The sequence below is a fragment of the Salmo salar genome, chromosome ssa14 (assembly GCF_905237065.1).
Source record: "Salmo salar chromosome ssa14, Ssal_v3.1, whole genome shotgun sequence".
Taxonomy (NCBI): Eukaryota; Metazoa; Chordata; class Actinopteri; order Salmoniformes; family Salmonidae; genus Salmo; species Salmo salar.
In genome coordinates this window covers 54,109,321-54,181,409 of record NC_059455.1, presented here as the reverse complement: position 1 = coordinate 54,181,409, position 72,089 = coordinate 54,109,321, and the positions used below count along the sequence as shown (strand labels likewise).

Here is a 72,089-nt window from a genome sequence, read left to right as displayed (position 1 = left end):
ATACCAGAGACATACAGGCTGAGTCCCATACAGTTTCTATACCAGAGACATACAGGCTGAGTCCCATACAGTTTCTATACCAGAGACATACAGGCTGAGTCCCATACAGTTTCTATACCAGAGACATACAGGCTGAGTCCCATACAGTTTCAATACCAGAGACATACAGGCTGAGTCCCATACAGTTTCAATACCAGAGACATACAGGCTGAGTCCCATACAGTTTCTATACCAGAGACATACAGGCTGAGTCCCATACAGTTTCTATACCAGAGACATCCAGGCTGAGTCCCATACAGTTTCAATACCAGAGACATACAGGCTGAGTCCCATACAGTTTCTATACCAGAGACATACAGGCTGAGTCCCATACAGTTTCAATACCAGAGACATACAGGCTGAGTCCCATACAGTTTCTATACCAGAGACATCCAGGCTGAGTCCCATACAGTTTCTATACCAGAGACATACAGGCTGAGTCCCATACAGTTTCAATACCAGAGACATACAGGCTGAGTCCCATACAGTTTCTATACCAGAGACATACAGGCTGAGTCCCATACAGTTTCTATACCAGAGACATCCAGGCTGAGTCCCATACAGTTTCAATACCAGAGACATCCAGGCTGAGTCCCATACAGTTTCAATACCAGAGACATACAGGCTGAGTCCCATACAGTTTCTATACCAGAGACATCCAGGCTGAGTCCCATACAGTTTCTATACCAGAGACATCCAGGCTGAGTCCCATACAGTTTCTATACCAGAGACATACAGGCTGAGTCCCATACAGTTTCAATACCAGAGACATACAGGCTGAGTCCCATACAGTTTCTATACCAGAGACATACAGGCTGAGTCCCATACAGTTTCTATACCAGAGACATACAGGCTGAGTCCCATACAGTTTCTATACCAGAGACATCCAGGCTGAGTCCCATACAGTTTCTATACCAGAGACATACAGGCTGAGTCCCATACAGTTTCTATACCAGAGACATACAGGCTGAGTCCCATACAGTTTCTATACCAGAGACATACAGGCTGAGTCCCATACAGTTTCTATACCAGAGACATACAGGCTGAGTCCCATACAGTTTCAATACCAGAGACATACAGGCTGAGTCCCATACAGTTTCTATACCAGAGACATCCAGGCTGAGTCCCATACAGTTTCTATACCAGAGACATACAGGCTGAGTCCCATACAGTTTCAATACCAGAGACATACAGGCTGAGTCCCATACAGTTTCTATACCAGAGACATACAGGCTGAGTCCCATACAGTTTCTATACCAGAGACATACAGGCTGAGTCCCATACAGTTTCAATACCAGAGACATACAGGCTGAGTCCCATACAGTTTCTATACCAGAGACATACAGGCTGAGTCCCATACAGTTTCTATACCAGAGACATACAGGCTGAGTCCCATACAGTTTCTATACCAGAGACATACAGGCTGAGTCCCATACAGTTTCTATACCAGAGACATCCAGGCTGAGTCCCATACAGTTTCAATACCAGAGACATACAGGCTGAGTCCCATACAGTTTCTATACCAGAGACATACAGGCTGAGTCCCATACAGTTTCTATACCAGAGACATCCAGGCTGAGTCCCATACAGTTTCTATACCAGAGACATACAGGCTGAGTCCCATACAGTTTCAATACCAGAGACATACAGGCTGAGTCCCATACAGTTTCAATACCAGAGACATACAGGCTGAGTCCCATACAGTTTATATACCAGAGACATACAGGCTGAGTCCCATACAGTTTCTATACCAGAGACATACAGGCTGAGTCCCATACAGTTTCAATACCAGAGACATACAGGCTGAGTCCCATACAGTTTCTATACCAGAGAGATACAGGCTGAGTCCCATACAGTTTCAATACCAGAGACATCCAGGCTGAGTCCCATACAGTTTCTATACCAGAGACATCCAGGCTGAGTCCCATACAGTTTCTATGCCAGAGACATACAGGCTGAGTCCCATACAGTTTCTATACCAGAGAGATACAGGCGGAGTCCCATACAGTTTCAATACCAGAGACATCCAGGCTGAGTCCCATACAGTTTCTATACCAGAGACATACAGGCTGAGTCCCATACAGTTTCAATACCAGAGACATACAGGCTGAGTCCCATACAGTTTCAATACCAGAGACATACAGGCTGAGTCCCATACAGTTTCTATACCAGAGACATACAGGCTGAGTCCCATACAGTTTCTATACCAGAGACATACAGGCTGAGTCCCATACAGTTTCAATACCAGAGACATACAGGCTGAGTCCCATACAGTTTCTATACCAGAGACATCCAGGCTGAGTCCCATACAGTTTCTATACCAGAGACATACAGGCTGAGTCCCATACAGTTTCTATACCAGAGACATACAGGCTGAGTCCCATACAGTTTCTATACCAGAGACATACAGGCTGAGTCCCATACAGTTTCTATACCAGAGACATACAGGCTGAGTCCCATACAGTTTCAATACCAGAGACATACAGGCTGAGTCCCATACAGTTTCAATACCAGAGACATACAGGCTGAGTCCCATACAGTTTCAATACCAGAGACATACAGGCTGAGTCCCATACAGTTTCTATACCAGAGACATACAGGCTGAGTCCCATACAGTTTCTATACCAGAGACATCCAGGCTGAGTCCCATACAGTTTATATACCAGAGACATCCAGGCTGAGTCCCATACAGTTTCAATACCAGAGACATACAGGCTGAGTCCCATACAGTTTCTATACCAGAGACATACAGGCTGAGTCCCATACAGTTTCTATACCAGAGACATCCAGGCTGAGTCCCATACAGTTTCTATACCAGAGACATCCAGGCTGGAGTCCCATACAGTTTCAATACCAGAGACATACAGGCTGAGTCCCATACAGTTTCAATACCAGAGACATCCAGGCTGAGTCCCATGCAGTTTCTATACCAGAGACATACAGGCTGAGTCCCATACAGTTTCTATACCAGAGACATACAGGCTGAGTCCCATACAGTTTCTATACCAGAGACATACAGGCTGAGTCCCATACAGTTTCTATACCAGAGACATACAGGCTGAGTCCCATACAGTTTCTATACCAGAGACATACAGGCTGAGTCCCATACAGTTTCTATACCAGAGACATACAGGCTGAGTCCCATACAGTTTCTATACCAGAGACATACAGGCTGAGTCCCATACAGTTTCTATACCAGAGACATCCAGGCTGAGTCCCATACAGTTTCTATACCAGAGACATACAGGCTGAGTCCCATACAGTTTCAATACCAGAGACATACAGGCTGAGTCCCATACAGTTTCTATACCAGAGACATACAGGCTGAGTCCCATACAGTTTCTATACCAGAGACATACAGGCTGAGTCCCATACAGTTTCTATACCAGAGACATACAGGCTGAGTCCCATACAGTTTCTATACCAGAGACATACAGGCTGAGTCCCATACAGTTTCTATACCAGAGACATACAGGCTGAGTCCCATACAGTTTCTATACCAGAGACATACAGGCTGAGTCCCATACAGTTTCTATACCAGAGACATACAGGCTGAGTCCCATACAGTTTCTATACCAGAGACATACAGGCTGAGTCCCATACAGTTTCTATACCAGAGACATCCAGGCTGAGTCCCATACAGTTTCAATACCAGAGACATACAGGCTGAGTCCCATACAGTTTCTATACCAGAGACATACAGGCTGAGTCCCATACAGTTTCTATACCAGAGACATACAGGCTGAGTCCCATACAGTTTCTATACCAGAGACATACAGGCTGAGTCCCATACAGTTTCAATACCAGAGACATACAGGCTGAGTCCCATACAGTTTCAATACCAGAGACATACAGGCTGAGTCCCATACAGTTTCTATACCAGAGACATCCAGGCTGAGTCCCATACAGTTTAATACCAGAGACATACAGGCTGAGTCCCATACAGTTTCAATACCAGAGACATACAGGCTGAGTCCCATACAGTTTCTATACCAGAGACATACAGGCTGAGTCCCACACAGTTTCTATACCAGAGACATACAGGCTGAGTCCCATACAGTTTAATACCAGAGACATCCAGGCTGAGTCCCATACAGTTTCTATACCAGAGACATACAGGCTGAGTCCCATACAGTTTCTATACCAGAGACATACAGGCTGAGTCCCATACAGTTTCAATACCAGAGACATACAGGCTGAGTCCCATACAGTTTCTATACCAGAGACATCCAGGCTGAGTCCCATACAGTTTCTATACCAGAGACATACAGGCTGAGTCCCATACAGTTTCAATACCAGAGACATACAGGCTGAGTCCCATACAGTTTCAATACCAGAGACATCCAGGCTGAGTCCCATACAGTTTCTATACCAGAGACATCCAGGCTGAGTCCCATACAGTTTCTATACCAGAGACATACAGGCTGAGTCCCATACAGTTTCAATACCAGAGACATACAGGCTGAGTCCCATACAGTTTCTATACCAGAGACATACAGGCTGAGTCCCATACAGTTTCTATACCAGAGACATCCAGGCTGAGTCCCATACAGTTTAATACCAGAGACATACAGGCTGAGTCCCATACAGTTTCCATACCAGAGACATACAGGCTGAGTCCCATACAGTTTCTATACCAGAGACATACAGGCTGAGTCCCATACAGTTTCTATACCAGAGACATACAGGCTGAGTCCCATACAGTTTCAATACCAGAGACATCCAGGCTGAGTCCCATACAGTTTCAATACCAGAGACATACAGGCTGAGTCCCATACAGTTTCTATACCAGAGACATACAGGCTGAGTCCCATACAGTTTCTATACCAGAGACATACAGGCTGAGTCCCATACAGTTTCTAATACCAGAGACATACAGGCTGAGTCCCATACAGTTTCTATACCAGAGACATACAGGCTGAGTCCCATACAGTTTCTATACCAGAGACATACAGGCTGAGTCCCATACAGTTTCTATACCAGAGACATACAGGCTGAGTCCCATACAGTTTCTATACCAGAGACATACAGGCTGAGTCCCATACAGTTTCTATACCAGAGACATACAGGCTGAGTCCCATACAGTTTCTATACCAGAGACATCCAGGCTGAGTCCCATACAGTTTCTATACCAGAGACATCCAGGCTGAGTCCCATACAGTTTCAATACCAGAGACATACAGGCTGAGTCCCATACAGTTTCAATACCAGAGACATACAGGCTGAGTCCCATACAGTTTCTATACCAGAGACATACAGGCTGAGTCCCATACAGTTTCTATACCAGAGACATACAGGCTGAGTCCCATACAGTTTCAATACCAGAGACATCCAGGCTGAGTCCCATACAGTTTCTATACCAGAGACATACAGGCTGAGTCCCATACAGTTTCAATACCAGAGACATACAGGCTGAGTCCCATACAGTTTCTATACCAGAGACATACAGGCTGAGTCCCATACAGTTTCTATACCAGAGACATCCAGGCTGAGTCCCATACAGTTTCAATACCAGAGACATACAGGCTGAGTCCCATACAGTTTCTATACCAGAGACATACAGGCTGAGTCCCATACAGTTTTAATACCAGAGACATCCAGGCTGAGTCCCATACAGTTTCTATACCAGAGACATACAGGCTGAGTCCCATACAGTTTCTATACCAGAGACATCCAGGCTGGAGTCCCATACAGTTTCTATACCAGAGACATCCAGGCTGAGTCCCATACAGTTTCTATACCAGAGACATACAGGCTGAGTCCCATACAGTTTCAATACCAGAGACATACAGGCTGAGTCCCATACAGTTTCTATACCAGAGACATACAGGCTGAGTCCCATACAGTTTCTATACCAGAGACATACAGGCTGAGTCCCATACAGTTTCTATACCAGAGACATACAGGCTGAGTCCCATACAGTTTCTATACCAGAGACATACAGGCTGAGTCCCATACAGTTTCTATACCAGAGACATACAGGCTGAGTCCCATACAGTTTCAATACCAGAGACATACAGGCTGAGTCCCATACAGTTTCTATACCAGAGACATCCAGGCTGAGTCCCATACAGTTTAATACCAGAGACATACAGGCTGAGTCCCATACAGTTTCTATACCAGAGACATCCAGGCTGAGTCCCATACAGTTTCAATACCAGAGACATCCAGGCTGAGTCCCATACAGTTTCAATACCAGAGACATCCAGGCTGAGTCCCATACAGTTTCTATACCAGAGACATACAGGCTGAGTCCCATACAGTTTCTATACCAGAGACATACAGGCTGAGTCCCATACAGTTTCAATACCAGAGACATACAGGCTGAGTCCCATACAGTTTCTATACCAGAGAGATACAGGCTGAGTCCCATACAGTTTCAATACCAGAGACATCCAGGCTGAGTCCCATACAGTTTCTATACCAGAGACATCCAGGCTGAGTCCCATACAGTTTCTATGCCAGAGACATACAGGCTGAGTCCCATACAGTTTCTATACCAGAGACATACAGGCTGAGTCCCATACAGTTTCTATACCAGAGACATCCAGGCTGAGTCCCATACAGTTTCTATACCAGAGACATACAGGCTGAGTCCCATACAGTTTCAATACCAGAGACATACAGGCTGAGTCCCATACAGTTTCTATACCAGAGACATACAGGCTGAGTCCCATACAGTTTAATACCAGAGACATCCAGGCTGAGTCCCATACAGTTTCTATACCAGAGACATACAGGCTGAGTCCCATACAGTTTCTATACCAGAGACATCCAGGCTGAGTCCCATACAGTTTCTATACCAGAGACATCCAGGCTGAGTCCCATACAGTTTCTATACCAGAGACATACAGGCTGAGTCCCATACAGTTTCAATACCAGAGACATACAGGCTGAGTCCCATACAGTTTCTATACCAGAGACATACAGGCTGAGTCCCATACAGTTTAATACCAGAGACATACAGGCTGAGTCCCATACAGTTTCTATACCAGAGACATCCAGGCTGAGTCCCATACAGTTTCTATGCCAGAGACATACAGGCTGAGTCCCATACAGTTTCTATACCAGAGACATACAGGCTGAGTCCCATACAGTTTCAATACCAGAGACATCCAGGCTGAGTCCCATACAGTTTCTATAACAGAGACATCCAGGCTGAGTCCCATACAGTTTCTATACCAGAGACATCCAGGCTGAGTCCCATACAGTTTCTATACCAGAGACATACAGGCTGAGTCCCATACAGTTTCTATACCAGAGACATACAGGCTGAGTCCCATACAGTTTCAATACCAGAGACATACAGGCTGAGTCCCATACAGTTTCAATACCAGAGACATACAGGCTGAGTCCCATACAGTTTCTATACCAGAGACATACAGGCTGAGTCCCATACAGTTTCTATACCAGAGACATACAGGCTGAGTCCCATACAGTTTCTATACCAGAGACATACAGGCTGAGTCCCATACAGTTTCTATACCAGAGACATACAGGCTGAGTCCCATACAGTTTCTATACCAGAGACATCCAGGCTGAGTCCCATACAGTTTCTATACCAGAGACATCCAGGCTGAGTCCCATACAGTTTCAATACCAGAGACATCCAGGCTGAGTCCCATACAGTTTCTATACCAGAGACATCCAGGCTGAGTCCCATACAGTTTCTATACCAGAGACATACAGGCTGAGTCCCATACAGTTTCTATACCAGAGACATCCAGGCTGAGTCCCATACAGTTTCAATACCAGAGACATACAGGCTGAGTCCCATACAGTTTCTATACCAGAGACATACAGGCTGAGTCCCATACAGTTTCAATACCAGAGACATACAGGCTGAGTCCCATACAGTTTCTATACCAGAGACATCCAGGCTGAGTCCCATACAGTTTCTATACCAGAGACATCCAGGCTGAGTCCCATACAGTTTCTATACCAGAGACATCCAGGCTGAGTCCCATACAGTTTCTATACCAGAGACATCCAGGCTGAGTCCCATACAGTTTCAATACCAGAGACATAAAGGCTGAGTCCCATACAGTTTCAATACCAGAGACATACAGGCTGAGTCCCATACAGTTTCTATACCAGAGACATACAGGCTGAGTCCCATACAGTTTCAATACCAGAGACATACAGGCTGAGTCCCATACAGTTTCTATACCAGAGACATACAGGCTGAGTCCCATACAGTTTCTATACCAGAGACATACAGGCTGAGTCCCATACAGTTTCTATACCAGAGACATACAGGCTGAGTCCCATACAGTTTCAATACCAGAGACATACAGGCTGAGTCCCATACAGTTTCAATACCAGAGACATCCAGGCTGAGTCCCATACAGTTTCTATACCAGAGACATCCAGGCTGAGTCCCATACAGTTTCTATACCAGAGACATCCAGGCTGAGTCCCATACAGTTTCAATACCAGAGACATCCAGGCTGAGTCCCATACAGTTTCTATACCAGAGACATACAGGCTGAGTCCCATACAGTTTCAATACCAGAGACATACAGGCTGAGTCCCATACAGTTTCTATACCAGAGACATACAGGCTGAGTCCCATACAGTTTCTATACCAGAGACATCCAGGCTGAGTCCCATACAGTTTCTATACCAGAGACATACAGGCTGAGTCCCATACAGTTTCTATACCAGAGACATACAGGCTGAGTCCCATACAGTTTCTATACCAGAGACATCCAGGCTGAGTCCCATACAGTTTCTATACCAGAGACATCCAGGCTGAGTCCCATACAGTTTCTATACCAGAGACATACAGGCTGAGTCCCATACAGTTTCAATACCAGAGACATCCAGGCTGAGTCCCATACAGTTTCTATACCAGAGACATACAGGCTGAGTCCCATACAGTTTCTATACCAGAGACATACAGGCTGAGTCCCATACAGTTTCTATACCAGAGACATACAGGCTGAGTCCCATACAGTTTTAATACCAGAGACATCCAGGCTGAGTCCCATACAGTTTCTATACCAGAGACATCCAGGCTGAGTCCCATACAGTTTCTATACCAGAGACATACAGGCTGAGTCCCATACAGTTTCTATACCAGAGACATACAGGCTGAGTCCCATACAGTTTCTATACCAGAGACATACAGGCTGAGTCCCATACAGTTTCTATACCAGAGACATCCAGGCTGAGTCCCATACAGTTTCAATACCAGAGACATCCAGGCTGAGTCCCATACAGTTTCTATACCAGAGACATACAGGCTGAGTCCCATACAGTTTCTATACCAGAGACATACAGGCTGAGTCCCATACAGTTTCTAAACCAGAGACATACAGGCTGAGTCCCATACAGTTTCAATACCAGAGACATCCAGGCTGAGTCCCATACAGTTTCTATACCAGAGACATACAGGCTGAGTCCCATACAGTTTCAATACCAGAGACATACAGGCTGAGTCCCATACAGTTTCAATACCAGAGACATCCAGGCTGAGTCCCATACAGTTTCTATACCAGAGACATACAGGCTGAGTCCCATACAGTTTCTATACCAGAGACATACAGGCTGAGTCCCATACAGTTTCTATACCAGAGACATCCAGGCTGAGTCCCATACAGTTTCAATACCAGAGACATACAGGCTGAGTCCCATACAGTTTCAATACCAGAGACATACAGGCTGAGTCCCATACAGTTTCTATACCAGAGACATACAGGCTGAGTCCCATACAGTTTCTATACCAGAGACATCCAGGCTGAGTCCCATACAGTTTCAATACCAGAGACATCCAGGCTGAGTCCCATACAGTTTCTATACCAGAGACATCCAGGCTGAGTCCCATACAGTTTCTATACCAGAGACATACAGGCTGAGTCCCATACAGTTTCTATACCAGAGACATACAGGCTGAGTCCCATACAGTTTCAATACCAGAGACATACAGGCTGAGTCCCATACAGTTTCTATACCAGAGACATACAGGCTGAGTCCCATACAGTTTCTATACCAGAGACATACAGGCTGAGTCCCATACAGTTTCTATACCAGAGACATACAGGCTGAGTCCCATACAGTTTCTATACCTGAGACATACAGGCTGAGTCCCATACAGTTTAATACCAGAGACATCCAGGCTGAGTCCCATACAGTTTCTATACCAGAGACATCCAGGCTGAGTCCCATACAGTTTCTATACCAGAGACATACAGGCTGAGTCCCATACAGTTTCAATACCAGAGACATACAGGCTGAGTCCCATACAGTTTCTATACCAGAGACATACAGGCTGAGTCCCATACAGTTTCTATACCAGAGACATACAGGCTGAGTCCCATACAGTTTCAATACCAGAGACATACAGGCTGAGTCCCATACAGTTTCTATACCAGAGACATACAGGCTGAGTCCCATACAGTTTCAATACCAGAGACATCCAGGCTGAGTCCCATACAGTTTCTATACCAGAGACATACAGGCTGAGTCCCATACAGTTTCTATACCAGAGACATCCAGGCTGAGTCCCATACAGTTTCAATACCAGAGACATACAGGCTGAGTCCCATACAGTTTCTATACCAGAGACATCCAGGCTGAGTCCCATACAGTTTCTATACCAGAGACATCCAGGCTGAGTCCCATACAGTTTCAATACCAGAGACATACAGGCTGAGTCCCATACAGTTTCTATACCAGAGACATACAGGCTGAGTCCCATACAGTTTCTATACCAGAGACATCCAGGCTGAGTCCCATACAGTTTCTATACCAGAGACATACAGGCTGAGTCCCATACAGTTTCAATACCAGAGACATACAGGCTGAGTCCCATACAGTTTCAATACCAGAGACATCCAGGCTGAGTCCCATACAGTTTCAATACCAGAGACATACAGGCTGAGTCCCATACAGTTTCTATACCAGAGACATACAGGCTGAGTCCCATACAGTTTCTATACCAGAGACATCCAGGCTGAGTCCCATACAGTTTCTATACCAGAGACATACAGGCTGAGTCCCATACAGTTTCTATACCAGAGACATCCAGGCTGAGTCCCATACAGTTTCAATACCAGAGACATACAGGCTGAGTCCCATACAGTTTCTATACCAGAGACATACAGGCTGAGTCCCATACAGTTTCTATACCAGAGACATACAGGCTGAGTCCCATACAGTTTCTATACCAGAGACATACAGGCTGAGTCCCATACAGTTTCAATACCAGAGACATACAGGCTGAGTCCCATACAGTTTCAATACCAGAGACATCCAGGCTGAGTCCCATACAGTTTCTATACCAGAGACATCCAGGCTGAGTCCCATACAGTTTCTATACCAGAGACATACAGGCTGAGTCCCATACAGTTTCAATACCAGAGACATACAGGCTGAGTCCCATACAGTTTCTATACCAGAGAGATACAGGCTGAGTCCCATACAGTTTCAATACCAGAGACATCCAGGCTGAGTCCCATACAGTTTCTATACCAGAGACATACAGGCTGAGTCCCATACAGTTTCTATGCCAGAGACATACAGGCTGAGTCCCATACAGTTTCTATACCTGAGACATCCAGGCTGAGTCCCATACAGTTTCTATACCAGAGACATCCAGGCTGAGTCCCATACAGTTTCTATACCAGAGACATACAGGCTGAGTCCCATACAGTTTCAATACCAGAGACATACAGGCTGAGTCCCATACAGTTTCTATACCAGAGACATACAGGCTGAGTCCCATACAGTTTCTATACCAGAGACATCCAGGCTGAGTCCCATACAGTTTCTATACCAGAGACATACAGGCTGAGTCCCATACAGTTTCAATACCAGAGACATACAGGCTGAGTCCCATACAGTTTCAATACCAGAGACATACAGGCTGAGTCCCATACAGTTTCTATACCAGAGACATCCAGGCTGAGTCCCATACAGTTTAATACCAGAGACATACAGGCTGAGTCCCATACAGTTTCCATACCAGAGACATACAGGCTGAGTCCCATACAGTTTCTATACCAGAGACATCCAGGCTGAGTCCCATACAGTTTCTATACCAGAGACATACAGGCTGAGTCCCATACAGTTTCTATACCAGAGACATACAGGCTGAGTCCCATACAGTTTCTATACCAGAGAGATACAGGCTGAGTCCCATACAGTTTCAATACCAGAGACATCCAGGCTGAGTCCCATACAGTTTCTATACCAGAGACATCCAGGCTGAGTCCCATACAGTTTCTATACCAGAGACATACAGGCTGAGTCCCATACAGTTTCAATACCAGAGACATACAGGCTGAGTCCCATACAGTTTCTATAACAGAGACATCCAGGCTGAGTCCCATACAGTTTCTATACCAGAGACATACAGGCTGAGTCCCATACAGTTTCAATACCAGAGACATCCAGGCTGAGTCCCATACAGTTTCTATACCAGAGACATCCAGGCTGAGTCCCATACAGTTTCAATACCAGAGACATAAAGGCTGAGTCCCATACAGTTTCTAATACCAGAGACATACAGGCTGAGTCCCATACAGTTTCTATACCAGAGACATACAGGCTGAGTCCCATACAGTTTCAATACCAGAGACATCCAGGCTGAGTCCCATACAGTTTCAATACCAGAGACATCCAGGCTGAGTCCCATACAGTTTCTATACCAGAGACATACAGGCTGAGTCCCATACAGTTTCTATACCAGAGACATCCAGGCTGAGTCCCATACAGTTTCAATACCAGAGACATACAGGCTGAGTCCCATACAGTTTTCAATACCAGAGACATCCAGGCTGAGTCCCATACAGTTTCTATACCAGAGACATCCAGGCTGGAGTCCCATACAGTTTCTATACCAGAGACATACAGGCTGAGTCCCATACAGTTTCAATACCAGAGACATACAGGCTGAGTCCCATACAGTTTCTATACCTGAGAGATACAGGCTGAGTCCCATACAGTTTCTATACCAGAGACATCCAGGCTGAGTCCCATACAGTTTCTATACCAGAGACATCCAGGCTGAGTCCCATACAGTTTCTATGCCAGAGACATACAGGCTGAGTCCCATACAGTTTCTATACCAGAGAGATACAGGCTGAGTCCCATACAGTTTCAATACCAGAGACATCCAGGCTGAGTCCCATACAGTTTCTATACCAGAGACATACAGGCTGAGTCCCATACAGTTTCAATACCAGAGACATACAGGCTGAGTCCCATACAGTTTCTATACCAGAGACATCCAGGCTGAGTCCCATACAGTTTCTATACCAGAGACATCCAGGCTGAGTCCCATACAGTTTCTATACCAGAGACATACAGGCTGAGTCCCATACAGTTTCAATACCAGAGACATCCAGGCTGAGTCCCATAAAGTTTCTATACCAGAGACATCCAGGCTGAGTCCCATACAGTTTCTATACCAGAGACATACAGGCTGAGTCCCATACAGTTTCAATACCAGAGACATCCAGGCTGAGTCCCATACAGTTTCTATACCAGAGACATACAGGCTGAGTCCCATACAGTTTCTATACCAGAGACATACAGGCTGAGTCCCATACAGTTTCAATACCAGAGACATCCAGGCTGAGTCCCATACAGTTTCAATACCAGAGACATACAGGCTGAGTCCCATACAGTTTCAATACCAGAGACATCCAGGCTGAGTCCCATACAGTTTCTATACCAGAGACATCCAGGCTGAGTCCCATACAGTTTCTATACCAGAGACATCCAGGCTGAGTCCCATACAGTTTCTATACCAGAGACATCCAGGCTGAGTCCCATACAGTTTCAATACCAGAGACATACAGGCTGAGTCCCATACAGTTTCTATACCAGAGACATCCAGGCTGAGTCCCATACAGTTTCTATACCAGAGACATACAGGCTGAGTCCCATACAGTTTCTATACCAGAGACATCCAGGCTGAGTCCCATACAGTTTCTATACCAGAGACATACAGGCTGAGTCCCATACAGTTTCAATACCAGAGACATCCAGGCTGAGTCCCATGCAGTTTCTATACCAGAGACATACAGGCTGAGTCCCATACAGTTTCTATACCAGAGACATACAGGCTGAGTCCCATACAGTTTCAATACCAGAGACATCCAGGCTGAGTCCCATACAGTTTCTATACCAGAGACATACAGGCTGAGTCCCATACAGTTTCTATACCAGAGACATACAGGCTGAGTCCCATACAGTTTCAATACCAGAGACATCCAGGCTGAGTCCCATACAGTTTCTATACCAGAGACATACAGGCTGAGTCCCATACAGTTTCTATACCAGAGACATCCAGGCTGAGTCCCATACAGTTTCTATACCAGAGACATACAGGCTGAGTCCCATACAGTTTCTATACCAGAGACATCCAGGCTGAGTCCCATACAGTTTCAATACCAGAGACATACAGGCTGAGTCCCATACAGTTTCTATACCAGAGACATACAGGCTGAGTCCCATACAGTTTCTATACCAGAGACATCCAGGCTGAGTCCCATACAGTTTCTATACCAGAGACATCCAGGCTGAGTCCCATACAGTTTCTATACCAGAGACATACAGGCTGAGTCCCATACAGTTTCTATACCAGAGACATACAGGCTGAGTCCCATACAGTTTCTATACCAGAGACATACAGGCTGAGTCCCATACAGTTTCAATACCAGAGACATACAGGCTGAGTCCCATACAGTTTCTATACCAGAGACATACAGGCTGAGTCCCATACAGTTTCTATACCAGAGACATCCAGGCTGAGTCCCATACAGTTTCTATACCAGAGACATCCAGGCTGAGTCCCATACAGTTTCAATACCAGAGACATACAGGCTGAGTCCCATACAGTTTCTATACCAGAGACATACAGGCTGAGTCCCATACAGTTTCTATACCAGAGACATCCAGGCTGAGTCCCATACAGTTTCTATACCAGAGACATCCAGGCTGAGTCCCATACAGTTTCTATACCAGAGACATCCAGGCTGAGTCCCATACAGTTTCTATACCAGAGACATCCAGGCTGAGTCCCATACAGTTTCTATACCAGAGACATACAGGCTGAGTCCCATACAGTTTCTATACCAGAGACATCCAGGCTGAGTCCCATACAGTTTCAATACCAGAGACATCCAGGCTGAGTCCCATACAGTTTCTATACCAGAGACATCCAGGCTGAGTCCCATACAGTTTCTATACCAGAGACATACAGGCTGAGTCCCATACAGTTTCTATACCAGAGAGATACAGGCTGAGTCCCATACAGTTTCTATACCAGAGACATCCAGGCTGAGTCCCATACAGTTTCTATACCAGAGACATACAGGCTGAGTCCCATACAGTTTCTATACCAGAGACATACAGGCTGAGTCCCATACAGTTTCAATACCAGAGACATACAGGCTGAGTCCCATACAGTTTATATACCAGAGACATCCAGGCTGAGTCCCATACAGTTTCTATACCAGAGACATCCAGGCTGAGTCCCATACAGTTTCTATACCAGAGACATCCAGGCTGAGTCCCATACAGTTTCAATACCAGAGACATACAGGCTGAGTCCCATACAGTTTTAATACCAGAGACATACAGGCTGAGTCCCATACAGTTTCTATACCAGAGACATACAGGCTGAGTCCCATACAGTTTCAATACCAGAGACATACAGGCTGAGTCCCATACAGTTTCTATACCAGAGACATACAGGCTGAGTCCCATACAGTTTCTATACCAGAGACATCCAGGCTGAGTCCCATACAGTTTCTATACCAGAGACATCCAGGCTGAGTCCCATACAGTTTCTATACCAGAGACATACAGGCTGAGTCCCATACAGTTTCTATACCAGAGACATCCAGGCTGAGTCCCATACAGTTTCTATACCAGAGACATCCAGGCTGAGTCCCATACAGTTTCTATACCAGAGACATACAGGCTGAGTCCCATACAGTTTCTATACCAGAGACATACAGGCTGAGTCCCATACAGTTTCTATACCAGAGACATACAGGCTGAGTCCCATACAGTTTCTATACCAGAGACATCCAGGCTGAGTCCCATACAGTTTCTATACCTGAGACATCCAGGCTGAGTCCCATACAGTTTCTATACCAGAGACATCCAGGCTGAGTCCCATACAGTTTCAATACCAGAGACATCCAGGCTGAGTCCCATACAGTTTCAATACCAGAGACATACAGGCTGAGTCCCATACAGTTTCTATACCAGAGACATACAGGCTGAGTCCCATACAGTTTCTATACCAGAGACATACAGGCTGAGTCCCATACAGTTTCAATACCAGAGACATACAGGCTGAGTCCCATACAGTTTCTATACCAGAGACATACAGGCTGAGTCCCATACAGTTTCTATACCAGAGACATACAGGCTGAGTCCCATACAGTTTCAATACCAGAGACATCCAGGCTGAGTCCCATACAGTTTCTATGCCAGAGACATCCAGGCTGAGTCCCATACAGTTTCTATACCAGAGACATCCAGGCTGAGTCCCATACAGTTTCAATACCAGAGACATCCAGGCTGAGTCCCATACAGTTTCTATACCAGAGACATCCAGGCTGAGTCCCATACAGTTTCTATACCAGAGACATCCAGGCTGAGTCCCATACAGTTTCAATACCAGAGACATACAGGCTGAGTCCCATACAGTTTCTATACCAGAGACATACAGGCTGAGTCCCATACAGTTTCTATACCAGAGACATACAGGCTGAGTCCCATACAGTTTCAATACCAGAGACATCCAGGCTGAGTCCCATACAGTTTCAATACCAGAGACATCCAGGCTGAGTCCCATACAGTTTCTATACCAGAGACATCCAGGCTGAGTCCCATACAGTTTCAATACCAGAGACATCCAGGCTGAGTCCCATACAGTTTCTATACCAGAGACATACAGGCTGAGTCCCATACAGTTTCTATACCAGAGACATCCAGGCTGAGTCCCATACAGTTTCTATACCAGAGACATCCAGGCTGAGTCCCATACAGTTTCTATACCAGAGACATACAGGCTGAGTCCCATACAGTTTCTATACCAGAGACATCCAGGCTGAGTCCCATACAGTTTCAATACCAGAGACATACAGGCTGAGTCCCATACAGTTTCTATACCAGAGACATCCAGGCTGAGTCCCATACAGTTTCTATACCAGAGACATACAGGCTGAGTCCCATACAGTTTCAATACCAGAGACATACAGGCTGAGTCCCATACAGTTTCTATACCAGAGACATACAGGCTGAGTCCCATACAGTTTCTATACCAGAGACATCCAGGCTGAGTCCCATACAGTTTCTATACCAGAGACATACAGGCTGAGTCCCATACAGTTTCTATACCTGAGACATACAGGCTGAGTCCCATATAGTTTAATACCAGAGACATCCAGGCTGAGTCCCATACAGTTTCTATACCAGAGACATCCAGGCTGAGTCCCATACAGTTTCTATACCAGAGACATACAGGCTGAGTCCCATACAGTTCAATACCAGAGACATACAGGCTGAGTCCCATACAGTTTCCATACCAGAGACATACAGGCTGAGTCCCATACAGTTTCTATACCAGAGACATACAGGCTGAGTCCCATACAGTTTAATACCAGAGACATCCAGGCTGAGTCCCATACAGTTTCTATACCAGAGACATACAGGCTGAGTCCCATACAGTTTCTATACCAGAGACATCCAGGCTGAGTCCCATACAGTTTCTATACCAGAGACATACAGGCTGAGTCCCATACAGTTTCAATACCAGAGACATCCAGGCTGAGTCCCATACAGTTTCAATACCAGAGACATACAGGCTGAGTCCCATACAGTTTCTATACCAGAGACATACAGGCTGAGTCCCATACAGTTTCTATACCAGAGACATACAGGCTGAGTCCCATACAGTTTCTATACCAGAGACATACAGGCTGAGTCCCATACAGTTTCTATACCAGAGACATACAGGCTGAGTCCCATACAGTTTCTATACCAGAGACATCCAGGCTGAGTCCCATACAGTTTCTATACCAGAGACATACAGGCTGAGTCCCATACAGTTTCAATACCAGAGACATACAGGCTGAGTCCCATACAGTTTCTATACCAGAGACATACAGGCTGAGTCCCATACAGTTTCTATACCAGAGACATACAGGCTGAGTCCCATACAGTTTCTATACCAGAGACATACAGGCTGAGTCCCATACAGTTTCAATACCAGAGACATCCAGGCTGAGTCCCATACAGTTTCTATACCAGAGACATACAGGCTGAGTCCCATACAGTTTCTATACCAGAGACATCCAGGCTGAGTCCCATACAGTTTCTATACCAGAGACATACAGGCTGAGTCCCATACAGTTTCTATACCAGAGACATACAGGCTGAGTCCCATACAGTTTCAATACCAGAGACATCCAGGCTGAGTCCCATACAGTTTCTATACCAGAGACATCCAGGCTGAGTCCCATACAGTTTCTATACCAGAGACATACAGGCTGAGTCCCATACAGTTTTAATACCAGAGACATCCAGGCTGAGTCCCATACAGTTTCTATACCAGAGACATACAGGCTGAGTCCCATACAGTTTCAATACCAGAGACATACAGGCTGAGTCCCATACAGTTTCAATACCAGAGACATCCAGGCTGAGTCCCATACAGTTTCTATACCAGAGACATACAGGCTGAGTCCCATACAGTTTCTATACCAGAGACATCCAGGCTGAGTCCCATACAGTTTCTATACCAGAGACATACAGGCTGAGTCCCATACAGTTTCTATACCAGAGACATCCAGGCTGAGTCCCATACAGTTTCAATACCAGAGACATACAGGCTGAGTCCCATACAGTTTCTATACCAGAGACATCCAGGCTGAGTCCCATACAGTTTCTATACCAGAGACATCCAGGCTGAGTCCCATACAGTTTCAATACCAGAGACATCCAGGCTGAGTCCCATACAGTTTCTATACCAGAGACATACAGGCTGAGTCCCATACAGTTTCAATACCAGAGACATCCAGGCTGAGTCCCATACAGTTTCAATACCAGAGACATCCAGGCTGAGTCCCATACAGTTTCTATACCAGAGACATCCAGGCTGAGTCCCATACAGTTTCTATACCAGAGACATACAGGCTGAGTCCCATACAGTTTCAATACCAGAGACATCCAGGCTGAGTCCCATACAGTTTCTATACCAGAGACATACAGGCTGAGTCCCATACAGTTTCTATACCAGAGACATCCAGGCTGGAGTCCCATACAGTTTCTATACCAGAGACATACAGGCTGAGTCCCATACAGTTTCTATACCAGAGACATACAGGCTGAGTCCCATACAGTTTCTATACCAGAGACATCCAGGCTGAGTCCCATACAGTTTCTATACCAGAGACATCCAGGCTGAGTCCCATACAGTTTCTATACCAGAGACATACAGGCTGAGTCCCATACAGTTTCAATACCAGAGACATACAGGCTGAGTCCCATACAGTTTCTATACCAGAGACATACAGGCTGAGTCCCATACAGTTTCTATACCAGAGACATACAGGCTGAGTCCCATACAGTTTCAATACCAGAGACATCCAGGCTGAGTCCCATACAGTTTCTATACCAGAGACATACAGGCTGAGTCCCATACAGTTTCTATACCAGAGACATCCAGGCTGGAGTCCCATACAGTTTCTATACCAGAGACATCCAGGCTGAGTCCCATACAGTTTCTATACCAGAGACATACAGGCTGAGTCCCATACAGTTTCTATACCAGAGACATACAGGCTGAGTCCCATACAGTTTCTATACCAGAGACATCCAGGCTGAGTCCCATACAGTTTCTATACCAGAGACATCCAGGCTGAGTCCCATACAGTTTCTATACCAGAGACATACAGGCTGAGTCCCATACAGTTTCAATACCAGAGACATCCAGGCTGAGTCCCATACAGTTTCTATACCAGAGACATCCAGGCTGAGTCCCATACAGTTTCTATACCAGAGACATACAGGCTGAGTCCCATACAGTTTCTATACCAGAGACATACAGGCTGAGTCCCATACAGTTTCAATACCAGAGACATACAGGCTGAGTCCCATACAGTTTCTATACCAGAGACATCCAGGCTGAGTCCCATACAGTTTCTATACCAGAGACATCCAGGCTGAGTCCCATACAGTTTCAATACCAGAGACATCCAGGCTGAGTCCCATACAGTTTCTATACCAGAGACATACAGGCTGAGTCCCATACAGTTTCTATACCAGAGACATCCAGGCTGAGTCCCATACAGTTTCTATACCAGAGACATCCAGGCTGAGTCCCATACAGTTTCTATACCAGAGACATCCAGGCTGAGTCCCATACAGTTTCTATACCAGAGACATACAGGCTGAGTCCCATACAGTTTCTATACCAGAGACATACAGGCTGAGTCCCATACAGTTTCTATACCAGAGACATACAGGCTGAGTCCCATACAGTTTCTATACCAGAGACATCCAGGCTGAGTCCCATACAGTTTCTATACCAGAGACATCCAGGCTGAGTCCCATACAGTTTCTATACCAGAGACATCCAGGCTGAGTCCCATACAGTTTCTATACCAGAGACATACAGGCTGAGTCCCATACAGTTTCTATACCAGAGACATCCAGGCTGAGTCCCATACAGTTTCTATACCAGAGACATACAGGCTGAGTCCCATACAGTTTCTATACCAGAGACATACAGGCTGAGTCCCATACAGTTTCTATACCAGAGACATCCAGGCTGAGTCCCATACAGTTTCTATACCAGAGACATACAGGCTGAGTCCCATACAGTTTCTATACCAGAGACATACAGGCTGAGTCCCATACAGTTTCTATACCAGAGACATCCAGGCTGAGTCCCATACAGTTTCAATACCAGAGACATCCAGGCTGAGTCCCATACAGTTTCTATACCAGAGACATACAGGCTGAGTCCCATACAGTTTCTATACCAGAGACATACAGGCTGAGTCCCATACAGTTTCTATACCAGAGACATACAGGCTGAGTCCCATACAGTTTCTATACCAGAGACATACAGGCTGAGTCCCATACAGTTTCAATACCAGAGACATACAGGCTGAGTCCCATACAGTTTCAATACCAGAGACATCCAGGCTGGAGTCCCATACAGTTTCTATACCAGAGACATACAGGCTGAGTCCCATACAGTTTCTATACCAGAGACATCCAGGCTGAGTCCCATACAGTTTCTATACCAGAGACATACAGGCTGGAGTCCCATACAGTTTCTATACCAGAGACATACAGGCTGAGTCCCATACAGTTTCAATACCAGAGACATACAGGCTGAGTCCCATACAGTTTCAATACCAGAGACATCCAGGCTGAGTCCCATACAGTTTCTATACCAGAGACATACAGGCTGAGTCCCATACAGTTTCAATACCAGAGACATCCAGGCTGAGTCCCATACAGTTTCAATACCAGAGACATCCAGGCTGAGTCCCATACAGTTTCTATACCAGAGACATACAGGCTGAGTCCCATACAGTTTCAATACCAGAGACATACAGGCTGAGTCCCATACAGTTTCTATACCAGAGACATCCAGGCTGAGTCCCATACAGTTTCTATACCAGAGACATCCAGGCTGAGTCCCATACAGTTTCTATACCAGAGACATACAGGCTGAGTCCCATACAGTTTCAATACCAGAGACATACAGGCTGAGTCCCATACAGTTTCTATACCAGAGACATCCAGGCTGAGTCCCATACAGTTTCTATACCAGAGACATCCAGGCTGAGTCCCATACAGTTTCTATACCAGAGACATACAGGCTGAGTCCCATACAGTTTCTATACCAGAGACATACAGGCTGAGTCCCATACAGTTTCTATACCAGAGACATCCAGGCTGAGTCCCATACAGTTTCTATACCAGAGACATACAGGCTGAGTCCCATACAGTTTCTATACCAGAGACATACAGGCTGAGTCCCATACAGTTTCAATACCAGAGACATCCAGGCTGAGTCCCATACAGTTTCTATACCAGAGACATCCAGGCTGAGTCCCATACAGTTTCTATACCAGAGACATCCAGGCTGAGTCCCATACAGTTTCAATACCAGAGACATACAGGCTGAGTCCCATACAGTTTCTATACCAGAGACATACAGGCTGAGTCCCATACAGTTTCTATACCAGAGACATACAGGCTGAGTCCCATACAGTTTCAATACCAGAGACATCCAGGCTGAGTCCCATACAGTTTCTATACCAGAGACATCCAGGCTGAGTCCCATACAGTTTCTATACCAGAGACATACAGGCTGAGTCCCATACAGTTTCTATACCAGAGACATCCAGGCTGAGTCCCATACAGTTTCTATACCAGAGACATACAGGCTGAGTCCCATACAGTTTCTATACCAGAGACATCCAGGCTGAGTCCCATACAGTTTCTATACCAGAGACATACAGGCTGAGTCCCATACAGTTTCTATACCAGAGACATACAGGCTGAGTCCCATACAGTTTCAATACCAGAGACATACAGGCTGAGTCCCATACAGTTTCAATACCAGAGACATCCAGGCTGAGTCCCATACAGTTTCTATACCAGAGACATCCAGGCTGAGTCCCATACAGTTTCTATACCAGAGACATACAGGCTGGAGTCCCATACAGTTTCAATACCAGAGACATACAGGCTGAGTCCCATACAGTTTCTATACCAGAGACATACAGGCTGAGTCCCATACAGTTTCTATACCAGAGACATCCAGGCTGAGTCCCATACAGTTTCAATACCAGAGACATACAGGCTGAGTCCCATACAGTTTCTATACCAGAGACATCCAGGCTGAGTCCCATACAGTTTCTATACCAGAGACATACAGGCTGAGTCCCATACAGTTTCTATACCAGAGACATACAGGCTGAGTCCCATACAGTTTCAATACCAGAGACATCCAGGCTGAGTCCCATACAGTTTCTATACCAGAGACATACAGGCTGAGTCCCATACAGTTTCTATACCAGAGACATACAGGCTGAGTCCCATACAGTTTCTATACCAGAGACATACAGGCTGAGTCCCATACAGTTTCTATACCAGAGACATACAGGCTGAGTCCCATACAGTTTCTATACCAGAGACATCCAGGCTGAGTCCCATACAGTTTCTATACCAGAGACATACAGGCTGAGTCCCATACAGTTTCTATACCAGAGACATACAGGCTGAGTCCCATACAGTTTCTATACCAGAGACATACAGGCTGAGTCCCATACAGTTTCTATACCAGAGACATCCAGGCTGAGTCCCATACAGTTTCTATACCAGAGACATACAGGCTGAGTCCCATACAGTTTCTATACCAGAGACATACAGGCTGAGTCCCATACAGTTTCAATACCAGAGACATACAGGCTGAGTCCCATACAGTTTCTATACCAGAGACATACAGGCTGAGTCCCATACAGTTTCTATACCAGAGACATACAGGCTGAGTCCCACACAGTTTCTATACCAGAGACATACAGGCTGAGTCCCATACAGTTTCTATACCAGAGACATCCAGGCTGAGTCCCATACAGTTTCTATACCAGAGACATCCAGGCTGAGTCCCATACAGTTTCAATACCAGAGACATCCAGGCTGAGTCCCATACAGTTTCAATACCAGAGACATACAGGCTGAGTCCCATACAGTTTCAATACCAGAGACATACAGGCTGAGTCCCATACAGTTTCTATACCAGAGACATACAGGCTGAGTCCCATACAGTTTCTATACCAGAGACATACAGGCTGAGTCCCATACAGTTTCTATACCAGAGACATACAGGCTGAGTCCCATACAGTTTCTATACCAGAGACATACAGGCTGAGTCCCATACAGTTTCTATACCAGAGACATACAGGCTGAGTCCCATACAGTTTCTATACCAGAGACATACAGGCTGAGTCCCATACAGTTTCAATACCAGAGACATACAGGCTGAGTCCCATACAGTTTCTATACCAGAGACATACAGGCTGAGTCCCATACAGTTTCTATACCAGAGACATACAGGCTGAGTCCCATACAGTTTCAATACCAGAGACATACAGGCTGAGTCCCATACAGTTTCTATACCAGAGACATACAGGCTGAGTCCCATACAGTTTCTATACCAGAGACATACAGGCTGAGTCCCATACAGTTTCTATACCAGAGACATCCAGGCTGAGTCCCATACAGTTTCTATACCAGAGACATCCAGGCTGAGTCCCATACAGTTTCTATACCAGAGACATCCAGGCTGAGTCCCATACAGTTTCAATACCAGAGACATCCAGGCTGAGTCCCATACAGTTTCTATACCAGAGACATCCAGGCTGAGTCCCATACAGTTTCTATACCAGAGACATACAGGCTGAGTCCCATACAGTTTCTATACCAGAGACATACAGGCTGAGTCCCACACAGTTTCTATACCAGAGACATCCAGGCTGAGTCCCATACAGTTTCTATACCAGAGACATACAGGCTGAGTCCCATACAGTTTCAATACCAGAGACATACAGGCTGAGTCCCATACAGTTTCTATACCAGAGACATCCAGGCTGAGTCCCATACAGTTTCTATACCAGAGACATACAGGCTGAGTCCCATACAGTTTCTATACCAGAGACATACAGGCTGAGTCCCATACAGTTTCTATACCAGAGACATCCAGGCTGAGTCCCATACAGTTTCTATACCAGAGACATCCAGGCTGAGTCCCATACAGTTTCAATACCAGAGACATCCAGGCTGAGTCCCATACAGTTTCTATACCAGAGACATCCAGGCTGAGTCCCATACAGTTTCTATACCAGAGACATCCAGGCTGAGTCCCATACAGTTTCTATACCAGAGACATACAGGCTGAGTCCCATACAGTTTCTATACCAGAGACATCCAGGCTGAGTCCCATACAGTTTCTATACCAGAGACATACAGGCTGAGTCCCATACAGTTTCTATACCAGAGACATACAGGCTGAGTCCCATACAGTTTCTATACCAGAGACATACAGGCTGAGTCCCATACAGTTTCTATACCAGAGACATACAGGCTGAGTCCCATACAGTTTCAATACCAGAGACATACAGGCTGAGTCCCATACAGTTTCTATACCAGAGACATCCAGGCTGAGTCCCATACAGTTTCTATACCAGAGACATCCAGGCTGAGTCCCATACAGTTTCTATACCAGAGACATACAGGCTGAGTCCCATACAGTTTCAATACCAGAGACATCCAGGCTGAGTCCCATACAGTTTCTATACCAGAGACATACAGGCTGAGTCCCATACAGTTTCAATACCAGAGACATCCAGGCTGGAGTCCCATACAGTTTCTATACCAGAGACATACAGGCTGGAGTCCCATACAGTTTCTATACCAGAGACATCCAGGCTGAGTCCCATACAGTTTCTATACCAGAGACATACAGGCTGAGTCCCATACAGTTTCAATACCAGAGACATACAGGCTGAGTCCCATACAGTTTCTATACCAGAGACATACAGGCTGAGTCCCATACAGTTTCTATACCAGAGACATACAGGCTGAGTCCCATACAGTTTCTATACCAGAGACATACAGGCTGAGTCCCATACAGTTTCAATACCAGAGACATCCAGGCTGAGTCCCATACAGTTTCAATACCAGAGACATACAGGCTGAGTCCCATACAGTTTCTATACCAGAGACATCCAGGCTGAGTCCCATACAGTTTCTATACCAGAGACATACAGGCTGAGTCCCATACAGTTTCTATACCAGAGACATACAGGCTGAGTCCCATACAGTTTCTATACCAGAGACATACAGGCTGAGTCCCATACAGTTTCTATACCAGAGACATACAGGCTGAGTCCCATACAGTTTCTATACCAGAGACATACAGGCTGAGTCCCATACAGTTTCTATACCAGAGACATACAGGCTGAGTCCCATACAGTTTCAATACCAGAGACATACAGGCTGAGTCCCATACAGTTTCTATACCAGAGACATACAGGCTGAGTCCCATACAGTTTCTATACCAGAGACATCCAGGCTGAGTCCCATACAGTTTCTATACCAGAGACATACAGGCTGAGTCCCATACAGTTTCTATACCAGAGACATACAGGCTGAGTCCCATACAGTTTCTATACCAGAGACATCCAGGCTGAGTCCCATACAGTTTCTATACCAGAGACATCCAGGCTGAGTCCCATACAGTTTCAATACCAGAGACATACAGGCTGAGTCCCATACAGTTTCTATACCAGAGACATACAGGCTGAGTCCCATACAGTTTCTATACCAGAGACATCCAGGCTGAGTCCCATACAGTTTCTATACCAGAGACATACAGGCTGAGTCCCATACAGTTTCTATACCAGAGACATCCAGGCTGAGTCCCATACAGTTTCTATACCAGAGACATCCAGGCTGAGTCCCATACAGTTTCTATACCAGAGACATACAGGCTGAGTCCCATACAGTTTCTATACCAGAGACATACAGGCTGAGTCCCATACAGTTTCTATACCAGAGACATACAGGCTGAGTCCCATACAGTTTCTATACCAGAGACATACAGGCTGAGTCCCATACAGTTTCAATACCAGAGACATACAGGCTGAGTCCCATACAGTTTCTATACCAGAGACATACAGGCTGAGTCCCATACAGTTTCTATACCAGAGACATACAGGCTGAGTCCCATACAGTTTCTATACCAGAGACATACAGGCTGAGTCCCATACAGTTTCTATACCAGAGACATACAGGCTGAGTCCCATACAGTTTCTATACCAGAGACATACAGGCTGAGTCCCATACAGTTTCTATACCAGAGACATCCAGGCTGAGTCCCATACAGTTTCTATACCAGAGACATCCAGGCTGAGTCCCATACAGTTTCAATACCAGAGACATACAGGCTGAGTCCCATACAGTTTCTATACCAGAGACATACAGGCTGAGTCCCATACAGTTTCTATACCAGAGACATACAGGCTGAGTCCCATACAGTTTCAATACCAGAGACATACAGGCTGAGTCCCATACAGTTTCTATACCAGAGACATCCAGGCTGAGTCCCATACAGTTTCTATACCAGAGACATACAGGCTGAGTCCCATACAGTTTCAATACCAGAGACATACAGGCTGAGTCCCATACAGTTTCTATACCAGAGACATCCAGGCTGAGTCCCATACAGTTTCTATACCAGAGACATACAGGCTGAGTCCCATACAGTTTCTATACCAGAGACATACAGGCTGAGTCCCATACAGTTTCAATACCAGAGACATACAGGCTGAGTCCCATACAGTTTCTATACCAGAGACATCCAGGCTGAGTCCCATACAGTTTCTATACCAGAGACATCCAGGCTGAGTCCCATACAGTTTCTATACCAGAGACATCCAGGCTGAGTCCCATACAGTTTCTATACCAGAGACATACAGGCTGAGTCCCATACAGTTTCAATACCAGAGACATACAGGCTGAGTCCCATACAGTTTCTATACCAGAGACATACAGGCTGAGTCCCATACAGTTTCTATACCAGAGACATACAGGCTGAGTCCCATACAGTTTCAATACCAGAGACATACAGGCTGAGTCCCATACAGTTTCTATACCAGAGACATCCAGGCTGAGTCCCATACAGTTTCTATACCAGAGACATCCAGGCTGAGTCCCATACAGTTTCTATACCAGAGACATACAGGCTGAGTCCCATACAGTTTCAATACCAGAGACATACAGGCTGAGTCCCATACAGTTTCTATACCAGAGACATACAGGCTGAGTCCCATACAGTTTCTATACCAGAGACATCCAGGCTGAGTCCCATACAGTTTCTATACCAGAGACATACAGGCTGAGTCCCATACAGTTTCTATACCAGAGACATCCAGGCTGAGTCCCATACAGTTTCTATACCAGAGACATACAGGCTGAGTCCCATACAGTTTCTATACCAGAGACATACAGGCTGAGTCCCATACAGTTTCTATACCAGAGACATCCAGGCTGAGTCCCATACAGTTTCTATACCAGAGACATACAGGCTGAGTCCCATACAGTTTCTATACCAGAGACATCCAGGCTGAGTCCCATACAGTTTCTATACCAGAGACATCCAGGCTGAGTCCCATACAGTTTCTATACCAGAGACATACAGGCTGAGTCCCATACAGTTTCTATACCAGAGACATCCAGGCTGAGTCCCATACAGTTTCTATACCAGAGACATCCAGGCTGAGTCCCATACAGTTTCTATACCAGAGACATACAGGCTGAGTCCCATACAGTTTCTATACCAGAGACATACAGGCTGAGTCCCATACAGTTTCTATACCAGAGACATCCAGGCTGAGTCCCATACAGTTTCTATACCAGAGACATCCAGGCTGAGTCCCATACAGTTTCTATACCAGAGACATCCAGGCTGAGTCCCATACAGTTTCTATACCAGAGACATACAGGCTGAGTCCCATACAGTTTCTATACCAGAGACATCCAGGCTGAGTCCCATACAGTTTCTATACCAGAGACATACAGGCTGAGTCCCATACAGTTTCTATACCAGAGACATACAGGCTGAGTCCCATACAGTTTCTATACCTGAGACATACAGGCTGAGTCCCATACAGTTTCAATACCAGAGACATCCAGGCTGAGTCCCATACAGTTTCTATACCAGAGACATCCAGGCTGAGTCCCATACAGTTTCAATACCAGAGACATACAGGCTGAGTCCCATACAGTTTCAATACCAGAGACATACAGGCTGAGTCCCATACAGTTTCTATACCAGAGACATACAGGCTGAGTCCCATACAGTTTCTATACCAGAGACATACAGGCTGAGTCCCATACAGTTTCTATACCAGAGACATACAGGCTGAGTCCCATACAGTTTCTATACCAGAGACATACAGGCTGAGTCCCATACAGTTTCTATACCAGAGACATACAGGCTGAGTCCCATACAGTTTCTATACCAGAGACATACAGGCTGAGTCCCATACAGTTTCAATACCAGAGACATACAGGCTGAGTCCCATACAGTTTCTATACCAGAGACATACAGGCTGAGTCCCATACAGTTTCTATACCAGAGACATACAGGCTGAGTCCCATACAGTTTCAATACCAGAGACATACAGGCTGAGTCCCATACAGTTTCTATACCAGAGACATCCAGGCTGAGTCCCATACAGTTTCTATACCAGAGACATACAGGCTGAGTCCCATACAGTTTCTATACCAGAGACATACAGGCTGAGTCCCATACAGTTTCTATACCAGAGACATCCAGGCTGAGTCCCATACAGTTTCTATACCAGAGACATCCAGGCTGAGTCCCATACAGTTTCAATACCAGAGACATACAGGCTGAGTCCCATACAGTTTCTATACCAGAGACATACAGGCTGAGTCCCATACAGTTTCAATACCAGAGACATACAGGCTGAGTCCCATACAGTTTCTATACCAGAGACATCCAGGCTGAGTCCCATACAGTTTCTATACCAGAGACATACAGGCTGAGTCCCATACAGTTTCTATACCAGAGACATACAGGCTGAGTCCCATACAGTTTCTATACCAGAGACATCCAGGCTGAGTCCCATACAGTTTCTATACCAGAGACATCCAGGCTGAGTCCCATACAGTTTCTATACCAGAGACATACAGGCTGAGTCCCATACAGTTTCTATACCAGAGACATACAGGCTGAGTCCCATACAGTTTCTATACCAGAGACATACAGGCTGAGTCCCATACAGTTTCTATACCAGAGACATACAGGCTGAGTCCCATACAGTTTCAATACCAGAGACATACAGGCTGAGTCCCATACAGTTTCTATACCAGAGACATACAGGCTGAGTCCCATACAGTTTCTATACCAGAGACATACAGGCTGAGTCCCATACAGTTTCTATACCAGAGACATACAGGCTGAGTCCCATACAGTTTCTATACCAGAGACATCCAGGCTGAGTCCCATACAGTTTCTATACCAGAGACATACAGGCTGAGTCCCATACAGTTTCTATACCAGAGACATACAGGCTGAGTCCCATACAGTTTCTATACCAGAGACATACAGGCTGAGTCCCATACAGTTTCTATACCAGAGACATCCAGGCTGAGTCCCATACAGTTTCTATACCAGAGACATCCAGGCTGAGTCCCATACAGTTTCTATACCAGAGACATACAGGCTGAGTCCCATACAGTTTCAATACCAGAGACATACAGGCTGAGTCCCATACAGTTTCTATACCAGAGACATACAGGCTGAGTCCCATACAGTTTCTATACCAGAGACATACAGGCTGAGTCCCATACAGTTTCTATACCAGAGACATACAGGCTGAGTCCCATACAGTTTCTATACCAGAGACATCCAGGCTGAGTCCCATACAGTTTCTATACCAGAGACATCCAGGCTGAGTCCCATACAGTTTCTATACCAGAGACATACAGGCTGAGTCCCATACAGTTTCTATACCAGAGACATACAGGCTGAGTCCCATACAGTTTCTATACCAGAGACATACAGGCTGAGTCCCATACAGTTTCAATACCAGAGACATCCAGGCTGAGTCCCATACAGTTTCTATACCAGAGACATCCAGGCTGAGTCCCATACAGTTTCTATACCAGAGACATCCAGGCTGAGTCCCATACAGTTTCTATACCAGAGACATACAGGCTGAGTCCCATACAGTTTCAATACCAGAGACATACAGGCTGAGTCCCATACAGTTTCTATACCAGAGACATACAGGCTGAGTCCCATACAGTTTCTATACCAGAGACATACAGGCTGAGTCCCATACAGTTTCTATACCAGAGACATACAGGCTGAGTCCCATACAGTTTCTATACCAGAGACATACAGGCTGAGTCCCATACAGTTTCTATACCAGAGACATCCAGGCTGAGTCCCATACAGTTTCAATACCAGAGACATACAGGCTGAGTCCCATACAGTTTCTATACCAGAGACATACAGGCTGAGTCCCATACAGTTTCTATACCAGAGACATCCAGGCTGAGTCCCATACAGTTTCTATACCAGAGACATCCAGGCTGAGTCCCATACAGTTTCTATACCAGAGACATACAGGCTGAGTCCCATACAGTTTCTATACCAGAGACATCCAGGCTGAGTCCCATACAGTTTCTATACCAGAGACATCCAGGCTGAGTCCCATACAGTTTCTATACCAGAGACATACAGGCTGAGTCCCATACAGTTTCTATACCAGAGACATACAGGCTGAGTCCCATACAGTTTCTATACCAGAGACATCCAGGCTGAGTCCCATACAGTTTCTATACCAGAGACATCCAGGCTGAGTCCCATACAGTTTCTATACCAGAGACATACAGGCTGAGTCCCATACAGTTTCAATACCAGAGACATACAGGCTGAGTCCCATACAGTTTCTATACCAGAGACATCCAGGCTGAGTCCCATACAGTTTCTATACCAGAGACATACAGGCTGAGTCCCATACAGTTTCTATACCAGAGACATACAGGCTGAGTCCCATACAGTTTCTATACCAGAGACATCCAGGCTGAGTCCCATACAGTTTCTATACCAGAGACATACAGGCTGAGTCCCATACAGTTTCTATACCAGAGACATACAGGCTGAGTCCCATACAGTTTCTATACCTGAGACATACAGGCTGAGTCCCATACAGTTTCAATACCAGAGACATCCAGGCTGAGTCCCATACAGTTTCTATACCAGAGACATACAGGCTGAGTCCCATACAGTTTCTATACCAGAGACATACAGGCTGAGTCCCATACAGTTTCAATACCAGAGACATACAGGCTGAGTCCCATACAGTTTCCATACCAGAGACATACAGGCTGAGTCCCATACAGTTTCTATACCAGAGACATACAGGCTGAGTCCCATACAGTTTCAATACCAGAGACATCCAGGCTGAGTCCCATACAGTTTCCATACCAGAGACATCCAGGCTGAGTCCCATACAGTTTCTATACCAGAGACATACAGGCTGAGTCCCATACAGTTTAATACCAGAGACATACAGGCTGAGTCCCATACAGTTTCTATACCAGAGACATACAGGCTGAGTCCCATACAGTTTCTATACCAGAGACATACAGGCTGAGTCCCATACAGTTCAATACCAGAGACATACAGGCTGAGTCCCATACAGTTTCCATACCAGAGACATACAGGCTGAGTCCCATACAGTTTCTATACCAGAGACATACAGGCTGAGTCCCATACAGTTTCTATACCAGAGACATACAGGCTGAGTCCCATACAGTTTCTATACCAGAGACATACAGGCTGAGTCCCATACAGTTTCTATACCAGAGACATCCAGGCTGAGTCCCATACAGTTTCTATACCAGAGACATCCAGGCTGAGTCCCATACAGTTTCTATACCAGAGACATACAGGCTGAGTCCCATACAGTTTCTATACCAGAGACATACAGGCTGAGTCCCATACAGTTTCTATACCAGAGACATACAGGCTGAGTCCCATACAGTTTCTATACCAGAGACATACAGGCTGAGTCCCATACAGTTTAATACCAGAGACATCCAGGCTGAGTCCCATACAGTTTCTATACCAGAGACATACAGGCTGAGTCCCATACAGTTTCTATACCAGAGACATCCAGGCTGAGTCCCATACAGTTTCTATACCAGAGACATACAGGCTGAGTCCCATACAGTTTCTATACCAGAGACATACAGGCTGAGTCCCATACAGTTTCTATACCAGAGACATACAGGCTGAGTCCCATACAGTTTCTATACCAGAGACATCCAGGCTGAGTCCCATACAGTTTCTATACCAGAGACATACAGGCTGAGTCCCATACAGTTTCTATGCCAGAGACATACAGGCTGAGTCCCATACAGTTTCTATACCAGAGACATCCAGGCTGAGTCCCATACAGTTTCTATACCAGAGACATACAGGCTGAGTCCCATACAGTTTCTATACCAGAGACATACAGGCTGAGTCCCATACAGTTTAATACCAGAGACATACAGGCTGAGTCCCATACAGTTTCCATACCAGAGACATACAGGCTGAGTCCCATACAGTTTCTATTCCAGAGACATACAGGCTGAGTCCCATACAGTTTAATACCAGAGACATCCAGGCTGAGTCCCATACAGTTTCTATACCAGAGACATCCAGGCTGAGTCCCATACAGTTTCTATACCAGAGACATACAGGCTGAGTCCCATACAGTTTCTATACCAGAGACATACAGGCTGAGTCCCATACAGTTTCTATACCAGAGACATCCAGGCTGAGTCCCATACAGTTTCTATACCAGAGACATCCAGGCTGAGTTCCATACAGTTTCTATACCAGAGACATACAGGCTGAGTCCCATACAGTTTCAATACCAGAGACATACAGGCTGAGTCCCATACAGTTTCTATACCAGAGACATCCAGGCTGAGTCCCATACAGTTTAATACCAGAGACATACAGGCTGAGTCCCATACAGTTTAATACCAGAGATATACAGGCTGAGTCCCATACAGTTTCTATACCAGAGACCTCCAAGCTTAGTCCCATACAGTTTCTATACCAGAGACATACAGGCTGAGTCCCACACAGTTTCTATACCAGAGACATCCAGGCTGAGTCCCATACAGTTTCTATACCAGACACATACAGGCTGAGTCCCATACAGTTTCTATACCAGAGACATACAGGCTGAGTCCCATACAGTTTAATACCAGAGACATACAGGCTGAGTCCCATACAGTTTAATACCAGAGACATCCAGGCTGAGTCCCATACAGTTTCTATACCAGAGACATCCAGGCTGAGTCCCATACAGTTTCTATACCAGAGACATCCAGGCTGAGTCCCATACAGTTTCTATACCAGAGACATACAGGCTGAGTCCCATACAGTTTAATACCAGAGACATCCAGGCTGAGTCCCATACAGTTTCTATACCAGAGACATCCAGGCTGAGTCCCATACAGTTTCTATGCCAGAGACATTCAGGCTGAGTCCCATACAGTTTCTAAACCAGAGACCTCCAGGCTGAGTCCCATACAGTTTCTATACCAGAGACATACAGGCTGAGTCCCATACAGTTTCTATACCAGAGACATACAGGCTGAGTCCCATACAGTTTCTAAACCTGAGACATCCAGGCTGAGTCCCATACAGTTTAATACCAGAGACATCCAGGCTGAGTCCCATACAGTTTCTATACCAGAGACATACAGGCTGAGTCCCACACAGTTTCTATACCAGAGACATCCAGGCTGAGTCCCATACAGTTTCTATACCAGACACATACAGGCTGAGTCCCATAAAGTTTAATACCAGAGACATACAGGCTGAGTCCCATACAGTTTCTATACCAGAGACATCCAGGCTGAGTCCCATACAGTTCAATTTCCAGAGACATACAGGCTGAGTCCCATACAGTTTCTATACCAGAGACATTCAGGCTGAGTCCCATACAGTTTCTATACCAGAGACATCCAGGCTGAGTCCCATACAGTTTCTATACCAGAGACATCCAGGCTGAGTCCCATACAGTTTCTATACCAGAGACATCCAGGCTGAGTCCCATACAGTTTCTATGCCAGAGACATACAGGCTGAGTCCCATACAGTTTAATACCAGAGACATCCAGGCTGAGTCCCATACAGTTTCTATATCAGAGACATCCAGGCTGAGTCCCATACAGTTTCTATACCAGAGACATACAGGCTGAGTCCCATACAGTTTCTAAACCTGAGAGATAAAGGCTGAGTCCCATACAGTTTAATACCAGAGACATCCAGGATGAGTCCCATACAGTTTCTATACCAGAGACATCCAGGCTGAGTCCCATACAGTTTCTATACCAGAGACATCCAGGCTGAGTCCCATACAGTTCAATACCAGAGACATCCAGGCTGAGTCCCATACAGTTTCTATACCTGAGAGATACAGGCTGAGTCCCATACAGTTTCTATACAAGAGACATACAGGCTGAGTCCCATACAGTTTCTATACCTGAGACATACAGGCTGAGTCCCATACAGTTTAATACCAGAGACATCCAGGCTGAGTCCCATACAGTTTCTATACCAGAGACATCCAGGCTGAGTCCCATACAGTTTCTATGCCAGAGACATACAGGCTGAGTCCCATACAGTTTCTATACCTGAGACATCCAGGCTGAGTCCCATACAGTTTCTATACCAGAGACATCCAGGCTGAGTCCCATACAGTTTCTATACCAGAGACATACAGGCTGAGTCCCATACAGTTTCAATACCAGAGACATACAGGCTGAGTCCCATACAGTTTCTATACCAGAGACATCCAGGCTGAGTCCCATACAGTTTCTATACCAGAGACATCCAGGCTGAGTCCCATACAGTTTCTATACCAGAGACATACAGGCTGAGTCCCATACAGTTTCTATACCAGAGACATCCAGGCTGAGTCCCATACAGTTTCTATACCAGAGACATCCAGGCTGAGTCCCATACAGTTTCTATACCAGAGACATACAGGCTGAGTCCCATACAGTTTCTATACCTGAGACATACAGGCTGAGTCCCATATAGTTTAATACCAGAGACATCCAGGCTGAGTCCCATACAGTTTCTATACCAGAGACATACAGGCTGAGTCCCATACAGTTCAATACCAGAGACATACAGGCTGAGTCCCATACAGTTTCCATACCAGAGACATACAGGCTGAGTCCCATACAGTTTCTATACCAGAGACATACAGGCTGAGTCCCATACAGTTTAATACCAGAGACATCCAGGCTGAGTCCCATACAGTTTCTATACCAGAGACATCCAGGCTGAGTCCCATACAGTTTCTATACCTGAGACATACAGGCTGAGTCCCATATAGTTTAATACCAGAGACATCCAGGCTGAGTCCCATACAGTTTCTATACCAGAGACATCCAGGCTGAGTCCCATACAGTTTCTATACCAGAGACATTCAGGCTGAGTCCCATACAGTTTCTATACCAGAGACATTCAGGCTGAGTCCCATACAGTTTCTATACCAGAGACATCCAGGCTGAGTCCCATACAGTTTCTATACCAGAGACATCCAGGCTGAGTCCCATACAGTTTCTATACCAGAGACATCCAGGCTGAGTCCCATACAGTTTCTATACCAGAGACATACAGGCTGAGTCCCATACAGTTTCTATACAAGAGACATACAGGCTGAGTCCCATACAGTTTCTATACCAGAGACATCCAGGCTGAGTCCCATACAGTTTCAATACCAGAGACATCCAGGCTGAGTCCCATACAGTTTCAATACCAGAGACATCCAGGCTGAGTCCCATACAGTTTCTATGCCAGAGACATACAGGCTGAGTCCCATAGAGTTTCTATACCAGAGACATACAGGCTGAGTCCCATACAGTTTCTATACCAGAGACATACAGGCTGAGTCCCATACAGTTTCTATACCAGAGACATACAGGCTGAGTCCCATACAGTTTCAATACCAGAGACATACAGGCTGAGTCCCATACAGTTTCTATACCAGAGACATACAGGCTGAGTCCCATACAGTTTCTATACCAGAGACATACAGGCTGAGTCCCATACAGTTTCTATACCAGAGACATACAGGCTGAGTCCCATACAGTTTCTATACCAGAGACATCCAGGCTGAGTCCCATACAGTTTCTATACCAGAGACATCCAGGCTGAGTCCCATACAGTTTCTATACCAGAGACATCCAGGCTGAGTCCCATACAGTTTCTATACCAGAGACATCCAGGCTGAGTCCCATACAGTTTCTATACCAGAGACATCCAGGCTGAGTCCCATACAGTTTCTATACCTGAGACATACAGGCTGAGTCCCATACAGTTTCAATACCAGAGACATACAGGCTGAGTCCCATACAGTTTCTATACCAGAGACATACAGGCTGAGTCCCATACAGTTTCAATACCAGAGACATACAGGCTGAGTCCCATACAGTTTCAATACCAGAGACATACAGGCTGAGTCCCATACAGTTTCTATACCAGAGACATCCAGGCTGAGTCCCATACAGTTTCTATACCAGAGACATACAGGCTGAGTCCCATACAGTTTTATACCAGAGACATCCAGGCTGAGTCCCATACAGTTTCTATACCAGAGACATCCAGGCTGAGTCCCATACAGTTTCTATACCAGAGACATACAGGCTGAGTCCCATACAGTTTCTATACCAGAGACATCCAGGCTGAGTCCCATACAGTTTAATGCCAGAGACATCCAGGCTGAGTCCCATACAGTTTCTATACCAGAGACATACAGGCTGAGTCCCATACTGTTTCTATGCCAGAGACATACAGGCTGAGTCCCATACAGTTTCTAAACCAGAGACATCCAGGCTGAGTCCCATACAGTTTCTATACCAGAGACATCCAGGCTGAGTCCCATACAGTTTCTATACCAGAGACATCCAGGCTGAGTCCCATACAGTTTCTAAACCAGAGACATCCAGGCTGAGTCCCACACAGTTTCAATACCAGAGACATCCAGGCTGAGTCCCATACAGTTTCTATACCAGAGACATACAGGCTGAGTCCCATACAGTTTCTATACCAGAGACATACAGGCTGAGTCCCATACAGTTTCTATACCAGAGACATACAGGCTGAGTCCCATAAAGTTTAATACCAGAGACATACAGGCTGAGTCCCATACAGTTTCTATACCAGAGACATTCAGGCTGAGTCCCATACAGTTTCTATACCAGAGACATCCAGGCTGAGTCCCATACAGTTTCTATACCAGAGACATCCAGGCTGAGTCCCATACAGTTTCTATACCAGAGACATCCAGGCTGAGTCCCATACAGTTTCTATACCAGAGACATCCAGGCTGAGTCCCATACAGTTTCTATACCAGAGACATCCAGGCTGAGTCCCATACAGTTTCTATGCCAGAGACATCCAGGCTGAGTCCCATACAGTTTCAATACCAGAGACATCCAGGCTGAGTCCCATACAGTTTCTATATCAGAGACATACAGGCTGAGTCCCATACAGTTTCTATACCAGAGACATACAGGATGAGTCCCATACAGTTTCTAAACCAGAGACATCAAGGCTGAGTCCCATACAGTTTCAATACCAGAGACATCCAGGCTGAGTCCCATACAGTTTCTATACCAGAGAGATACAGGCTGAGTCCCATACAGTTTCTATACCAGAGACATACAGGCTGAGTCCCATACAGTTTCTATACCAGAGACATACAGGCTGAGTCCCATACAGTTTCTATACCAGAGACATACAGGCTGAGTCCCATACAGTTTCTATACCAGAGACATACAGGCTGAGTCCCATACAGTTTCTATACCAGAGACATCCAGGCTGAGTCCCATACAGTTTCAATACCAGAGACATCCAGGCTGAGTCCCATACAGTTTCAATACCAGAGACATCCAGGCTGAGTCCCATACAGTTTCTATACCAGAGACATTCAGGCTGAGTCCCATACAGTTTCTATACCAGAGACATCCAGGCTGAGTCCCATACAGTTTCTATACCAGAGACATCCAGGCTGAGTCCCATACAGTTTCTATACCAGAGACATCCAGGCTGAGTCCCATACAGTTTCTATACCAGAGACATCCAGGCTGAGTCCCATACAGTTTCTATGCCAGAGACATACAGGCTGAGTCCCATACAGTTTAATACCAGAGACATCCAGGCTGAGTCCCATACAGTTTCTATATCAGAGACATCCAGGCTGAGTCCCATACAGTTTCTATACCAGAGACATACAGGCTGAGTCCCATACAGTTTCTAAACCTGAGAGATAAAGGCTGAGTCCCATACAGTTTAATACCAGAGACATCCAGGATGAGTCCCATACAGTTTCTATACCAGAGACATCCAGGCTGAGTCCCATACAGTTTCTATACCAGAGACATCCAGGCTGAGTCCCATACAGTTCAATACCAGAGACATCCAGGCTGAGTCCCATACAGTTTCTATACCTGAGAGATACAGGCTGAGTCCCATACAGTTTCTATACCAGAGACATACAGGCTGAGTCCCATACAGTTTCTATACCTGAGACATACAGGCTGAGTCCCATATAGTTTAATACCAGAGACATCCAGGCTGAGTCCCATACAGTTTCTATACCAGAGACATCCAGGCTGAGTCCCATACAGTTTCTATGCCAGAGACATACAGGCTGAGTCCCATACAGTTTCTATACCTGAGACATCCAGGCTGAGTCCCATACAGTTTCTATACCAGAGACATCCAGGCTGAGTCCCATACAGTTTCTATACCAGAGACATACAGGCTGAGTCCCATACAGTTTCAATACCAGAGTCATACAGGCTGAGTCCCATACAGTTTCTATACCAGAGACATCCAGGCTGAGTCCCATACAGTTTCTATACCAGAGACATCCAGGCTGAGTCCCATACAGTTTCTATACCAGAGACATACAGGCTGAGTCCCATACAGTTTCTATACCAGAGACATCCAGGCTGAGTCCCATACAGTTTCTATACCAGAGACATCCAGGCTGAGTCCCATACAGTTTCTATACCAGAGACATACAGGCTGAGTCCCATACAGTTTCCATACCAGAGACATACAGGCTGAGTCCCATACAGTTTCTATAACAGAGACATACAGGCTGAGTCCCATACAGTTTAATACCAGAGACATCCAGGCTGAGTCCCATACAGTTTCTATACCAGAGACATCCAGGCTGAGTCCCATACAGTTTCTATACCTGAGACATACAGGCATAGTCCCATATAGTTTAATACCAGAGACATCCAGGCTGAGTCCCATACAGTTTCTATACCAGAGACATCCAGGCTGAGTCCCATACAGTTTCTATACCAGAGACATCCAGGCTGAGTCCCATACAGTTTCTATACCAGAGACATACAGGCTGAGTCCCATACAGTTTCTATACCAGAGACATACAGGCTGAGTCCCATATAGTTTAATACCAGAGACATCCAGGCTGAGTCCCATACAGTTTCTATACCAGAGACATACAGGCTGAGTCCCATACAGTTCAATACCAGAGACATACAGGCTGAGTCCCATACAGTTTCCATACCAGAGACATACAGGCTGAGTCCCATACAGTTTCTATACCAGAGACATACAGGCTGAGTCCCATACAGTTTAATACCAGAGACATCCAGGCTGAGTCCCATACAGTTTCTATACCAGAGACATCCAGGCTGAGTCCCATACAGTTTCTATACCAGAGACATCCAGGCTGAGTCCCATACAGTTTCTATACCAGAGACATACAGGCTGAGTCCCATACAGTTTCTATACCAGAGACATCCAGGCTGAGTCCCATACAGTTTCTATACCAGAGACATCCAGGCTGAGTCCCATACAGTTTCTATACCAGAGACATACAGGCTGAGTCCCATACAGTTTCTATACCAGAGACATCCAGGCTGAGTCCCATACAGTTTAATAGCAGAGACATCCAGGCTGAGTCCCATACAGTTTCTATACCAGAGACATACAGGCTGAGTCCCATACAGTTTAATACCAGAGACATAAAGGCTGAGTCCCATACAGTTTCTATACCAGAGACATACAGGCTGAGTCCCATACAGTTTCTATACCAGAGACATCCAGGCTGAGTCCCATACAGTTTCTATACCAGAGACATACAGGCTGAGTCCCATACCGTTTCTATACCAGACACATAAAGCCTGAGTCCCATACAGTTTAATACCAGAGACATACAGGCTGAGTCCCATACAGTTTCTATTACAGAGACATACAGGCTGAGTCCCATACAGTTTCTATACCAGAGACATCCAGGCTGAGTCCCATACAGTTTCTATACCAGAGACATCCAGGCTGAGTCCCATACAGTTTCTATACCAGAGACATACAGGCTGAGTCCCATACAGTTTAATACCAGAGACATACAGGCTGAGTCCCATACAGTTTCTATACCAGAGACATACAGGCTGAGTCCCATACAGTTTCTATACCAGAGACATACAGGCTGAGTCCCATACAGTTTCTATACCAGAGACATACAGGCTGAGTCCCAAAGGGTACCCTATTGCCTATAAAGTCTACTACTTTTGACCAGGACCTATAGGGCTTTTGCAGACAAGAAGGTCACCTCCGCCATACAGCCTAGGGTTTAATGATCTCTAAATGATTGATCACAATCACCAGGGTGTAATTCTCTCCCACTGTGTGACAAAGGGGGCACCTCATCGTCACAGAAAGGCTAAGAACAGTTACACAGCGCTAGAGAGGAACACCCAACTACCTCATCCTCATATTGTTATCTGTGTTCTTGCTCTTTTGCACCCCAGTATCTCTACTTACACGTCTATCACTCCAGGGTTAATTGCTAAATTGTAAATTTTCTCACCACCATGGCCTATTTATTGCCTTTACCTCTCTACTCTTCTACATTTGCACAGACTGTATATAGATTTTTCTATTGTGTTATTGACTGTACGTTTGTTTATTCCATGTGTAACTCTGTGTTGTTGTTTTTGTCGCACTGCTTTGCTTTATCTTGGCCAGGTCGCATTTGTAAATGAGAACTTGTTCTCAACTAGCCTACCTGGTTAAATAAAGGTGAAATATATATATATACAAAATAGCTATTTTCTTTGGACTCTCTGCTCTTGGTCTCAGATGTTCAGCAGATCTAGTGACATCATCTTCCACCTGAGGTAACCTTGCCTGTCTATTATCTATCATTTACCCCTACCTACAGTATACTGCTGTTACTGTCTATTATCTATCCTTTACCCCTACCTACAGTATACTGCTGTTACTGTCTATTATCTATCCTTTACCCCTACCTACAGTATACTGCTGTTACTGTCTATGATCTATCCTTTACCCCTACCTACAGTATACTGCTGTTACTGTCTATTATCTATCCTTTACCCCTACCTACAGTATACTGCTGTTACTGTCTATTATCTATCCTTTACCCCTACCTACAGTATACTGCTGCTACTGTCTATTATCTATCCTGTTGCCTAGTCACTTTACCCCTACCTATATGTACAGTACATAGCTACCTCAATTACCTCGTACCCCTGCACATCCAATCAGTACTGGTACTCTCTTTGTACACTGCTCCAAAAAATTAAGGGAACACTAAAATAACACATCCTAGATCTGAATGAATGAAATAATCTTATTGAATACTTTTTTCTTTACATAGTTGAATGTGCTGACAACAAAATCACACAAAAATAATCAATGGAAATCCAATTTATCAACCCATGGAGGTCTGGATTTGGAGTCACACTCAAAATTAAAGTGGAAAACCACACTACAGGCTGATCCAACTTTGATGTAATGTCCTTAAAACAAGTCAAAATGAGGCTCAGTAGTGTGTGTGGCCTCCACGTGCCTGTATGACCTCCCTACAATCCCTGGGCATGCTCCTGATGAGGTGGCGGATGGTCTCCTGAGGGATCTCCTCCCAGACCTGGACTAAAGCATCCGCCAACTCCTGGACAGTCTGTGGTGCAACATGGCGTTGGTGGATGGAGCGAGACATGATGTCCCAGATGTGCTCAATTGGATTCAGGTCTGGGGAACGGGCAGGTCAGTCCATAGCATCAATGCCTTCCTCTTGCAGGAACTGCTGACACACTCCAGCCACATGTGGTCTAGCATTGTCTTGCATTAGGAGGAACCCAGGGCCAACCGCACCAGCATATGGTCTCACAAGGGGTCTGAGGATCTCATCTCGGTACCTAATGGCAGTCAGGCTACCTCTGGCGAGCACATGGAGGGCTGTGCGGCCCCCCAAAGAAATGCCACCCCACACCATGACTGACCCACCGCCAAACCGGTCATGCTGGAGGATGTTGCAGGCAGCAGAACGTTCTCTACAGCGTCTCCAGACTCTGTCACGTCTGTCACGTGCTCAGTGTGAACCTGCTTTCATCTGTGAAGAGCACAGGGCGCCAGTGGCGAATTTGCCAATCTTGGTGTTCTCTGGCAAATGCCAAACGTCCTGCACGGTGTTGGGCTGTAAGCACAACCCCCACCTGTGGACGTCGGGCCCTCATACCACCCTCATGGAGTCTGTTTCTGACCATTTGAGCAGACACATGCACATTTGTGGCCTGCTGGAGGTCATTTTGCAGGGCTCTGGCAGTGCTCCTCCTGCTCCTCCTTGCACAAAGGCGGAGGTAGCGGTCCTGCTGCTGGGTTGTTTCCCTCCTACGGCCTCCTCCACGTCTCCTGATGTACTGGCCTGTCTCCTGGTAGCGCCTCCATGCTCTGGACACTACGCTGACAGACACAGCGAACCTTCTTGCCACAGCTCGCATTGATGTGCCATCCTGGATGAGCTGCACTACCTGAGCCACTTGTGTGGGTTGTAGACTCCGTCTCATGCTACCATTAGAGTGAAAGCACCGCCAGCATTCAAAAGTGACCAAAACATCAGCCAGGAAGCATAGGAACTGAGATGTGGTCTGTGGTCACCACCTGCACAACCACTCCTTTATTGGGGGTGTCTTGCTAATTGCCTATAATTTCCACCCGTTTTGTCTATTCCATTTGTACAGCATGTGCATGTGAAATTTAGCATACAGCATGTGAAATTTATTGTCAATCAGTGTTGCTTCCTAAGTGGACAGTTTGATTTCACAGAAGTGTGATTGACTTGGAGTTCCCTGTAGCTCAGTTGGTAGAGCATGGTGTTTGCAACGCCAGGGTTGTGGGTTCGATTCCCACGGGGGGCCAGCACAGGAAAAAAATGTATGAAATTGTATGAAATGTATTGCTACTGTAAGTCGCTCTGGATAAGAGCGTCTGCTAAATGACTTAAATGTAAAATGAGTTACATTGTGTTCCCTTTATTTTTTTGAGCAGTGTATATAGCCATGTTATTACCTCGTACCACTGCACATCGACCTGGTAATGGTACTCCCTGTATAAAGCCATGTTATTTTCTACTTCCTGTATATAGCCATGTTATTTTCTACTTCCTGTATATAGCCATGTTATTGTCTACTTCCTATATATAGCCATGTTATTTTCTACTCCCTGTATATAGCCATGTTATTTTCTACTTCCTGTATATAGCCATGTTATTTTCTACTTCCTGTATATAGCCATGTTATTGTCTACTTCCTGTATATAGCCATGTTATTTTCCACTCCCTGTATATAGCCATGTTATTTTCTACTCCCTGTATATAGCCATGTTAATTTCTACTCCCTGTATATAGCCATGTTATTTTCTACTTCCTGTATATAACCATGTTATTTTCTACTTCCTGTATATAGCCATGTTCTTTTCTACTTCCTGTATATAACCATGTTATTTTCTACTTCCTGTATATAGCCATGTTATTTTCTACTTCCTGTATATAGCCATGTTATTTTCTACTCCCTGTATATAGTCATGTTATTTTCTACTCCCTGTATATAGCCATGTTATTTTCTACTTCCTGTATATAGCCATGTTATTTTCTACTTCCTGTATATAGCCATGTTATTTTCTACTCTTTTGTCATTCATTGATCATTGTGTATTTATTCCTTGTGTCACGATTTCTATCTTCATTCATTCATTCATTCATTCAACTGTTGATTCTTCAGCTGTTTCTGTCTGGGTCAGGTTGTCTCTGAGACTCTGTGATACTGTTAAAGGTGGCTGTTCCCAGGGTTTTATCTCTGAGCTTCTGTGTTAAAGGTGACTGAGTGATGGGCTCTCCTTTGGTCTGTAACCCTCCTCCTGCGATGACAGACACACACACACACTGTGAGACACACAGATACACACTGTGACACACACACACACACACACACACACACACACACACTGAGACACACACACGGTGAGACACACTGAGACACACACACTGTGAGAAACTGTGACACACACACACACATGCGCTGACAGACAAACAGACAATGGCAGGGGTATAAGTTCCCAGTGAAGCTAAGTCCTTTTGTAGCTTACTGTAATAGAATCTGCTTAGAGGAGAGATAACCTCCTGTACACGGCAGATAGAAAAGGAGAGAGAGATGTACAGGAAGATAAAGACTGTACAGGTCAGATAGAAAGGGAGAGAGAGATGTACAGGAAGATAAAGACTATACAGGGCAGATAGAGAGATGTACAGGAAGATAAAGACTGTACAGGGCAGATAGAGAGATGTACAGGAAGATAAAGACTATACATGGCAGATAGAGAGATGTACAGGAAGATAAAGACTGTACACGGCAGATAGAAAGGGAGAGAGAGATGTACAGGAAGATAAAGACTATACGTGGCAGATAGAGAGATGTACAGGAAGATAAAGACTGTACAATGCAGATAGAGAGATGTACAGGAAGATAAAGACTGTACAAGGCAGATGGAGAGATGTACAGGAAGATAAAGACTGTACGTGGCAGATAGAGAGATGTACAGGAAGATAAAGACTGTGCAGGGCAGATAGAGATGTACAGGAAGATAAAGACTGTACAGGGCAGATATGTACAGTTGAAGTCTAAAGTTTACATACACTTAGTCATTAAAACTCGTTTTTCAACCACTCCACACATTTCTTGTGAACAAATTATAGTTTTGGCATGTCGGTTAGGACATCTACTTTGTGCATGACACAAGTAATTTTTCCAACAATTGTTTATAGACAGATTACTTCACTGTATCACAATTCCAGTGGGTCAGAAGTTTACATACACTAAGTTGACTGTGCTTTTAAACAGCTTGGAAAATTACAGAAAAGGATGTCATGGCTTTAGAAGCTTCTGATAGGCTAATTGACATCATTTGAGTCAATTGGAGGTGTACCTGTGGATGTATTTCAAGGCCTACCTTCAAACTCAGTGCCTCTTTGCTTGACATCATGGGAAAATCTAAAGAAATCAGCGAAGACCTCAGAAAAAAAATTGTAGACCTCCACAAGCCTGGTTCATCCTTGGGAGCAATTTCCAAATGCCTGAAGGTACCCCATTCATCTGTACAAACAATAGTACGCAAGTATTAACACCATGGGACCACGCAGCCGTCATACCGCTCAGGAAGGAGACTCGTTCTGTCTCATAGAGATGAACGTACTTTGGTACGAAAAGTGCAAATCAATCCCAGAACAACAGCAAAGGACCTTGTGAAGATGCTGGAGGAAGCAGGTACGAAATTATCTATAGCCATAGTAAAAGGAGTCCTATATCGACATAACGTGAAAGGCTGCTCAGCAAGAAAGAAGCCACTGCTCCAAAACCGCCATAAAAAAGCCAAAAATACACTTTTTTGGAGAAATGTCCTCTGGTCTGATGAAACAAAGATAGAACTGTTTGGCCATAATGACCATCGTTATGCTTGGAGGAAAAAGGGGGAGGCTTGCAAGCTAAAGAACACCATCCCAACCGTGAAGCACGGGGGTGGCAGCATGTTGTGGGGGTGCTTTGTTGCAGGAGGGACTGGTGCATGTCACAAAATAGATGGCATCGTGAGGAAGGAAAATGATTTGGATATATTGAAGCAACATCTCAAGATATCAGTCAGGAAGTTAAAGCTTGGTCGCAAATGGGTCTTCCAAATGGACAATGACCCCAAGCATACTTCCAAAGTTGTGGCAAAATGGCTTAAGGACAACAAAGTCAAGGTATTGGAGTGGCCATCACAAAGCCCTGACCTCAATCCCATAGAAAATGTGTGGGCAGAACTGAAAAAGCGTGTGCGAGGAAGGAGACCTACAATCCTGACTCAGTTACACCAGCTCTGTCAGGAGGAATGGGCCAAAATTCACCCAACTTATTGTGAGAAGCTTGTGGAAGGCTACCCGAAACGTTTGACCCAAGTTAAACAATTTAAAGGCAATGCTACCAAATACTAATTGAGAGTATGTAAACTTCTGACCCACTGGGAATGTGATGAAAGAAATAAAAACTGAAATAAATCATTCTCTCTACTATTATTCTGACATTTCACATTAAAATATTCATGTAGACCGCTGATTGATTTTCACCTCCGAATACCCCTCTATGTACCCCACTGAATACCCCTCCGAATACTCCTCAGGAGAGGCATAATAAGTCATGGCAAACTGTGTAGAATTGCAGGAAACACGTTTTAAATGTGCCCCCAGATCCCCGTCTACTGTTTGGGCCCCCCAGGTCGGCAGCGTAGCCTAGTGGTTAGAGCATTGGACTTGTAACCGAAAGGTTGCTGGATCAAATCCCAGAGCTGACAAGGTACAAATCTGTCGTTCTGCCCCTGAACAAGGCAGTTAACCCACTGTTCCCCGGGAGGCCGTCATTGTAAATAAGAATTTGTTCTTAACTGACTTGCCTAGTTAAATAAAGGTTCAAATATTTTTTTTAAGAGATATGTACACCACAACTTCACCCTTGAATCAATGTATTTATTGCCTACTACAAGATTAGTTAACACTGTTGTTGCAGGTGAGTGGATAGATATGTATTGTCACATAACAGTGTATTAATTGTCCACTTGGACAGGTGGATATCATTCAGGCACAGGCTTGGGGTCAATTCCATTTCAATTCCATTTCAATTCCGTCAATTCCATTTCAATTCAATTTCAATTCAATTTCAATTCCAATTCAATTCCATTTCAATTCAGTCAATTCTTGAAGATAAAATGAAATTCCAATTCTCCTCAATGATTCTATTCTCGATGAAAAAAAAAAAAAAAGTGAATTTCAGTCTATTTCCTGAATTTAAATGGAATTGACGCCAAGTGTTTTTTTTAGGTAACAACAGCACAACAAGTTGACACTACATATGACACCAACAACCAATTCAATATGGTTCTCAGAAAACAAAAAAACACAATAATAAATGCATATGTTAAAGTGATTATCGCTATAATACAGAGTGCTTCTCAAATGGCACCCTATTCCCTATTTAGTGCACTACTCTTGACAACAACAAAAAAATCCTATGGGCCCTGGTCAAAAAGAGTTCACTAGATAGGGAATAGGTTGCCATTTAGGACACACTCACAGACTCCCTCTGGAAAAAGAACTATTTAAGGATTCCAGATCGTGGTGACGTGAATATGACTCAGTGCTATTCAGTAACTCTCCGTGAAAGATGAGATTAGGATATATTTCTTTAAAAATGTTTAGCGCCAAAATGTTGGATGCTACGAGGTGTGGTACTAGGATTAGATTATCCAAAATCACTAACCCTGCACAGGATTAGATTATCCAAATCCCTCACCCTACAAAGGATTAGATTATCCAAATCCCTCACCCTACACAGGATTAGATTATCCAAATCCCTCACCCTACACAGGATTAGATTATCCAAATCACTAACCCTACACAGGATTAGATGATCAGTTCAGTTAATTCAATAAAATTGTCTGTTGTTTTCTTCCTGAATTGACAACAGAAATGTGACCTGGCCACGACCCTGGTGTGTGTAGATGAGTGAAGAGGTCTGGGTGCAGAGCTAGCTGAGGAGGTCTGGGTACAGAGCTAGCTGAGGAGGTCTGGGTACAGAGCTAGCTGAGGAGGTCTGGGTGCAAGCCTAGCCTCTCCAACACGTCTTCGGGCATACAGAGAACAGGGTTGACGTCCTTTATCTGTCCCTCTCCCAGCAGAGACAGGCCTGCTACGCCAAACAGAGTATGGAATGGGTCCACCTGAAGAAGAGAGGAGACAGAATGAGGAAGAGGACAGAAACCTACCTAGCTAAATGTAGCCATTAGCACTGGGAACTAAGATGAGTCTCCAGGTGTCAGACAAGGTTTACACATCATGTAAGGTTAGCCCCCTCCCTACCTACCTAGAAAACCCCCTCCCTTCGTTCCTGCTAAACTCCCCCCCCCATTTTCACATTTTAGTCATTTAGCAGACGCTCTTATCCAGAGCGACTTACAGTAGTGAATGCATACATTTTTTTCTTTTTTTTTGTACTGGCCCCCAGTGGGAATCGAACCCACTACCCTGGTGTTGCAAACACCATGTTCTACCAACTGCTCTACCAACTGAGCCACAGGGAAGCCACTCCCCCCGTTCCTACCTGGTACTTCCCCGTTCCTACCTGGTACTCCCCCGATCCTACCTGGTACCCCTCCCTACCTGGTACTCCCCCCGTTCCTACCTGGTGCTCCCCCCCCCCGTTCCTACCTGGTACTCCCCCCCGTTCCTACCTGGTACTCCCCCCCTCCTACCTGGTACCTCCCCCGTTCCTACCTGGTACTCCCCCCTCTCCTACCTGCTATACCCCCCTCTCCTACCTGCTACACCCCCCCCCTACCCCCCCTCCTACCTGCTACCCCCCCCCTCCTACCTGCTATCCCCCCTCCTACCTGCCATATCCTGGGTTAACCGAGATGATATCATGACTCACCATGTCTCCTGGTCGGTCAGCAAAGCCCCCTGTCTCCTCATCCTGACAGGCCAGAATAAAGGACCTCAGCTTGGACTTGTCTATCCAGTGGATCCTACCAATGATCTTCAGGGAGGCCAGCACCCACCACGAGTAACACACATCAGGCAGCTAGCCGAGAGAGGTTATAATGAGACATACATCAGGCAGCTAGCCGAGAGAGGTTATAATGAGACATACATCAGGCAGCTAGCCGAGAGAGGTTATAATGAGACATAGTAACATACATCAGGCAGCTAGCCGAGAGAGGTTAATGAGACATAGTAACATACATCAGGCAGCTAGCCGAGAGAGGTTATAATGAGACATAGTAACATACATCAGGCAGCTAGCCGAGAGAGGTTATAATGAGACATACATCAGGCAGCTAGCCGAGAGAGGTTATAATGAGACATAGTAACATACATCAGGCAGCTAGCCGAGAGAGGTTATAATGAGACATACAAACATACATCAGGCAGCTAGCCGAGAGAGGTTATAATGAGACATACATCAGGCAGCTAGCCGAGAGAGGTTATAATGAGACATACATCAGGCAGCTAGCCGAGAGAGGTTATAATGAGACATAGTAATACATCAGGCAGCTAGCCGAGAGAGGTTATAACGAGACATACGTCAGGCAGCTAGCCGAGAGAGGTTACAACGAGACATACATCAGGCAGCTAGCCGAGAGAGTTACAACGAGACATACATCAAGCAGCTAGCCGAGAGAGGTTACAACGAGACATACATCAGGCAGCTAGCCGAGAGAGGTTATAACGAGACATAGTAACAACAAATGATGCCATAGTCAATCGTTTCAAATACCCAGCAATGAGGGTAGGGAATCTATAAGTATGTTTCACCGCATTAAACTTCTGTCAGTAAGCCAGAGGCCTTGAGCTGAATCCCAAACCACAGAATTAAATAGAACTGTGAATTATATGATATTAAATGACCGATTCAACCCCAAGTTCCTACTTTCTCAGGGCGTCCGTTGAGACCTCCCGAGGGAAGCTGTCTCTCACAGAGCCACCAGCCCAGCAGGTCAGCATTCACCTGGTGTAACTGGCCTGTTATAGACAGGAAACCTGTACAACAGTAGATCTAAGAAGAGAGGAGAGGGTAGGAGAGCAGAGCGGAGGGTAGGGTAGGAGCGGGTAGGGTAGGAGAGGGGAGGGTAGGAGAGGGGAGGGTAGGAGAGCAGAGCAGAGCGGAGGGTAGGAGAGCAGAGCAGAGCGGAGCGGAGGGTAGGGTAAGGGTAGGAGAGGGGAAGGTAGGAGAGGGGAGGGTAGGAGAGCGAGGAGAGCGGAGGGTAGGGTAGGAGAGGGGAGGGTAGGGTAGGAGAGCAGAGGGGAGGGTAGGAGAGCAGAGGGGAGGGGAGGGTAGGCGAGGGTAGGGTAGGAGAGGGGAGGGTATGAGGGCAGAGGGGGGAGGGGAGGAGAGCAGAGGGGAGGGTAGGAGAGGAGTAGCCAAGGAAAATATGGGAGGGAGGAAATAAAATCATGAAATTCTGGAATAACAGCTGAAATAGATTTTTCTAAATGCATGACTAACATAAACTCAGCAAAAAGAGAAACATCCCTTTTTCAGGACCCTGTCTTTCAAAGATAATTAGTAAAAATCCAAATAATTTCACAGATCTTCATTGTAAAGGGTTTAAACACTGTTTCCCATGCTTGTTCAATGAACCATAAACAATTAATGAACAAGCACCTGTTGAACGGTCGTTAAGACACTAACGCCTTACAGACGGTAGGGAATTAAGGTTACAGTTATGAAAACTTAGGACACTAAAAGAGGCTTTTCTACTGACTCTGGAAAACACCAAAAGAAAGATGCCCAGGGTCCCTGCTCATCTGCGTGAACGTGCCTTAGGCATGCTGCAAGGAGGCATGAGGACTGCAGATGTGGCCAGGGCAATAAATTGCAATGTCCGTACTGTGAGACGCCTAAGACAGCGCTACAGGGAGACAGGACGGACAACTGATCGTCCTTGCAGTGGCAGACCATGTGTAACAACACCTGCACAGGATCAGTACATCCGAACATCACACCTGCGGGACAGGTACAGGATGGCAACAACAACTGCCCGAGTTACACCAGGAACGCACAATCCCTCCATCAGTGCTCAGACTGTCCGCAATAGGCTGAGAGAGGCTGGACTGAGGGCTTGTAGGCCTGTTGTATGGCAGGTCCTCACCAGACATCACCGGCAACAACGTCACCTATGGGCACAAACCCACCGTCGCTGGACCAGACAGGACTGGCAAAAAGTGCTCTTCACTGACGAGTCGTGGTTGTGTCTCACCAGGGGTGATGGTCGGATTTGCGTTTATCGTCGAAGGAATGAGCGTTACACCGAGGCCTGTACTCTGGAGCGGGATCGATTTGGAGGTGGAGGGTCCGTCATGGTCTGGGGCGGTGTGTCACAGCATCATCGGACTGAGCTTGTTGTCATTGCAGGCAATCTCAACGCTGTGCGTTACAGGGAAGACATCCTCCTCCCTCATGTGGTACCCTTCCTGCAGGCTCATCCTGACATGACCCTCCAGCATGACAATGCCACCAGCCATACTGCTCGTTCTGTGTGTGATTTCTTGCAAGACAGGAATGTCGGTGTTCTGCCATGGCCAGCGAAGAGCCCGGATCTCAATCCCATTGAGCATGTTGGGACCTGTTGGATCGGAGGGTGAGGGCTAGGGCCATTCCCCCCAGAAATGTCCGGGAACTTGCAGGTGCCTTGGTGGAAGAGTGAGGTAACATCTCACAGCAAGAACTGGCAAATCTGGTGCAGTCCATGAGGAGATGCACTGCAGTCCTTAATGCAGCTGGTGGCCACACCAGATAGTGACTGTTACTTTTGATTTTGACCCCCCCTTTGTTCAGGGACACCTTATTCCATTTCTGTTAGTCACATGTCTGTGGAACTTCAGTCTATGTCTCAGTTGTTGAGTCTTATGTTCATACAAATATTTACACATGTTAAAGTTTGCTGAAAATAAACGCAGTTGACAGTGAAAGGACGTTTCTGTTTTTTGCTGAGTTTAGTAGCAGAACCAATAGCTGAACCCTGCATACCTGTCCGGCATGAGACTCTGATCCTGGTCTGCAGCCAAACCCGCCATCAAAATTCATACAGGACAGAACAAACTCGACAGCCTTGTCCATGTTAATGGAATCCAGCTTACCCTGCAGACACACAGACCAAAACCGTTAACTAACGTTGTGTACAAACTAATGATACACCAAAGCACTGTACAGAACAACGTCGATCCTCAAACAATACAATCCCTAATCTAGCAACCAAAGCCAAAATGACTGACAGGTGAGGGTGTCTTACATACAAAATAAACATGTTGCAAAGTGCTGTAACGTTACATACAGGAAACAAACAATATGCAACGTGCTGTACATACAGGGGAAGAAAAAAATAGATATATTTGTTTCTCCCAGCCTGTCATCCAAACTGTCTCCCACTCCCAGCCTGTCATCCAAACTGCCTCCCACTCCCAGCCTGTCATCCAAACTGTCTCCCACTCCCAGCCTGTCATCCAAACTGTCTCCCACTCCCAGCCTGTCATCCAAACTGTCTCCCACTCCCAGCCTGTCATCCAAACTGTCTCCCACTCCCAGCCTGTCATCCAAACTGCCTCCCACTCCCAGCCTTTCAACCGAAAACAAAAAAAGAGACATGCAATCGCCATCCCAATTTGTTGTTTGTTTTTCCTTTTATGCGCTTTTGAGATAATTTTCTGTAATGAAAAACACTATACAAGTGAAATAAATGATTATAATACAGGAAGAAAAAAAACAATATGCAATGCATTCTGGTGTAAAAGTAAAGAATATAATCCGTTAGACAACATGACAGAGTTAATTGGAGGCGTACCAGCAAGGCGAGTGTTGCGACAGCACAGAAAGAGAATCGTGTGTCTATCTCTCCTGTAGAGACATCAGATGAAGACAGGTTAGGGTTAAAAAGGTAGACTCAGCAATATGGCATCATGATAGACAGTGGGGTGACTTCCTGCTTACAGACATCAGCAACAACAGACTGCCAGGACCGCCACTAAATCAGCTCTTTTTTTGTGAACAACTTTTTAATTACTTTTTTTTTTTTTTTCAGATGGGGGAAGATAACCCATCCCCCCCCTTCAGTCCCCATTCTCCCTCCCCCCTTCAGTCCCCATCCTCCCCCCCATCTTCAGTCCCCATCCTCCCCCCCATCTTCAGTCCCCATCTCCCCCCCATCTTCAGTCCCCATCCCCCCTCCAGTCCCCATCCCCCCCCTCCAGTCCCCATTCTCCCCCCCTCCAGTCCCCATTCTCCCCCCCTCCAGTCCCCATCCTCCCCCCATCTTCAGTCCCCATCCTCCCCCCATCTTCAGTCCCCATCTCCCCCATCTTCAGTCCCCATCCCCCCTTCAGTCCCCATCCCCCCTTCAGTCCCCATCCTCCCCCCTTCAGTCCCCATCCTCACCCCCCCTTCAGTCCCCATTCTCCCTCCCCAACCCATTCCCCCTTCAGCCAGAAGGGGAGCCATGGGAAGCATTGAACTACAGAAATTCAGCTGTAGTAATATGCAGTGCATTCGGAAAGTATTCAGACCCCTTGACTTTTTCCACATTTTGTTACGTTACAGCCTTATTCTAAAATGGATTAAATAAATGTTTTTCCTCATCAATCTACAAACAATACCCCATAATGACAAAGCAAAAAGAGTTTATTGTAAATGTATAAAAAAAAAAAAAACTATCACATTGACATAAGTATTCAGACCCTTTACTCAGTACCTTGTTGAAGCACCTTAGGCAGCGATCACAGCCTCGAGTCTTCTGGGTATGACGCTACAAGGGGGTTCAGCTCTGACATGCACTGTTAACTGTGGGACCTTTTATAGACAGGTGTGTGCTTTTCCAAATCATGTCCAATCAATTGAATTTACCTCCGGTGGACTCCAATCAAGTTGTAGAAACATCTCAAAGATGATCAATGGAAACAGGATGCACCTGAGCTCAATTTTGAGTCTCATAGCAAAGAGTCTGAATACTTATGTAAATAAGGTATTTCTTTTTTTTTTTTTTTTACATTTGCAAAAATTTCTAAAAATCTGTTTTTGGGTTTGTCATCATGGGCTATTGTGATGTCATCATGGGGTATTGTGATGTCATCATGGGGTATTGTGATGTCATCATGGGGTGTTGTGTGTAGCTTGATGAGGGGAAAAACAATTTAATACATTTTAGAATAAGGCTGTAACGTAACAAAATGTGGAAAAAGGGAAGGGGTCTGAATAGTTACAGAATGTTCTGTACTCATTTTGACAATAGATATTCTGCCGGTCCTCCATCAGGGTCTTGAGAGGCAGTAGGGATGATTCGGTTAGATAAATTCAGCTTCATCTCAAGTTATAAAATGTATCTATGATCTTCAATGCATCAACCACTATCATCTCGACATTGTGCAGAAACCCAGACATAAAGTAAACTCACCCCATTTGTCTCCAGCGAACGACCCATCCTCCTGCTGCAATCCTCTGACGTACTCCACCACCTTGTCCACATCCAGCACGTTCACGTTATCATACAACGAGAGGATCTGAGGGAGACAGACAACATGGAGTTTATATATGTCTGTAAGGTTATATGTCTACAGTTGTGTTTTCTAGGCATGAAATAGATTGTTACTATCTGAACTTGTCCAAAAACAAATTATGTTATGTATCCATCTGTCTGACCTGTACAGCACTGAGCGTGTAGAGGACGTATTATACCTGTACAGCACTGAGCGTGTAGAGGACGTGTGGGTCGTGTCCGATGCTGGCGCTGATGCCTCCACAGTCGTGCTGACAGGACTTGATGAAGTCAGAGATCTCCTGCTGGTTCATCCTGGTCAGCTGACCCATCAAGTCCATCACTGTCAGGCCCCAGTAGATACCTGACATCCGCAGATACTCCGACAGGGTGTACTCCTGTGGTGGGAAAACAGAGGATATCAATGATGTTACAAGCCAAATGAAACTAGTTCAGACAGGACAAACTGTTCAGTAAGGGAGAGGAATGGTTAAAAAAACAAATCTCACTTAAAGGGAATGTTTTCGATAATGGGGGAGGGGAGAGCTTAAGGGAGGGATAGAAGGAAGGAGAGGTTGATGCTTAGAGCTGTGTGGAGGGAGGGACCAAGGGATAAAAAGCTCAAAGCTGGGTGAAAGGAGGCAGGGTGGGAAGGAGGGATGAAAGCGGAAAGAGCGAGAGGGAGGGACAGTTAACTAGTAGATAGCTACATCAACTTCTGGCAGAGTCGAGGGATGATACAGGGAATCATTCAACAAATGAAACAGGTTCTCTGACGTGTTCTCCTGAACAACGACACATGAACCACACAGCTAGCTAGCTAGCTACATCCACTCATCCTCATGTACTCTGGCAACGTGTTCTCCTGAACAACGACACATGAACCACACTGCTAGCTAGCTAGCTAGCTACATCCACTCATCCTCATGTACTCTGGCAACATGTTCTCCTGAACAACGACACATGAACCACACAGCTAGCTAGCTAGCTACATCCACTCATCCTCATGTACTCTGGCAACGTGTTCTCCTGAACAACGACACATGAACCACACAGCTAGCTTGCTAGCTACATCCACTCATCCTCATGTACTCTGACAACGTGTTATCCTGAACAACGACACATGAACCACACAGCTAGCTAGCTACATCCACTCATCCTCATGTACTCTGGCAACATGTTCTCCTGAACAACGACACATGAACCACACAGCTAGCTAGCTAGCTACATCCACATGTACTCTGACAAAGTATTCTCCTGAACAACGACACATGAACCACACAGCTAGCTAGCTAGCTACATCCACTCATCCTCATGTACTCTGACAACGTGTTCTCCTGAACAACGACACATGAACCACACAGCTAGCTAGCTATCTACATCCACTCATCCTCATGTACTCTGGCAACGTGTTCTCCTGAGGGAGGAAGGGGATGACACAGGATATCAATAAACAATTGGTCCCGTGTGGCTCAGTTGGTAGAGCATGGTGTTGTTTGCAACGCCAGGGTTGTGGGTTCGATTCCCACGGGGGACCAGTACGGGAAAAATAAAAATAAATTATGAAATGTATGCATTCACTACTGTAAGTCGCTCTGGATAAGAGCGTCTGCTATATGACTAAAAATGTAAATGAAACATAGATAACCAACTACCTCCATGTAGTTAGAGCAGAGTTTCTCAAACATGTCTTGGTTTTTTTTTTGTATGTTTTCCATAACTGATCTAATCAAAAACATCCTTGTTCACCTGCCACAGACGGGAGTCAGTGAAATGATGTCAGCATAACATCCAATACTTACATAGTCATCCTTTTTGGAGCCGTAGGCAGCAATATAGTCTGCATGCTTGTCCAATAGTAGAGCACTGGGGGCGTCATCTTTGATCACTACATCTTTTACTTGGGTCCCCTACAATAACAATGGGAGAAATGTAGCTAACTGTTATTTCATAGACAGACACAGCTAGCTAGCCTAGTAAACTGACTATGGAGCTAGCTAGCAACTACCAGTTTGGCAAATGATACATTGACTGCTGTTCAGAATATAACAATCAGTTTGAGAAAATAACATTGTTGTTTTTTTTCTTCTCTAGTAAGAGTCGTTGGATAGAGATTAGCAGCTGCTACAACATAGTTGATTTTTCTAGCGGGCCATTATCCTCTGCTCTGGATGAAAACAATGATAGTAACGTTACTAGCTACAGTTAGCCATCATTTTTGCTAAGACTTGGTTTTTTTGGTTTTTTAATCGACAGGGAATATATTTCTCACTCTATAAGTACAAGCAGATAATACGAAACAAACTAAATCAGCTGTGTCCAAATTTATGGAAAATTACAAAAGGAAGAATAGTGATTTTAATCATGATTCAAGTTACCATCCTTGATATCTTCGGATCATCTGGCGGCGCAGAATTGTTGCGTCATGAGTTGTATACGTCACCAACGCGACACACATTAAACGTTTCCACAGTCACACTCAAAATTGGCGATAAAAAATATATTTTTGGTCTTAAAGTTTATGGTTAGGCATAAGATTAGCAGTGTGATTAAGGGTTAGTTTAAAATCTAATTTTAAGAAGATAAATTGTAGAAATGGGCAAGGTTTTGTGGATATGGAACATCCCTGGGTCGCTCGTCTTTTCAGTTCGCTGCAGCTAGCGACTGGAAAGAGCTGCAACAAACACTCAAACTGGACAGTTTTATCTCCATCTCTTCATTCAAAGACTCAATCAATCTTACTGACAGTTGTGGCTGCTTTGTGTGATGTATTGTTGTCTCTACCTTCTTGCCCTTTGTGTTGTTGACTTTGTCCAATGTTTGTACCATCTTGTTGTCATGTGTTGCTGCCTTGTTATGTTGTCTTCGGTATCTCTTGTTGTGATGTGTGTTTTGTCCTATATATTATTTATTATTTATCCCAGGCCCCCGTCCCCGCAGGAGGCCCTTTGGTAGGCTGTCATTGTAAATAATAATTTGTTCTTAACTGACTTGCCTAGTTAAATAAATGGAAGCTAGTGACAACCATGGGGCTTTTGCTGTGCTGTCAAACTTGTTTATTTGAGTAAATAGATCTAACGCTGGGTGAACATAAAGTGGTGAAAAACATTTAACAGAATTTTCCAAATCCCAATAGATAAGCTATTTCTTCTAAGACCGCTTTTCTGTGTTTGCAAACATTGCCTCACAAGTTGGTGGCAAAAAGATGGAGTTCTGCAAGAACGCCAGCAAAAAAAAGTATATTTTACATGTTGCTTATGAGTGCATTTCACACTACTTTTGGATTATAATTTGATTTTAAGGTTCGTACGAATGTCTTAATATGTTTGTGTCATCGCAAATCAACTGCATTATACTTAAAACACTTACAAGGCAGTAAAATGGCTCTTTGGCTAGCGTTTGTTACAGCAATATATCGAGCGTTAGTTAGAATGCTAAGTGCTGCATCCAAAAAATAGTTATTTTGCAAAGATCACAACCAAATATAAAAGCGATTTTGTTTAGAAGAAATAAAAACGTAAATCTAGAATATGTTAAATGTACCCAGATGGAAGTGGCTTTCTTTCTGCCACCAGGAATTGCGCGCATCTGTGCGTAACGTCAGCGTGTGGTGTTCTGGAAAGGGGTCTATACAGTACGGCATATAGTCAGTCTTCCTCATGTACAATGACTAAAGTAATAATTACAATACATGTTAATCAGTATACATAGTTTATTACAGTTCAACAAAGTTCTGATAAAAGTTGAGGTGGACTGTCTTGAGGTTTATCATTTAGAAAACATTTGACATGTTTCCAACTCATTTGATCGGTTATATTTTCATAAGTCACAATCTTCTTCACACACAAAGCCATTTAACACTACAGCTACAGTTGAACGTTGAAACCAAACGGGCAACTAGGCATGTGGTGTGTTGTGATGTAAGGTCACATTCTGTACTGCGTTCCACACTTCAGTCAAAGTATATGTCTGAAATTGCACCCTATTCCCTATGCAGTGCACTACTTTTGACCATAGGCTCTGGTCAAAAGTAGGGAACTATATAAAAGCATATGATTTAGCATGTCTTGGGACAATAGAACCACCCTAATAATCCCATAACTGCTCAGCATAGTTGCGGGCTGTGATTTAAAAAAAGATATATATTCATATACTTCATATTTATTTAGATTAGATTTTTCAGGGGGTGCCGCAGCTATGCTGCCCACCCAGCATGTCACTCAAGTTCAATCCAACACATCTCCAGTACTTGAAATCCTGTATTTGAACCAGGTGTGACTGCATGCTGAGTTATATTGATCATGAAAAGGTAGTTTGAACAGAACGGAGAAGGAAGACGACAGGTGTTCATTGAGAGAGGAACGGGACTGGTGACTTGACAGGTGTTGGGAGCTCATTTCTTGAACCTGCCGAAGTGTTCACGGGAGATTATTAACCTCTGGATCTGGGCGGTGCCTTCATAGATCTGGAATGAAACGAGCAGACATAAAATGTCTCCAATGAAGTCTATCAGTTTCTCCCCCCCCCCATTTATATCAGTTTTTCATACATTAAAAGCCAGGAGTTTTTCCTAACCAGTTGACCGGACTAGGGAAGTGTTCAGTGAGGCACAACGTGGCTAAACATTTTGCAACGGAATGATTGGTTAAGTTCATTCAGGTGGTAATGTACCTCTGAACACAACCCAGGAAGTAGTCTAAAGGTAGAAACAAGTTTATCCAGGTCTTGAATTCACAAAGCGTCTCAAAAGTAGGAGTGCTGATCTAGGATCAGGTCCCTTCCATCCATATAGTCTTACTCCTTATGAGCTAAAAAGGGAATACGAATTCTAGCACTTGGATGCCTTTTTGAATACGGGCCCTGGTCAGATAACGCTATGCATACAACAATAGTGGTGCAGGCTACTAATTGGTCGTTAAGCATTCAAGCAGAATTTTAAAAACAGTTGAGGTAGAACTGCCCCCCACCTGGTAGATCTTGGCATCCCTCATTAGTTTCTCTACGGGGTATTCAGAGTTGAAGCCGTTTCCTCCAAACACCTGCACGGCGTCGCTGGCCACCTGGTTGGCGATGTCTCCGGCGAATGCCTTAGCAATGGAGGCGTAGTATGTGTTCCTCCTCCCATTGTCAACCTCCCAGGCTGACCTCTGCCAGCCCATCCTGGCCAGCTCTACCTTCATGGCCATCTCAGCCAACAGGAACGACACTGCCTGGTGCTGTAGGGGCAGTCAAACCTCAAGAGTATTGAGATGTGTTCAGCAGGACACAACGTTTTGGAACTTTCAGACAGAGATATGCCATGTAGAATAAAACATCAAATCAAATGTATTTACAGTGGGGCAAAAAAGTATTTAGTCAGCCACCAATTGTGCAAGTTCTCCCACTTAAAAAGATGAGAGGCCTGTAATTTTCATCATAGGTACACGTCAACTATGACAGACAAAATTAGAAAAAAAAATCCAGAAAATCACATTGTAGGATTTTTTATTAATTTATTTGCAAATTATGGTGGAAAATAAGTATTTGGTCACCTACAAACAAGCAAGATTTCTGGCTCTCACAGACCTGTAACTTCTTCTTTAAGAGGCTCCTCTGTCCTCCACTCGTTACCTGTATTAATGGCACCTGTTTGAACTTGTTATCAGTATAAAAGACACCTGTCCACAACCTCAAACAGTCACACTCCAAACACCACTATGGCCAAGACCAAAGAGCTGTCAAAGGACACCAGAAACAAAATTGTAGACCTGCACCAGGCTGGGAAGACTGAATCTGCAATAGGTAAGCAGCTTGGTTTGAAGAAATCAACTGTGGGAGCAATTATTAGGAAATGGAAGACATATAAGACCACTGTTAATCTCCCTCAATCTGGGGCTCCACGTAAGATCTCACCCCGTGGGGTCAAAATGATCACAAGAACGGTGAGCAAAAATCCCAGAACCACACGGGGGGGACCTAGTGAATGACCTGCAGAGAGCTGGGACCAAAGTAACAAAGCCTACCATCAGTAACACACTACGCCGCCAGGGACTCAAATCCTGCAGTGCCAGACGTGTCCCCCTGCTTAAGCCAGTACATGTCCAGGCCCGTCTGAAGTTTGCTAGAGAGCATTTGGATGATCCAGAAGAGGATTGGGAGAATGTCAGATGAAATCAAAATATAACTTTTTGGTAAAAACTCAACTCGTCGTGTTTGGAGGACAAAGAATGCTGAGTTGCATCCAAAGAACACCATACCTACTGTGAAGCATGGGAGTGGAAACATCATGCTTTGGGGCTGTTTTTCTGCAAAGGGACCAGGACGACTGATCCGTGTAAAGGAAAGAATGAATGGGGCCATGTATCGTGAGATTTTGAGTGAAAACCTCCTTCCATCAGCAAGGGCATTGAAGATGAAACGTGGCTGGGTCTTTCAGCATGACAATGATCCCAAACACACCGCCCGGGCAACGAAGGAGTGGCTTCGTAAGAAGCATTTCAAGGTCCTGGAGTGGCCTAGCCAGTCTCCAGATCTCAACCCCATAGAAAATCTTTGGAGGGAGTTAAGTCCGTGTTGCCCAGCGACAGCCCCAAAACATCACTGCTCTAGAGGAGATCTGCATGGAGGAATGGGCCAAAATACCAGCAACAGTGTGTGAAAACCTTGAAGACTTACAGAAAACGTTTGACCTGTGTCATTGCCAACAAAGGGTATATAACAAAGTATTGAGAAACTTTTGTTATTGACCAAATACTTATTTTCCACCATAATTTGCAAATAAATTCATTAAAAATCCTACAATGTGATTTTCTGGATTTTTTTTCTCATTTTGTCTGTCATAGTTGAAGTGTACCTATGATAAATTACAGGCCTCTCTCATCTTTTTAAGTGGGAGAACTTGCACAATTGGTGGCTGACTAAATACTTTTTTGCCCCACTGTATATAGCCATTCTTACATCAGCTGATATCTCAAAGTGCTGTACAGAAACCCAGCCTAAAACCCCAAACAGCAAGGAATGCAGGTGTAGAAGCACAGTGGCTAGGAAAAACTCCCTAAAAAGGCCAAAACCTAGGAAGAAACCTAGAGAGGAACCAGGCTATGAGGGGTGGTCAGTCCTCTTCTGGCTGTGCCGGGTGGAGATAACAGCACATGGCCTAGATGTTCAAATGTTCATAAATGACCAGCATGGTCAAATAATAATAATCATAGTAGTTGTCGAGGGTGCAACAAATCAGTAACACAAGAGTAAGTGTCAGTTGGCCTCTGATATGTAGGATAAAGAATCCTGTCGGACATGAACTGAACATGGTTGCCAGTTTCCCCAGACTAAGAACACTGCTGACAAAAAAAAGGCACTTTCAAAATGGAGACTGCAGTAGCATTATCAACGGTATAAGGCCAAAGGTCAAACCTTAGTCTGGGGAAACTGGCCCTAATGCTCTAAGATGAAGAATACTCCTGGACTACAAAGCACTTTCAATTTCGATGAGCTCTTGTTGAGACACTGAAAATCTCTTAATCTTCAGTAAAGGCAACATTCTAATACCCATACTGATATTGCTTTGTGTATTTCTATGTGGAACTGTGGATAATGAAACAAAAGTGATGAACCTCAGCAATGAGTTTTCCAAAGGTCTTCCTCTCCAAAGCATAGCCAGTCGCTTCATCCAGAGCCCTCTGAGCCAGACCTGTAGCACCTGCTGCCACCTGGATACACAGAGCAACTCTCATCACTAACTCATAATATGGCAGGTAGGGTTGAAAAATTCTGGTAACTTTCCCACAATTCACAGGTTTTTAGGGGGGGGGGGAAATATTGTGGAATCAGGTAGGGAATAAGCACGAAACCCTGTAATCCTTTAGCCAGGATTTCTGGAAAACTTTGGGATGGTTACCGGAAACTTTGCAACCCCCCCCCAAAAAAAAATGCAGCCCGCCATGTTGTCTAGGAAACCATGACTCACTGGCGGTCTGGTCTTGTCGAAGGCTCCCATGGCGATCTTGAAGCCGGCTCCTTCTCCAATCAGAACATTCTCCTTGGGTATCCGGACGTCCTCAAAGGTGATTCCTCTGGTGTCTGAACACCGCTGACCCATGTTCAACTCCTACACAGAGACACACAGCAATATTATAGGTTACTATAGTAACATCGTCAACTCCTACACACAGCAATATTACAGGTTACTATAGTAACCTATAATATTGGGGTGGCAGGGTAGTCTAGTGGTTAGAGCGTTGGACTAGTAACCAGCAGGTAGCCTAGTGGTTAGAGCGTTGGACTAGTAACCAGCAGGCAGCCTAGTGGTTAGAGCGGTGGACTAGTAACCGAAAGGTTGCTAGATCAAATCCCAGAGCTGACAAGGTAAAAATCTGTCGTTCTGCCCCTGAACAAGGTAGTTAACCCACTGTTCCCCTGTAGGCCGTCATTGTCAATAAGAATTTGTTCTTAACTGAACTTGCCAAGTAAAATAAAGGTTAAATACAATACAAGTAACATGTTAAACTCAAACACATCAATATTATAGGTTATGTTCAGATGCCAATCTCAGATCCTCTAGTTTGCAGCACACAAGTGAGTAATTTCTTAAGTTCTAGCAAAAAAAACATCCAGTCACTACGATGTAGAATTGTTGATCGAGACAGAGTGATATAGTTGAGACACTAGATCCTTACCTTCCTGCCAACTAGTATTCCGGGTGAGTCCGCATCTACGATGAAGCCTGTGAAAGCCTTGCTGGTTGGACACTTAGGGTCAGCATCAGTACGGGCCAACAGGAAATACCTGTGAGCATTGAGAAGACTGTCTTATCACACCACATGCTGCCTGGGGAATAAACTAAAAAGACAAACCTAATCTTTTTTTATTGAAAAAAACATTTCATTTCACAAAAAAGGGGCATTAAATGTGTTCAGCATGGGGACAGATTGTCTTTATTGACAAATCACTTTAAAAATGGCGGTGTGCGTTTCTCCTCTCACCAGTTGGCTTTGCCTCCGTTGGTGATCCACATCTTTTGACCGTTAACAACGTACTCGTCTCCTTTCTTCTCCGCCCGTGTCTTCAGTCCCGCCACGTCAGAGCCCGCGCCAGGCTCCGTCACACCGTACGCCTGTCAGTCAACACAAACACACCCGTCAGCATTTTCTTATCATACTATATTTATTTTTCAGACATAAATGGAATGTGGCGCCTCGGCGTTTTTGTCTGTTAGTGTAGGCTACACTACGGCTTTTTAAAAACGTAGACACGAAACCTTCTCTGGAGAGATGAACAGGCATTTTATGGTAAAGGATTACTGCTTCTGAAGCAAGACTAACGGCCATCACTAGGCAACCAGAACGGTCAATCAAATAATATGGACCTAGCTGCGGCAGACTTACTCTCTCATAATAAAAAAAAAAAAAAAACTTTAAAAAGTTTGTTGAATACCCTGACTTACCAAGACGTTTAGTGGAAATAAAACATCTAGCTACAATAGCATAAACGCTTCAATAGCATAAACAACACATTAAATCAGCCATGTTTATTGTTGTCAGGGAACAAATACAACCTTTAACGCCGGAGAAGAATTATACTGTCTGAAAAGGTACGTCTAGAGATGCGGCCCTTTTTAAAATAGTCTGAAAAAGTTATTGTTGCTATTGCCATGTTACTGTACCTGTAGTCTGTCTCTGGAAAGGGTTGTGGACTAACCTGTACCCCCTGCACATTGACACGCTACCAGTTCACCCTGTATATAGCCTCGTTATTGTTATGTAAATATCGTGTAACTTACTTTATTTTATTTAGTCTATTTTCTTAATTCTAATTAAAACTGCATTGTTGTACATAATTACGGGCTTGTAAATAAGCATTTCACTGTTGTATTCAGCATATGTGACAAACAAAAATTTGATTTGGTAGATTGAATTTCATCGCCTGTCCCTAGCGGTCATACATTCCTAAATCGGAGAATTATTCTGCATTGTCAATTGATGTGTAATTTTATGATATTTTTTTTAGAATCATTTCAACGGAAAACCATTTTTTTTTTTTTTTTTTTTAATGGCCGTCTAAACGTTAAGCAAAAATTGCCACATCCCTCCTCTGGATGACATCGTCACGATGTGCGTTTCCAACATCGGGGGCCTGTTTTCATAAAGAAGTTAAATCTGCTTCGTGTTTTGTATCCTTGGCCACGATACTGACGAGTATCGCGATACCCTGGACCTACTATACTGTGTCCTTCCCCTTCTCTCGCTATACAATATGTGAGTGTTTGTGTTCTCGTTAGAACCGCTATCAAAATCAGTGTCCTTCCGTTCCAAAAATACTGAATCTTAGGAGTCAATTCCTAGTGGAATCAAATCTTCACACTCAGAAATGAGAGAGTCAACACCGGGAGTTGTCTCTCCACCACTACATTTACGTAATTTAGCAGACGCTCTTACATCATCCTCATAAACATTAACAGTTGGACAAATGGCAGAAAAAGGCAAGCGACAACAGTGAAGTACTGTATGGCAATACTTTGAGAAGTTACATGACAAATTGGTAAAATGCTAACATCACGAGGTTGTATTGAGGTACTGTAACAGTAGTACAGGTGCAATGCATAACCACGACTCATACGCAGTACAACCATATGGATATCTGCATTTGTGAATTCACTGGGATTTGTTTTATATTTTTATCATTTTAACAGAAAACACTTGTCACATCCTTAATTCCTTCTTGTATTTCATATGAACACTTACACACATGAGAGGTTCCTCTGTCATTCTGCCCAGGTACTTCTTCTTCTGGGAATCATTACCTGCTATGATCACTGGCATTTGCTGTGAGGAAGAAACAGAAGAGCTCTTTAATGCCTTCTAATAGGGTTGCAAAAATACAGTCACGTTTTTTTTCCCCTCTCACAATTCCATGGTTTTCCAGAATAAGCAGGAAATCTAGGAATCCTTCAACCAGGATTTCTAGAAAACCAGAGAATTTAGGGAAAGTCTGACTTTCACCAGCCTAAGAAGAACTCTGGATGAACCAGGGTTACAAGATGACAGTATTACACACCAACAGCCACTATGAACCTCCAATTCACAGCAGGATTATTTTAAGACCTAATTAGCCATGTATCCACTATACTATGTAAAAACCTGAACACTTGGAAAAAATAAAAAAATAAACCTTGATTCTAAATCTTAGGTTTATCACTCTTTATAGTTTTTACAGCTCAACGACAATGTGAACTTACACCAAGAGAGTTGGCTTCGATAGCAGTCTGAACTCCTGTGCAACCATAGGCCAGCTCTTCTGTGATGAGGCAGGAGTCGAATATGCCCAGACCCATTCCACCACAGTCCTCTGGAATGTGAGAGTTCATCAGGCCCAGCTCCCATGCTCTCTTGATGATGGGGAAAGGATACTGTGGGATTAAAAAGGGTTAGGGTATGTTGGTCCAATACGAAGCTGCTGCTGCTGACTGGACTGACAGCTACTCCATTCCCAATGATAGCATGCCACTGTTTGGTATACAAACAGGTTGGGAAAGATCTGAGCACCAGGTTGATGTCTTCTACTCACTTCTCCACTCCTGTCGTAGGCTGCTGCAACAGGGACAATCTCCTCCCGGGAAAACTTCCTGGCTAACTCCTGGAACTCTTTCTGCTGGTCTGTCATCTCTGTTGATAGTCAGAGGGAGGGAGAGAGAGACAGGAAGTCTATAAATACACAGGTATGCATTGACAGAGAGCCCTGTCACAGCAGCGGCTGCTCACAGAGAGCCCTGTAACAGCAGCGGCTGCTCACAGAGAGCCCTGTAACAGCAGCGGCTGCTCACAGAGAGCCCTGTAACAGCAGCGGCTGCTCACAGAGAGCCCTGTAACAGCAGCGGCTGCTCACAGAGAGCCCTGTAACAGCAGCGGCTGCTCACAGAGAGCCCTGTAACAGCAGCGGCTGCTCACAGAGAGCCCTGTAACAGCGGCTGCTCACAGAGAGCCCTGTCCAGTACTCACCAAAGCAGAACCCTGTCGACGGAGCATTCTGAGAGCCGGTAGCGGCCACGGCTGCAGTACTGGTACTCTGGAACCGCAGGACAGACTGCACGCCCCCTCTCACAGCCTTTAGGAGAGGTGGGGCGAGGGCATAGAACAAATCAACAACTACTATAACCTTATGGTTATGCAAGGGCCAAGGCAACACAGTGATTACGTGCCAAATGGCACCTTAATCCCGCATGTAGTGCAGTACCGGGGCCCATAACAGGGTGCCATTTGGGACACAAGTAGAGAGACCTCATCCCACTAGCTAATGAATACAAGCATATTACTATAGGTACGTCAAATGTTACGATTTCTAATGTATTTTTAGAGGGATTTCTTTTACTTCTGGTCTACAGTAGTTAGAAGGTGTACAAGAATGTCAGAACCGTTAGGTCAACAATTGACAACATCAAGAGGTTGATTGAAATGGTTTGAATATGGGGGTTAGATGCGTCACGTCTACTAGCTAGTTTACAAACACATTTTCACAACAAAACGGCAAAGCTATAATCTATAAGAAAGCTAGCATGTACATGTGGCGCAGAAAGGAACCAATGCCTTTCACGCTAACCTTAGGCATTAATCAACGTTATAGCTAGCTAGCTAACTTAATGCTAGCTGCATTTTCTCGGCTAGCAAGAGAACTGTCAAATGTGAGAGGAAACAAAAAAATCTCGATTTCTCGAGAAACCTGTCAACTAGGGAACTACATACACAACGCTTAAAAGAAAATACATCTTCATTTAAAAAAAACGCGTTAAAGCATGTCAGTTATTTGTTTATTAGCTGGTATTTACCTTGTTGAAAAGCATTGCTAATGTTGCACCACAGACGTCCGCGTCGTGAAGGAAAAATATTTTTGAGTCGCCTTCATCCTACCAAACAACCAAAAAATACACGTTTCATCCAATCAGGGCCGCGGATTCTGTCACATGACGTTACGTCAGTCGGGCGATGACCTTTCACCTAGTTCCTTACCTAAAACAAAGACCTTCTATAATATTGGCAAGATACACGAGTGACCGAACATTTATAAATATATCTCTCTCTCTCTGAGAGACAATGTTTCAATGTCCTCAGAGATGGAAGACAGGCGAGTTCAGGTGGGATCATAGTTATAATATAGACAAGATAAGCTCTCGTCCTGTCCTAATTATATAATAAGGTTAAGGTCAAGCAAAGTGGGAAAATACAGTTTGACACTTAACAGTTTCATGGAAAGTTACACCTTGCGTGGAATGGAAAATGACAGGTTGTACAATATATACAGTACGTCACACAGCCTGATTAATGGCTCTCTGACCGTAGTATGGGCCTCATGGATATCAGAGTAGAGGTCGATGCAGTGTGTCCTCAGCCAACCGTTCATAGTACAAACTACACTGAACAAAAATATAAATGCAACATGTAAAATGTTGTTCCCATGTTTCATGAGCTGAAATAAAATATTGCAGACATTTTCCTGACGCACAAAAAGTTTCTCTCAAATGTTGTGCACATTTTTTTTTACATCCCTTTTTAGTGAGCATTTCTCCTTTGCCAAGATAATCCATCCACCTGACAGGTGTGGCATATCAAGAAGCTGATTAAATAGCATGATCATTACACAGGTGCACCTTGTGCAATATATAATGCCGCTAAAATGTGCAGTTTTGTCACACAACACAATGCAACAGTTTTGAGGGAGTGCGCAATTGGCATGATGACCGCAGGAATGTCCACCAGAGCTGTTGCCAGATCATTTAATGTTCCTTTCTCTACCATAAGCCGCCTCCAACGTCGTGTTTGAGAATTTAGCAGTACATCCAACCGGCCTCACAACCGCAGACCACGTGTATGAAGCCATGTGGGCAAGCTGTTTGCTGAGGTAAACTCTGTGAACAGAGTGCCCCGTGATGACAATGGGGTTATGCTATGGGCAGACATAAAATACGGACAACGAGCACAATTTTATTTTATCGATAGCAATTTGATTGCACAAAAATATAGTGACGAAATATTTTTTTAAGGTACAGTATCTGTGACCAACAGATGCACATCTGTATTCCCAGTCATGTGAAATCTATAGATTAGGGTCTAATGAATTTATTTCAATTGACTGATTTCCTCATATGTACTGTAACTCAGTAAAATCAATGAAATTGTTACATGTTGCGTTTATATTTTTGTTTAGTATAGAAAAGTACATTTCCTGAAGAAAATGGTGTTGCATGGATATGCATTTCAAAAGGTTCCCAATGTAAGTCTATGGCACTATTGTTACAATTCAAATGCAAATGTAGCTCATTTAAAGTAAAAATGCAATCACATTCTCAAGTAACCTAATTTAGGGTCGTCTGAACATCAACATTGGTTTGGAGTTGATAGCTTAAACACATTTTCTTTTTTTTTTTACCATTCAAGTCTATGGCCTGTTTTTTTCCCCTTTGAATATTGTTATAGTTCCAAAAAGTATAAATGTTATCAGAAATCTTTTCTCCAGCAACCCGAGTTGGGGCAGTCAGCTTAAATAATTTAAGCTCTAGACGCGAACCGAAGAAATCTAAGAATATGTAAGGAATCCAGATAAATCTAAGAATATGAAAGGAATCCAGAGTTGTGCATCCTTGCTGCTCTGCCATTTTCAAAGTCACGTCCCCCATCCTTGACTTTTCCTAAATAACGGTCGTTATAATTTCAGTATCACAAACAGTTTGTTATAAGCAGTTTGAGGATGTCACTTTTTCCCCCCTTTATGCCCTTCACCAGTTGGCTGCCATCTGACAATGGCCCATCACAACTACACTATATTGAACAAAAATAATCACAACATGCAACAATTTCAAAGATTTTACTGAGTTATCAGAGACCAATCAGAGACCACTAGGATGACACACCAAATGATGACCACCAATCAGAGACCACTAGGATGACACACCAAATGGGTTTGATGGATAGCAACAGCTGCATTGTGCGAATCCCAGCCTATGGAATAAAAGTGGGGCCTTTATTGCTCAATCTAATTCATGCTGATAAAAACATCCATAGGCCTAATGAACACATGCTCAAACTCACACACTTTTGATAGACTTAAAAGGGGCAATCTGTAGTTGCTACGTACATTTTTGGATTTAAAAATTATATATACAGTACCAGTCAAACGTTTGGACACAACTACTCATTCCAGGGTTTTTTGTTTTGTTTTACTACATAGAATCAAAACTATGAAATAAAACATATGGAATCATGTAGTAACCAAAAAAGCATTAAACAAATCAAAATATATTTTATATTTGAGATTCTTCAAAGTAGCCACCCTTTGCCTTGATGACAGCTTTGCACACTCTTGGCATTCTCTCAACCAGATTCATGAGGTCGTCACCTGGAATGCATTTCAATTAGCAGGTGTGCCTTGTTAAAAGTTAATTTGTGGAATTTTTTTCCTTCTTAATGCGTTTGAGCCAATCAGTTGTGTTGTGACAAGGTAGGGGTGGTATACAGAAGATAGCCCTATTTGGTAAAAGACCAAGTCCCTATTATGGCAAAAACAGCTCAAATAAGATAAAAGATAAAACGGCAGTCCATAATTACTTTAAGACATGAAGGTCAGTCTATCCGGAAAGTTTCAAGAACTTCAAAAGTTTCTTCAAGTGCAGTCGCAAAAACCATCAAGCTCTATGATGAAACTGGCTCTCATGAGGACCACCACAGGAAAGGAAGACACAGAGTTACCTCTGCTGCAGAGGATAAGTTCATTAGAGTTTACCAGCCTCAGAAATTGCAGCCCAAATAATTGCTTCACAGAGTTCAAGTAACAGACTCATCTCAACATCAACATGTTCAGAGGAGACTGCGTGAATCAGGCCTTCATGGTTGAATTGCTGCAAAGAAACCACTACTAAAGGACACCAATAAGAAGAAGAGACTTGCTTGGGCCAAGAAACACAAGCAATGGAGATTAGCCCTGTCCTTTGGTCTGATGAGTCCAAATGTTTGATTTTTGGTTCCAACTGTCGTGTCTTTATGAGAATCAGAGTAGGTGAACAGATGATCTCTGCATCTGTGGTTCCCACCGTGAAGCATGGAGGAGGAGGTGATGTGATGGTGCTTTGCTGGTGACACTGTGATTTATTTAGAATTCAAGGCACACTTAACCAGCATGGCTACCACAGCATTTTGCAGCGATATGCCATCCCATCTGGTTTGGGCTTAGTGGGACTATCATATGTTTTTCAACAGGACAATGAGCCAAAACACACCTCCAGGCTGTGTAAGGGCTATTTGACCAAGAAGGAGAGTGATGGAGTGCTGCATTAGATGACCTGGCCTCCACAATCACCCGACCTCAACCCAATTGAGATGGTTTGGGATGAGTTGGACCACAGAGTGAAGGAAAAGCAGCCAACAAGTGCTCAGCATATGTGGGAACTCCTTCAAGACTGTTGGAAAAACATTCCTCATGAAGCTGGTTGAGAGAATGTCAAGAGTGTGCAAAGCTGTCAAGGCAAAGGGTGGCTACTTTGAAGAATATAACATATAATATAGACTTTTTTTGGTTACGACATGTGTTATTTCATAGTTTTGATGTCTGCAACAAAGAAAAACCCTGGAATGAGTAGGTGTGTCCAAACTTTTGACTGTTACTGTATATCCATTGATTCTTGAATAATATAACTTAGAAATGCCTCATGATCTTAGTTCAACTGTCCCACTCCATGAGAACCCAAAAAATAACCTTGTTTTTTTCCAATGTTGGTAAACATTGTAAACGTAAACAAACACTGTAAAGGCTCTTTACAGTGTTAAAACATTTTTTTTTTAGCTCTATTAATCTGAGAGTGGTTACATTTCTCCAGGCCCATCCCTCAGCTTTTTATCAAAACAGATTACAGGTGTTCGCCATTTTGTTATTGCTTCATCTGTGGATTTGCCCTTTAAACAGCTACATATTATCAAGATAAAGTGTCACCAACAAAAAGGTCAACAATATGCCCATAACAAATGCAGCATATGG

General features: G+C 44.6%; 2 protein-coding genes across 2 annotated transcripts; both read right to left on the bottom strand.

Moving 5' to 3' along the window:
• Positions 1-47,526: 47,526 nt before the first annotated feature.
• rabggtb (Rab geranylgeranyltransferase subunit beta) lies at positions 47,527-57,514 on the bottom strand. Its single transcript, NM_001140171.1, is given in 9 exon segments — positions 47,527-48,794; positions 49,505-49,654; positions 50,504-50,629; positions 52,604-52,714; positions 53,415-53,467; positions 55,017-55,122; positions 55,298-55,495; positions 56,900-57,007; positions 57,476-57,514. Coding segments are annotated over 9 exon segments (996 nt in total). The 5' UTR covers positions 57,479-57,514; the 3' UTR covers positions 47,527-48,653.
• A 1,280-nt stretch (positions 57,515-58,794) lies between these two features.
• Positions 58,795-67,934, bottom strand: acadm (acyl-CoA dehydrogenase medium chain). Its single transcript, NM_001139636.1, has 11 exons — positions 67,894-67,934; positions 67,070-67,175; positions 66,639-66,736; positions 66,310-66,480; positions 65,816-65,896; positions 64,058-64,188; positions 63,752-63,860; positions 63,043-63,183; positions 62,690-62,785; positions 60,065-60,313; positions 58,795-59,562 (listed from the first exon to the last, which is right to left on the bottom strand). The coding sequence occupies exons 1-11, from the start codon at positions 67,906-67,908 to the stop codon at positions 59,491-59,493; spliced, it is 1,269 nt and encodes a 422-aa protein (NP_001133108.1). The 5' UTR covers positions 67,909-67,934; the 3' UTR covers positions 58,795-59,490.
• Positions 67,935-72,089: the final 4,155 nt, after the last annotated feature.

Bases quoted from the DNA above. Each gene is read 5' to 3' on its own strand.
- acadm (NM_001139636.1), bottom strand. The intron at 65,897-66,309 runs GTAAGTTCACAT...TCTTCCTCACAG, and splicing joins TCGAAGCCAACTCTCTTGGT to CAAATGCCAGTGATCATAGC. The intron at 60,314-62,689 runs GTTCATCACTTT...CTGCCCCTACAG, and splicing joins TTGGAAAACTCATTGCTGAG to CACCAGGCAGTGTCGTTCCT.